Raw genomic sequence first — 72,089 nt, forward strand, 5'->3', positions numbered from 1 at the left:
ACAAACTAACAGTATCTAATATACTTCAATAAATGTAGTCAGGACAAATTCTCAGAGACATGATGATTATGAGGACACATCATGGAAACAGGGAAGAATAAAATATTGCCTCATCCAGCACATTGATTTCGGTGGACATTTGGAGTCATAAAATAAGACTGTTCATTAAAAATTATTGGACCTCTTGTCAATTCTAAGTGGAAAAGATGTGTATTTTCTAGCTATTAATTTTTGTCTTTCACTGAAACTGGGAGGAAAACATAGACACTAAGTAGAAATGTACTGGCAACCTTTCTAAACTGAGCTTTTAGTTAAATATACAGAGCAGTCCTTAGAGTGAATATTTAATAGCAATTTTGAAGGTCAGCTATAGTCAGTAAACAGTTCTATAAATTATGTTGAAAAATTCTTTTGATGAATTCTTGCAATAAATCCTTTTTGTGTAAACTACAACATATTCTACTGGGCCTTTTCTGATTTCATTCATACTCACATAAATCAACAGAAAATCCATGGAAGTCAATGGAGTAACACTGAAAACAGAAACTTTCCATTTGCTTTTTCTGGGAAGTGTAAATTCATTGCATCAGCTTTTCAGGATTAGTATAGTTTTAGGAGAACATGTGTTGGTGTCAAAATCCACCAGAAAATCTTACGCTCCAGTAGTCTAAAAATTTGTCTTTACCAAACACTTGTCATAATTTAAAATAACCTGCTTAAGGGGAGGGCATGTCAGATTTTACAGAAGCTGGAGGATCTGGATCAGTATCTTTAATTTAAAGCAAAGTGAGATGATTTGATTTAAAGAGGGTTTTGTTGTTACTTTAACTCAGAACATGGAAAATAAATTTTAGTTTATGACTGTCTTATAGGACAGATTTTATCCTGTCTAGCACACCATGATGTCTTTTTTTGTTTGAATATAAAGATTGCATGTTGTTAGGTGTGCACAGAGGTAAATGCAAAGAAAAATCCAATATAATACTCTACATACACAAAATGCATCAGAACAAAGAAATCCTGACTGTGTATGGATTTTTATTTAGGATTTACTCAGAAAGTCTTCTTGTAACTGGGACAGTTAGATGATTCTGTGCAAGCATTTCAATGTCCTATAGACAAATGCCTTTTCAGAATGATTTGGTCTCTCTTCTTTACTTAGCCGCCTATTTTCACAAAACATCTAGGAGTAATCACTGATTTTTCGTCAGCTTTGTTTGGACAACATACTCAAAAGTTGTTAGCAGGTGTGTACTGAAACAGTATGACTGCATCAGACTTTTTTTTCCAGAGGATTAGACTAAAATATTATTGTCCAATAGCAGACAGGTGGACACATAGAAAAACACCTAGGTATAAGTCTAAGGAAACACACACTTCTAGCACAGTAAAATCCAAGCCTGTAGCACAGCTTGACAACATGCAGTTAGCATCAATGTTTTTCTGAAAAAGAAATGCAAATTAGGTACTAGTTGTAATTGTTTTAAATCAGGAGCGTTCTGGTTTCTTGTTGCAATTCCATTTTCATTAAAACTTGAAGCAATTTAGGCAAACAGAAAAGTTTGGCAAATCACCCCCAAAAAATCAAAAACTCCCATTAACACCTTATGAGTTTATGGGGAATGAAAATACATAAGGAGAACAGGCATCAAAATCAAGTGAGCAAAGTATGTGAGAAGAAGTAGAAGAGGACGGTAACACCTTTACAATGAGAAATAATATTTAATGTAACAATTCAGGCTATGTTGTGCTGCGAAAGCATCCCTAGAATCTTTAACAAAGGTGGGGAAAAATTCACTTACTTCTCCCAGACGTGTGGTGTGTTGTTTTAATTAGGGGTTCCCCCTCATGTCAGAAAAAAATATAGAACCATTCAATATTTAAGTACTATGCTATAAATTTATATGGTAAGAGCTCAGAGGACCCTTAAAAATAGGATAGGTTAGAATAATTTTTCATACTTAAATTCTGAAACTCATTCAAACACTATAAGCAGTGTATTGGAAGGCTATGTTTTTTATCTGATATCGCTGTTCTCATTCATCTATCAATTTTTATTCATTATTAGTTTCATATTATAGAATTTTATTGGATCATTGAATAATGTTTTCTATTTTTCTCCTTCTGATTAATGTGTTTATTGATGCAAAAACCAACAGATATTAGTTTGGGGAATAAAAAGCAATACACTGAATTGAGCTTTAATGTTGGTTTCTTTGCCAAAGTGTCTAAAAATAAGGAATTAAAATATCTGCTTCCATTTATCATTTCACCTACACAAGTTCCAGTATCCTATTATATGCAAGAGGTTTCTCACTTGAGACAAAGCTTTAATTATCAGGTTGCTGCTAGAATTGTGATATATTCTCAGGTAGCTGTATTACCTGTGATCTCCTAGCAGCATTTCAATGTTTTAATTTTAATGAATGAGACACTTCAATTTACACCTCCAGAATATTGTTAAATACACTGAACAACAACAAATTTTTTATTGATCTTAATGGAGGTGTTCAATGTTAATTCTGTTTCACTCTGACATCCATTTTAATTCCTTTTATTCCTTGCAGTCTTTAGTTTGGCATAGGACAATACAATTTATCGAGGCTCTAATATGTTTAATTATGCTCAGTAGAAACATGTTTAAAATTCATTCTAGCTCTAACAGAAGTATATAAGCCAAATGCTTCCATAAAAAAAGAAAACTCAGTAACTGGAGACTCCACAAATTTCAATTCATTCTATGCAGTGGAAAGGGAGGGTAATCTCTTTCCCATCTGCATGCTTTGATGAGCTATTTTAGTCCGCAAATTCCTAAATTGGAGGTTACAACTTCAAAAAGACAAACTCAGCAGTCCTGAGGCAAGTTTCTATCAGCAAACGATATCAGCTAGCCCTCCCTTGGGCACAAAGCTAAAACAGAAAAAGCCAAAACAGTGGATGCCTGAAGACTTAAGGAAAAGGCCACCTGCCAGTTTAAAATTAGAGAATTGAATGGGTCTTAAAATACTCTGTACTGTTTACTATGCAACCAGTGGCACCAGCATGAAGACGATGGCTGTGCCTGTGAGATAGGCCTACCAAGGCACGCTGCCGAACAATCATACCACAACGCCTTTTCAGTCGGTCTGTAGTCTTACCCTCATTCCTGAGCTTCACCAGCTCTCACGGCCACCTGCGTGAGCACCTTTCTACGAAGACCGCTGTGGGACAACAAGGCTTGATGGTGGTACTGGAAGGGTCTCTGTGCTCCGATTGACCTTGCAAGGGAGCACCAGTTCATTTTAAGCCACACTTCTGTTTACACTCTAAGATCTCTAACTGGCTTGACAGCCACAATTAACCTCTCCAGCAGCTACCCAGGTTTGTCCCTGCCAGGTGATATTTAGCAGGGTGACTTACTTTGCCCTTAACACTTTCTGTGTTGGCCTTTTCAGCTATTTACCGAGTTGCCTTCTTTTTTATCAGCAGCCCAGTGACCTCCAGAATTATATGCAAGGAAGGCTGCAGCAGGCAGCAGATCCAGCTCAACACCCATCACTGTTCTTGGTAGAACCAAGTTCAACCACCTCTAATTTCTAGGACTGTGTGAACATATGGTGTAAAGTTGGGTAATGCTATGAAGAAATCCAAGAGGCAGAAGTAGAATTTTATATTAAAGACATCATCAGCACTAATTCCACAAATTACCCTGTCCTAATTTCATTCATTCATAACTCTTGCAGTATCACTGTTGGTGTTTGAGATCTGAAGAGTATCAGGTCTCTAATAACACTCATGTTGGAGTCAACACTGTACTCATACATTGCTGCCTAGCATCCAGATCACAGGCTCTTCCAGTAAGTATCCCCATCTTTGATACATTTTGGGCATGCATGAGAATTCCAGGTAATGCCACTTCCATTAGCTTACCACTGACTGGAATAACACATATCATTAAATGTGCATTTTGTTTGAATCTGGAATTTTGCCTAAACATCCTATTGGTTTTCCCTTTTCCTCCTCTATTTTCAGTCCCAAATTTCCTTCACTGACCAGAAGATCCTAGAATTAATTCATTTCTTCTTTGCTCTTTTCCCTTTGGCTGTTGTTAATGTGAACAGTCATTCTATTTTTCTCTGTTAATGATTAGATTAACACTTTTCTTGTTCCAGGTTGTTTCGTGATCCACCTTCTCTAGCAATTTTAACTTCCCTACTTTGATGTGTGTAGTAATATAAACAGTACTCTAAGTAATGGCCAACTCTACCATATAGAGTAATAAAAATGCTTGGATCTCCTTTTGATTTATACTGCATAAGACTAGTAATTCAATTCACTCCACTACTTGATTTGTTTTTCATTGCCAGTACACATTGGGATGAATACTTTAGGGATTATTTTAATGTAGAAATACCCAGATTGCTTTATTTGTCTAGATATCAGCACATTTCCAGTTTATGAGTAGCTTTTGTTTTTATTGTTTATTCATTCACCTGGACTGAGTTTCATTTGTCATTGGTAGGTCCCATAATCTAGATGTCTTCCCAAACAAGCTATACTGTACACATGGGATTTTTTCCTTATACACTCAGTTGATGTTAGCATTACTACTTGGAGATTCAGCTTATAATTAAGGGGCACATTCTGCTGATGCCAGCTGCAGCCTTCCTCTGCACAGGTCTATTATTTCAATCTGTCACAATCTGACACTAATGTAACATTTGTGTTTCAGCATAAACCTCCCTCCAACATTCCTTACGAAGTCTGAGTTTGTGACACACAAGCACTAGAACTACTTCAGCTAACTTCAATTTTCACCTTTGACTTCAGAATCCCTTTTGGACTATTATGAAAAGTCTTCTAAGGCTCTAAATACAATTACCTCCATACCTTCCTTAATGACCAGGACAGCAACAGTTTATTTTTCTCGTTGAACTGCTAGACCAGCAGTTAGTCATCCCCAGGTACTTTTCCCTGAGAGAGACACTCACAAATATTTCATGGACACGTGCATGGTTAAAATTACATCTAACTGTACTTTGGTTTTTGTTAGTACATTACAGTAAGAAAGCCTATAACATTCATTCAAATGTTTGCAAAAAACCACACATTTATAATTAAATACTTTTAAGAATACTTTTTCCTACCAAAACTCAGTATATATAATGCAGTAAGCCTCAAAAATAAACTAATTAAGTTAGCATGACCCAGAATGCTTATGACTCACGCTGGAAGTACTGATTTTTCAGATAAAAGATATGGTCTTTATAGCTTACCATCATTTTATTTTAGTGCTGCCCTGAGTCACTGGAAATGAGAACTTTCCCTGATTGAGGTGCACCACGTTTTAAGTCCCTCTTACTTTCCAAAAGGATTTAAGAGAAGAGTCATGCCATCAAAGCCAAGCCCAGAAAATCTATAATATAAGTAATTCTGTAGTATTCTAAAATAAGACTTAAGGAAATGACTAAAAATAGGTAAAAAAGCTAGAGTATGAAAAGGAGGGAAATAAATAATGATGTCACACATGAACATTAGAATCTAGTAACACATTATTCAAAGTTGGGAATTCCCTCCAGCAAGAGCAACTGGCTACTCCTTGCTTACTATAAACATTTCCATTTGCCTTCAGACTCTACAGAAGATAAATTTTGGTAAAAGTCATTTTGTCGCAGACTTCTGAACTAACCTTTTAAAAAATTATTTTGTTTGACAAAGGTTTGATACTTCTTCCTTAAGTTTATGAGCATCTAAACACTTTAGTAAATATTAAGGATTTACAGGAGCAAATAACCTCCAAATTTCAAGGATGATCCTATATTCATGCATTTGTCTACTGTTGGAAGACAACAACAGTGTTTACTGCTTAGGTTGTGTCCTCTAATAGCTTTGTCTGTGGATTGGTACCATCTGAATCATTTCACACAAGAGGTAGTTATTTAGCAATGCATCTGGTAGTATTGTGAGCAACAGTATTTGCTAATGCTACTATGTCCACACAGGAAGTGATTTCCACATCCTTTGAAATGTTAGAGTGAGTAAATTTTACTTTTCTGATGGAATAATGTTATATAGGATAGGATTCTTGAAGGAGAATATATGGCTGTATTAAATAAAAATATTAAATAATAAATGCAAGCCAATTCATGCAGGCAATTCCATAGACCTGAGGCAAGACATGTCTACCTAAATTGGACTTAGCTTTCAGTTTCACAAGCTTCATAACAGAAGGAGAATTGAAACACAAGATAAAACAAAGAAGAGGTTTTGCCACCAGTTTCTGAACAGAAGATGCAGCATGAAAATGGCCAGGATGTAATATACAAAATATCCAATGAAGCACAAATGGAAAATAGTAAACAGATCACAATAAGCTGTGTTGTTTATTTTTGGTACTTTTTTTTTTTTTTTAAGTATTCACTTTCCCTTACATATTCCCTACTTTCTGTGCATTTTTATGCTTATTATTATTATTTCCATCATGACATGCAGCTTCCAGGAGCTGAGCTTGGAATAGCCACAGAGACTTTTTTGCTCCAAAACAAACTACATGAAGAATCAGCACTGTATTATCTCTACAAACATGTACTCTTCCTTACTCATTTTGCAGTTCTCAATCTAGTGGATGTCAGGATATTTAATATGGCCCATTCTTCATGGAGAATAGTCGTCCCATTTGCTGCTGTGAGATTGATAGTGCTGCGTGCTATCAATTCCAAAAGCTCTGATGCAGGCCATGGACCTCAACCAAAAGATTCCTTTCTGTGCTATCAATCTCACAGCGCTGTACTCTCTCCAAGTCTTAAATCAGGCTGGTTGATATCTTTCCAGTTTCTGTATTCCTGCATCAGCAGTCTGGCTAAACATGATCATCATTCACTACCTCTGTTTCAGCAGTGGTTACAAACACAATATCACTTCCTGCAATGTTACACTATTATTATTGTCATTACTATTTATTTATATTACAATAGCACCCACGACGTGATCGGTGCTTTCCAAACCTAGAGAAAACCACAGACTCCATCCCCCAAAGTGGAAGAGCCATACAGGGACATTTTACCATAGTAGGACCTTCAATCTTAGACAGCACAGATAAATATAAATACAACAGTTTTGTGTTGAATAACTGGCAACTGAAACATTTGCTCCATTATGGATGTTTCCATCTTTAATACACTGAGCTCCGAGGCACCACAAAGAGTTGCTGTATCTTGGAGTAGAAAGGCACAGGTTCTCCTGCTCTGACGGGAGCACTACTGGTTACTTTGCCTAATGGCCATTAAGTGACCTCCTTAAATACTCTCAAATGGCCTTACATGAAATGTGCTCCTGGAAGATATTTTTTGTAAATGCGAACATTAAAAAAATTATTAAATCAAGTTTCTCATCTTTTTTTTTACATGGCTTGGTTCTGATTTTTTTAGGCTAAGTGCATCCATAAGGTTTAATTTTTACAAACAGGAACCCAGTAAAAATACCTTTAGAATTTGGGCCTTGGAAGGTAAGAGAAACCTTCAGTCAAAGGCTTATGGCTCACATAGAGAAGAGTTGAAATGTCCCTTGTATTCAAGTCTTAATATAAGCTGATAATTAAACTCTTTACCATTATTGTTGAATGTGGATTTTAAATCCTTAAAATATGGGAATGTCAAGTCACCTTTCCCACTGAGACAATTTAACAACTGAAATTTATGAACCATACCCTTCATTATGACTCCCATTATGTAAAGGGATCTTAATTTTAAGCCCATTCCATTTTTCAATAGAAGGCTGATGAAACAGTATGAACCATAGCTTTTTCAGAGCTTCTTCTGTACCAAAATGATTAAATAATATCCTACATGAGTATTTGGGTCTACAGACTTGTTTCTATGAATCAAAGTGTTAAGTCGAAACTAGGCACTTACTTACCAAGTAGATACTAACTCTGTTCTCCACCTTGGTAATACAAGAAATAAGAGTGCAGGGAGTTGGCATAAAGCCAAGGAAACTGCCAAAGGTGTACAAGCAGCAGCAAGAACAGATGAAGTATCACTATTTCTCCCTCTGCGGCTCTGCTGGCTGAAGTGTGGAGCCAGATGTGCACACCCCTGTTTAGAGATAAGAATACAGAAACGAGGGAGCTGTCAGTTTATCCAGCTGAACCAAACCAGATAAAAGGTAAGATAAAAAGAAGTACTGCAGTGATGGATCTTTTCTTTTTCATTTTTGTTCCTCCTTCCCTAATTAATATGCACAATAAATATTTCTGGACAAGCACCCTGCTTGGAGTGCCAAAGTGAGAATCAATAATTTTGTGGAGACTCTCTTTACTGCTCTATCTTTGTTGCCCGCAAGGGCTGTCACAAAGACTGAGGCTCCACCCAGCTACACTCTGGGCAAAACAACTCCATCTGAAATGTTTCCTGTCTGCAAATACAGCAGACCAGGAACAGAAAAGGAAAGGGAAAATAATGCATGACCAACTCAGCGAAGAATGGGAAATTATACTCATGAATCCTAAAAGGTGATCCACTGCTCTGACTGGGACATGTGCTCTGCAATCTTAGGATTACAGAGTTATTTGAAAAGATGTATGATTCTACTCTTAACAAGCAGACTCTATACCAGGCAGGGCAAAGCAGCCGTCTGATAACATAGAAGGGGAAAGGAATTAAGTAAGTTAGACAAAACTGGCAACAGAGAATGGGGTGATAAGAAAATAAGAAGTGCCAGCTCATGGAGATGGGGAAAAGTAATGCTGGACGCATCTTGAGTTCCTGAAGGTGGGAGTTGGAAAGGGACCCAAGTGCGAAGCTTGCTTCCCTTTACTGGTGGAAGGGACGATGTCGCTGTACATGGCAGGGCCCCGTGCCAGCATGCTCACCTGCTGGGGTACGGTCAGCAGAGCAGGTGCTAGAGGACAGTCAAGCTGCTTAGGCTAGACTGACAGCCTGAGCTCAACAGCTGTGTAGGTTTAACCATAAAGAAAGATGAAATTCAGTATACAACATCCCTGCAAAATGCAAGGCTCAAACAGAAAGTTTAGCTAAACAAAATGCTCCACCAGGAAAAATAATAGTCTGTGAAAACCAAGAAAAATCTTCTTTTTATGTGAGTCAGTTTTGAAAAGATTTTGTCAAAACCGATAATTTAATGTAAAACCACACAGAGGTGAAATTAAAATGCAATTTTTCAATTGGCCCAAGGAGTTGGGTCAAGTACATGAAGACAGATGTTTTTAACTAGCAACAAAATGTCCTTCATTAGTCTCTGACTTATATGTTTATTTTCTTTGATTAATTTATATGTGTGAGGTCCATGAACTACTTATAATGCATGTTTTTGTAGGCATTATCTGCTGTAAATACTTAATTTCTGTCTCATCTTTCAAGGACAGATTTCTTTATTTTAAACTAAATTTCTTTTCAATCTAGAAAAGATCTCATCTAGTCACAACTTCAGTCTGGATTGAATGTATTTAGTGAACTAATTTATTCCTTTTTCAGAATTATAATTACTCATTTTTTATAGAAACTATATTTCATGCAAGAAGAACTGATTTAACTTTCACTGCTTGTAGTGTGAGACTATAAAGACGCTTGTATGAATCTTACAGTAATATCTTTACAGAAGACAGAAATGAGGATATAAAAACCTGAAATACAGTTCACTTAGGCTGCAGTTTAGTATAAGTGCATGACACTTTATCAGTTGTATAAGTCCTTCTAACTAAATTATGTTACAATGATGATGCTATTAATCATGCCTACAGTATTCTCCTCATCATAAGAGATATCTCAAATAGGCTCTACTAAAGAAAAATAACCACATGCTCATTTATCCTCTATTAAAGGAAAATAATGGAAGCAAGGTAATTACTACTAACAGTGATGTAAAAGCCAAAACATGAACATATGCCAAAAACAATTGGGGAAAAAATGAACAGTAAATTCTATCAGTAAAACTGTTCTGTTTTTCTGCAATAAAGCAAACTATAAAGTGACTCCATAAAGCTGTTAACGTAGTGTAAATCAAGGCCTACAGAACCAAGGTCATGCAAAAAATGGAACTTTCTTAAGCCAGAAAGCAAAGTAAGGAAAAAAATTCATGTTATATGATGTATACTATCCTATCTATTAAATAATGGTGGCCAAGATGAAGTGAGAAAAGATATAAAACAGCATACTGGATATGAATGGTACAGACCACTCATCAGTATGCAAAAAAAAAAAAAAAAAAAAGCTTGTTTAAGGGAAGGATAATTTAAAGGTTATTTCAACAAAAGCAAATTAACTGCACATAGTTCAATATCAGCTTCAGCATTACAATCCACCCTAAATATTAATGCAGAGAGCAAATAGCTAGTATTTCTTCCCCCTCTACAGCATGTGATGCTGGATCACAGAGAGTTTAGAAGAATTATTTAAAATGAGTTACTAAGCCCACTCTGAAAGAAAAATATTTATTGTTGCTTATTGGCTTTCTTTTGGAGGGAGGGTACTTCTTGCATTGCAAAGAACAACCTTTAATGTGATATTTTACATCTGAGTCCCCATAGCTATCAAAACCCCTTCATTTATCATAAAACTGACTTTAACCGCAGTGACTCAAACACCCCTACACAAAAATTGAAATTGCCACGGCAATGCTACTGGAAGCCAGGACATGTGCTCTGGATAGATGTGTATGCACAGCATTGAGTGGGCCAAGGCACTACCATCAGCTCCTACACAGTACGGGCATCGCTGCAAAGTGCTGGTGTCCTACATGGTGTGCTGAAGGACCAGGGGGATGCACGGGCTCTGATGGCCAGGAATGAATGCGGAGGTGCCAAAGTGCCCCCCCTGCACTGGGACGGCTGAGGTCACTCGCCGGGATTGATACCCACACATGAGCTCTGGGGACAGCTGCCTCTGCAGCCTAGCAAAAGCCCCCAAGACTTTCTTGGGGGCAGTTTTCTGCCTTGTGACTGACTCCGAGGCCAAAGCCAGAGCGAGAAGCAGACGGACTCTGCTCTTGGCTCATGGGAGCTGCTGCCTCTGGGCTTCTCAGCTCCTGGCAATTCCTCTGTGCAGGTTGCCTTTACCCGGGCTTCCTAGAGGGCCCCAAGTTCCTGCCCTCAACAGTGCGAATTTATTGCCTATGGGAACTGTTAGCGCAAAACACTCCATGCCAGAATCGCCCTTCCTGTAAGCTGGTGCAAGCCAGAGGTGGGATGCTGTAGCTCTGGAGAAAGTCTGCTTCCCCCTGCTTTGCTGAACAGTTTGCTACCCTTTTGGGTACTGCTCCTTACACTGCTTTAGACTCTGTTAGAGGCTGAAAGACTGGGGGCAAACACATCTCAGCAATGCTCTTACTAACTTAGATCGCTACAGAATTTGTTCATACTTAAAATATTTATTATATGTTAACATATCATATGCCTAACATAGAAGCTGGCACTGCTGTATCAGGTAGCTAAGTAGAAGCCAAATGAAAGCATACACCACACCAGTTTATAATCAATTTACATTCCTTCGGCATTTTCTTAAAATCACCTGTGAATTGAACCCCTTTTTCATTGATTTAAACTGTTCAAGCAGAACAAGTGTTAGAAATGTGTCTATAGTTTCTGTCAATGCACAGCAGTGTTTTTATACATTGTTGCACAGAGCAGCTAAAATTATTTCAGTAAACAAAATTATTTAATTTTCCCATATATCATCATTACATTAGGCTGAAAGCTCAACATGTTTTTTGAAGCAAAAGAAATGCCAAGAATGACACGCAGAGGTTTCAACTTCCAAACCTGCAACCGTCAAAGGAAACATAATTTTTTGGCTTTTACACAGTTTATCCTGCAACACACACTTAAACTTCAATGCCTGATAACTGCTTTTGTGTATGTGCTGAAATATTTGCATGCGGAAGCTAAGTATGTGCAGGAAGAAATGCATCATAGCTTCTGTATGCACATTACTGAAAATTGTAACAAAATGCCCTGAGGAAAGGTTCTCATGAATTTATGGTTGAAATGGTGAAAGACCAGTGGCTAAAGAGCACCATTTAACCATTCAACAATATATTGTGCTTGTTGTTTGCTTTTGGCTTTTTTATATGGACTCTGACTTATGTGTGGATGTATGCATCTTCCGGGCAGAATGTGAATTAGATCAGATAAAATATATATCAGCTCAATAGGGTGCCCCAAAACACTCACCAACCAACCCATCCATTGCTGCATTTGCCATCTTAAGCAAATTCAATTTCTTTCTTTGTGATAAAATAAGCCAGTTCAAAGTAGATAACATCTCACAATAATGAGTCCCAAAGCTGTAATTTAACACAAACCTAGCAATTCTATTATACAACACATCCAGTTCATTAAAAACAACAAGCCAGCTTGTATATGGTCTGTATCACCACAAATCAAATATCAGCAAACTAAGCTGCTGGGAAATGCATGGTCCAGTTGAAAGAAAAAAAAAAATTAAGCAACGTAATCACCTCAGAAGACAGCTAATTTAGATTAAATGTACAGATGAAATTATGCATAAAAGCCATTAATACTGAGATAAAAGCCATTCTCATCCAGTAAACTTAAAAAGATCTTAACTCTACCCTATATAAATTATAGCATATTCATAGTAAATATAGTCATATTTAATGTATTATTCAAAACACCTTTGAGTTTATTCAGCCAAATGGCTCATAGTATCAGAGGTCTGGTTAACAAGTATTAGTTTATTTACTGGAAGTCTGTGTAAAAGACAACAGAAATCCATTTACAAGATATAACCGAAATAACTTGGATTCAGTCCTTCATTTCATGAGCTGCTGGACACTGGCAACTCTCATTATCTTTAATGAGAAGCTTCCAAACCTTTTCAAAATATGAATACTGGGCACAATGGGACCCCAGCTGAAGCACCTTATATATTTTAGCATTCACACCACTACAATGCTACTAGCTGTGTTGCATTATACTTGCTTCACTTTGTTTAATGGAAAGAGTCTATCAGGTGTAATGCTAATGAAATATTTTTTAAATTCCTCTAGGCTCAATAAAAGGCAAGAGGTGTGGCCGATATGCACTGTTCAAGTGGTCAATTCTAGTTTTAAAGCAACAATGTATAACTCTTTCTTACAGGTTTACCATTTTAATTGCTTTCTCTAATCTAATTTTACATCTAATAGACCATTCAGAATGCTTTGAAAATAGTATACATATTACTGCAGCAATTTGGTTACTGCCTTACCATTCATCTACTGAATTACTCACAATGTATTTACTGCAGCACCATCTGAATATTCACAGGACAAGAGCTGGGGAATGGGGTGATGTTGCATGGTCAGGGGCTGAGTTGAGATCCCATTTTGGGATTCACTTAAACCACACTGACCACAGCAGAAACACATCTGGAAGTGCAAAACGGGCCAGGGAATGCCCTTTCACCCCCAACTAGGCTCTGTGCCTCCATAATGCACATGTGCAAAACAGGAGATTTCTGGCTGTTAAGACATGCAGTTCATATTGCCATTCCCCTATCTCCTGCAAAGAAGAAGCAATAGCTGGGTTATCTTGTTTTGCACATATAAGAAACACAGGTTCCAATCTGGTTCTCTAAATGCTACAGGCTATATCTTTTCATGAGACCAGGACATCACAAAGAGTGGAAAGCATGACTAGTACAAATCACAGACACTGACAGAAAAGGCCAAATCTACCCAGCAATGAATCCTGGTCTTAATTGCACCATCAAGCAAAAGGACATTTCTTGCAGTAATCAAGGCTACGTTTCACCAGCTTAATAGGCAAGTGAAGGGGACAATACTATAATCACCACAACAAACTGCTGACACACCAAACAGCGCAGAGCTGTGCTTGATACAAACTTAGTTTATGCCTACAAGAAAATCTACTTTAAATTGCCTTATCATACTTCTGTAATGGCTGAAAAGGAACTAGTGCTCCCACTGGGCAGACATGGATGTCAGGATGTCTGTAAGAGTCCAGCTACTTGGTATGACTTTTGCTGTTGTGTGCCTCAACGTTTTGAGAGCAAAGCAGGCCAGAGTTATATGCCTTGCTCACAGTAGTGGTTACTGGTACACAGCTGGGAGAAGAAAGCTGAGCACAATTTTCAGTGCTTCCTGGGGTCGTCCTTATTTATTATTTATCATATAACAGATTTGGGAGAGTTCTCACAGTCTTGGGTGGGCATATGGGTTCTATGGATGCTTGAATACAACATTCATTTTCTATACAAATAATGGTAGCACTAGCAGAAAGGCAATATGTTAATTAACGTCTAAGAGATTTGGAGGAAACCTAGTACTACAACTTTGGCAAAGCCTGAGAAATGTCTGCCATGACGCTGCCTCCAGAGGCTTCCTGGCTTCAGGAGGAAGAAGCAGCAACTCACTTTGCATGAGGAAGAGGAGTGAGAGGCACCATGAATCTTCCTCCACACAGATACATGGCTCACTCTCACTGCAAAAAGGATAATACAAGGCTATGAGGATGCCTTAGTGGGTGGCACACAAATACCACCAAAGGAAACCATAAGAGCTACCAAAGTCCTGGAAGACTAAGTCAAGTGATTTCCAGGTAGCTAAAGATTAGCCACCCTTCCACAGATGTTATAAAATCAATAACAGTTCAGCAGGCAATTTCTATAGTGGGAACCATGGTATTCCTAAAACTGAGATCACTAGGCAAGAGGTGACTTTAAAAATTTGTTCTTTTCATGAAAAATTCTAAAGATTAGGTTAATACTCATCTGCACACAATAACTTACCCAGAAGAGAGGTAGCATTAAGAGAAAAATTGTTTGATGAAGGTGAAACTGAAGACATTTTTTTAAGATACTGTCTCTCAGTTTGAGGAGCCTTAATGCACTGACTGGCTATGTCCTGTTTCAGAAGTGACCAGGGCACAGAAAGACAGATTATTTTATATGTACAACTGCTACTACCTGGGCTTGAACAACTGCTTCTAGGTGTGATCGAATGATAAAAGGTTATCTGGTCTATATAAAACATATAGAGGAACAATTATGGTGTATATGGTTTAACCTCAGCTGGCAACTAAGCAGCACCCAGCCGCTCACTCACTCCCCCCGCGGTGGGATGGGGGAGAGAATCGGAAGAGTAAAAGTGAGAAAACTTGTGGGCTGAGATAAAGACAGTTTAACAGGGAAAGCAAAAGCCTTGCACGCGAGCAAAGCAAACTGAGGAATTCATTCAGCACTTCCCATGGGCAGGCAGGTGTTCAGCCATCTCCAGGACAGCAGGGCTCCGTTATGCCTGACGGTGACTTGGGAAGACAAACGCCATCACTCTGAATGTCCCCCTTTCCTCCTTCTTCCCCCAGCTTTATGTGCTGATCATGATGTCCTATGGACTGGAACATCCCTTGGGTCAGTTGGGGTCAGCTGTCTCGGCTGTGTCCCCTCCAACTCCTTGTTCCCCCCCCCAGGCTCCTCACTGGTGGGTGAGAAGCAGAAAAGCCCGTGGCTCTGAGTAAGCACTGCTCAGCAGTGATGAAAACATCCCTGAGTTATCAGCACTGTTTCCAGCACAAATCCAAAACATAGCCCCATACTAGCTACTATGAAGAAAATTAACTCTATCCCAGTCAAAACCAGCACACCAGGACACAGAAAGACAGATTTTTTTTTAGGTACAACTTCTCCTATTTGGGCTTGAGCAACTGCTTCTAGGTGTTAAAAGTCTAATGATAGAAGGCTATCTTGTCTACATAAAACATATAGAGGAACAATTATAGTAGAGACTACAGGTAGCTAGAGAATGGAAATGTTGAATATTTCTTCCTATATAAATTCGGAAAGAAAAATATACAAGAAATTAAAATTCTAAAATTTCAATTTGCAACCATCAAAACCTCACTTTGTTTCAGTGTTTTCAAGAGCCTTCAAATTTTCTGAAACCACAGCAGTGAACCAGAAATGTGAGGCTTCCCAAAATACTCCAGGGTCAGGGAACATGTTAGTCCTGGGTCAGTCCCCAGTACCCCAGTAAGAGAAAATTGCCTGACAGGCTCCAACGAAGCCAAGAAGCCAGGAAGCCTGCATGTGCTGCCAGTCCAACAGGGAGGGTGGATTGGGAGCAATCTCTGTTACATTTTCAGCTGGGATGTTTTAATTTTATGGCAAGTGAATTTTCTCCTGCAAAATGAGTGTGATGGCAAGTTCCCAGGCCTCAGTAGTCCTGCTCTTATCTGAAATGCTTCCTTGAACAGGATGGACAGTGAGCAAAATCCTGGAGGCTTGGATCACTCAGGCTGATAAGGACACATTCTGCAGGAAGGGATGGGTTTCCATGGACTGGAAAATATCACAAAATACATTGAAATATGTCAGCTACCAAAGAAACAGAGACACCTTCCCCTTTAGTAGTGTGTGGGGTGCCAGTGTAGCTACTAAATCAGGTCTCAAAGATGTAAACTGTGTTTAACAGCCACCGCCTGCTGCCTCGTGTATTGTGTGCACAAGGCTTCACATAATGTCACACCTTGCCGAACTGCTGACTGGAATCTGAGATGTTCAGTTTGCAGCAAGGGAGCTTGTGGGTAAATACCTTGTTATCACAAATACATACATAATTTTACTTGGTTTTGACCAGGGTCCTAAGCCTAGAAAATTACACAAAACCTGGCTTAGACCAAAACAATTAAAGATTTCCAAGTACAGTTCCAGTTGCTGGAGGGGGGAAGAGAAGGGCAACGAAAACCTTTTCTAGGTAAAATAGACTTCTAGTGCCAATGGATATCTCTTGTCTCTAAACAGAAGTGCTGATCAATACATCATAAACACAGTATATACAGACACTTTTCCATATATTATTTAGTTAGAGAATTTTTGCAGAGTGTCATTTCTGATTCACAAAGGACTCTGTTTAGCGATCTTCAGGTCAGAAAGTGGTAATTTTGCAAGATTTCAGCATCATTGCATCTATCAGCTGTTACAACAAACCCAGAGCAATCTTGGAACTGGGATCCAATCTTGGGTAATTTTTTTATCCACTAATTTCACAAGTTTAACTGTAAGTTTTGCTCCTTAATTGTAAAGATCTTCCTATCAACTATGAAGCCTTCTATTAACACAGTCCATATCTTGAAGAACAGCACTTTAGCTTACTTTGACATAGACATGTATTATATGGTGTCAACACCATGTATCATACCAGTTACTATTATCTATGGCAATCAGTAGTTTTAAGTTTGCTGCCAAAGGAAGAAAGTGAGAAAATTTTGTGCAGAAATTGATTTTAGGTGTTATGTTTCAGTGACTTAAAAAAACCCACCTGTGGATTTGCGCAGATCCCAGTTATGTCGCTCTGTGCTTACTTTTTTTTTCTGGAAAACAGTAAGTCATTGCTCCTTTGGCAAAGCTATAAAATGAGGTGACCAAGAACTACATAGTTGTTTTGGAAATGTAATGTGTATTTGCCTTACCTGAGAGAGGACACAAAAGCAAAGGGAATCCTTTAGATACAAAACATACCACATACCACTCTCAACAGCAGCTGACAGCACTATTACTTCAGCATAGTAAATTATGCTGGAAATGAAATGAGAAATTACTAGTTTTCCAGATTCTATACATTGAGAAGTGATATACAGTATGAAATATTGCTTCCCAGGTAAAGCAGCAGCCCTCACCTCCAACTCTATACTACAACAGTCACCAATGAAATATAATTGCTGGCAACAGAGAGGTAAAAAATGAAGCAGTGGATTAAGCATGAAACTGCCAGTAGGCAGGCAGATAGGGAACCAAAGGGAAGTAGTCTTTTCACATGGATTAGCTAACTTACTTACCACAATTAATACTATATACATCAGCAACTTGAAATATAAAATAAAGAGAAGGCAAATCATTTTGGTAGGCTACTGCTATTGACTTTAATTGGAGCAAGGCATGTAGTATCTATATCAGGCTCAGACACTCTAATTCAAGTAAACGTTAAGTTCCTTATATTAATTATGCTTTTAATACCTTTTTTTTCATAACTTCTGTTTCTGAATAAGGTTGGAGCATTAGAACGCAACACTCAGTTATTTTACGTTATCACTGTGAATTGCTGACATATGCTTAGTTCTGTTTCCTGAGGAACTTATTTGTGTTTTCTTGTTTTCAAGACACCAACAACTTAGAAATTCTGGTAGATACCTATGGCTGAAGGTAGAAGATGTTGCCGTGACCCAGTGCGTAGCTTAGACTCATGCCAACGTGAAGCTGCAGCCTGGTACAGATAGGGAGCTGTGCCAGGCAGCAGCAGAGCATCCAGGCCAGCCTTTGCCCTCCTTGCCCATGCAGGGCTGCAATTTCCACTTGCAGTATGCAGTCACATGAGGCCGATAGGACAATTCCAGAAGTGTTTTAAAATGGTAAAAGCAAACGATATGTCTGTCTGTACAGCCCTCCTCCACCAACCAAGTCAGTGAATCTTGTACATCTAGATTCTGATCACCTTAACTGTATCACTGAGGATTTCCAGTGCTGTACACCACATCTCCTCAGCAACAAAATGCTCTAAGAGTATAAGGAAAAGCATTCCTCACATACAGACGCACTTTCTTTTTTCCTTTCCTTTTTTCTACATGTTTTGCTTTCAGAGCTAGCTCTCCAGTTTCTACTTGATCTTTGCTATGACTTGATTCACTGTGTAGCTGAAAAGTAAGACTAGAATTCTGGCTATCCCTAAATTTGCAGCTGGGTTTGGCCCTAGATCCTAGCCTTTGTGAGTCTCTGGAGCCCCAGGCAGGAGCTGACATTGCTCAGAAGAAACCTATAGATTGTGAACTCACAGAGATTAAAAATCCTGTTCTTGAATGCAATTTTTAGATCCCAGCTCTGAAAACTCAATGCCAGCTGAAAACCAGGCCAAGATACAAAGACTAGATAGCACTGTCCATCTCAAGTCACTTCTCTCAGCATCTCAGACTGCCCTGTACAATTAGCAAGTCAGTTAATCTGCACCTTGTTGGTGGTCTGCGTAGGGTTTGGGATAGGCCTGATCAGAAGGCAGTGGTTTGCAATTAATTTTTTCTATTCAGAAATATTTTTAGCCCATCTTTTACCTGGAAGTATATATATTAAACCCAATTAAAAATGCACATCATCCTTTAAAAATGAAACTCACTATCAGTCACTCTCCTCCTTTTATCCCTTCAGTTGCAGTGGTACTGCACTGCTAGAGAGAGAAGTAATTAATGAAGAGAATCAAAAAGTTTTCGAAGTGTTTCCTCTTCACAATATAATCACAATTATATTAATGTAGTGTTTTTATTAAATGAAAATCAAGCCAACCTAGGCCTGTAAATGTTACTTCACAGGCAAAGAAACTCTTATTAGCATTCACTAGCTGCTGCTGCAATTCTTTCAGAGAAGTTTTATTGCTGCAATATATATTCTCTGCCTGCTACTAGATTTCTGTCTTGTTTATGGAATTTAAATGGTGTATTAGACTAAATTCTTCACTCTGCCTCTTTCCAGAAACAGAGATCCTAGACAGATGAGTTGATGAAAAGAAAACCAAATAGAAATAAAAACCCTAACACTTTCGAATTAGAATTCGGTAAACAGCCACAGTTGTATCAGATATCAAATTCTCTGCTGACCTCTGCTGAAGCTGTTGTGGGAGCAAGAGCAAGGAAAATGTGGTCAGGCAGCTGCAAGAGCCATTTGTTACCCCGAGACCCAAACTCAGAGGCTTTAAGCTGTGAGGATGAAGCACCAGAACTGTAGCTCTGCAAACTTCAGAGTACCTTCACTCCTCCTCAGCTCTCCTGAAGGATGATCCCTGAGTCTTAGTTACGCTCAGGGCTGGAGGCTGCAGTCTGCATTCCCCCAGCTGCTCCCACCCCCCCAAGGGACTGGTCCCTGGCTCTGAGGGAATGGCACACAGTGGCAACTGCTGTCTGCTATGAGGAGAAGCAATTGGCAAGTTGGCTGAACTTGCTGCCTTGGGAGCTGGAGGCAGAAGGACAGTGATGGCTTTTCCCACACCTGCTGTTATCTGCAGTAATAAGCAGGGTTCCTGCTGAAGTCATGATCTGGAGGGTAGGAAATCATAGAATCATTTAGGTTGGGAAAGACCTTTAAGGTCATCAAGTCCAACTGTCAACCATGCCCACTAAATCCCTGCCCTTCACATCACTTTGTCCTAGAGAGGCAATAAGGACTCCAAAGAACCAGTGCCATGACATTGGCCTTATTCTCAAGAAGGCAACATCCAGTTTTGCTTCCGTAGCTTTGTAGCCTTGAGTCCAAAAAGCCTTTTAAACTTGCTGGTGCAAACTCTGTCTTTTCCTCCCAGCCTATCTCCCTGGTTTCAGCAGTAGCAACTGAGCCCTTTCAGCAGCCTTGTGCCAGGTAGAAGAGCACACTCACCTTCGACCTTCTTCATAGTTTTAGGACTTCTTTAACAGGTTTGTTACAGCAACAAGAGACAGTACAAACATATCAGGTCTTAAAGCTAACAAACGGAATGGGTTCAAACCCCCTCCAAATAGTAGTATCACTGACTACCTATCCTCAGTCTCCTCCAAAGGCAGTGTAACCTCACACAAACTCCAAGGCCTTACATGAAACAGGGGAAATAATATTTAGAAGATGAGGAATAATCAGCTCTGGCACATAAAGTAAGACTACATCTATATGAATAAAAACCAGGAAAGGAGCATGTTAACCCCATACCAACCTCTAAACCTGACAATATCCAATAGGCCATCATCCCTTTCTTCTCCCTCCCTTGTCTGCTGACTCCCAGTGCAGGGGCTGGTGAGGACCCAGCAAGCCTCTCCTGTTCCAGTCCAGCTCTCATACTCCATGCCCTAATGAAGCTGAGCTCTCAAGTGGTTTCAATGTATGGAGTAGCTGAAGGGCAGAACCTAACTCTGCTTCTGCTCTTTCCAACCAAGAAGTCCTTCTGATGAAAAGGGTCTTCAGTACAGGCCCAGCAGTGCATGGACTCATTGAGTAACATCCACGTCAAAGGGATTCAGTCCATCTGGTCTGAAATGTTGTTCCCCTCCTAGCTTATTCCCACTAAGCAAACAATTCTGAAATGCATATAGTGGCTCCTAGGGTGCCACAAGAAGAAATTAGGTAGATGCTTTTATCAAATGGAGCCTTCTCCCATGTCCTACATTTCAGGAGGGATGGGGGCAGGGAGTGCCTGCCTTTCCCCAGGGTTTCTCTCCATCTGGTAGACAGTTTATGTAAATAAAGTCACGCTGTGGCCTTCCCCTGGTTCAAATGGGAGCAGACAGCTTCTTTCCCCACAGCGTTTTGGGCCCCAGGGCTTATGTTTAAAGCCAGAATAACTCTACTGAGTTCAGTGGAGTTACACTAACATTAAAATGGAGGAGTTAGAATCTTTGAATCCTTAGTACTCCAGCCTTGCTAGCATTATTTTATTTATTCAGCTCGTCTTTCCAGAAAACATCCAATTTAGATAATAGCTAGTGGGAGAAGCAATCCCCTTTAGGGATCAGCAGTGGTTGTTATATGATTTCTTAACAACTATTTTCTCAGCAGCAAACAAGTCTGCTACCGAAATAGTACTTTTGTAGCATGTGAGAGTACAGCTTCCAGAACTACTTAGGTCTATTAGAGCTCAGAAAAAAACCAAAAGATTCATAAAGCAAGATCAAATCATTCATACAAATGTATAGTTTACTTGGCCTCTTTTTCTCTTAGATCGTGCTTTTTGATCACAAAACACCAGGAGAAATAGTGCACCGACATACCCCCAATCCAAAAGAGGGGCTGAGAAGACCTTTTCATGTAATAATTTACTGCTGGTTATGCTGGACTGCTTGGCATGATGAGGCTGTAGCATTGTTTGTATGTAACATGGCTGCTGGCACACAGATCCTAGCAATCCTTACACTTCTGCCTACCAATGGCACTGCCTTGCACAACACAACTCAATGTCTGGATGCCAACTTACATTTTTACAATTAAAACAATTTTACAATTTCTTCTTTCTCTGTGTTTCATTTAGACTGTACTATTTTCATGAAAAACCTCAGTTAACACAGCATCACTACATTCCTCAAAAATAGCTAGAAAAGGAACATAGATTTTCAAACTAAAACCAAAAGAAATATTTCAACGTTATTTTCCAAGACTTAAATTTAAATGTAGAGGGCATATCTAGGTCCTTACATGACATCTGCATATGAACATAAACATCCTCAAATTTCAACCAAATATGTTTTGCAATTCAAATAGTGAGGAAAAAAAGGTCCAACGTTTTAGGGCCACTAGAAAGGGTTAATAACACCAATCAAAGCAATTAAATCTGATTGGATTCTTCAGCCTTCTGATATTACATGTATACCCATGGATGAGAAAGTCAGAAAGTCAGAGTGGGATCCCCTGGCTTTTCATCACTTGTTGGTGACAAACTGCCCTGCCTATAGCACTGCTCTGGTGGCAGTTGTATGGGGTGATTGAGGGTTATATATCTACACACACAGTTAATGATTCAGTAGGTGGTTCTCTATTAACAATTCCACTGATGATACACAAAAAGCAGAGTGAATTTAACCAGTCTTCTTTAATTATACAAATTTTCCAATAAAAATCAGAAAAGGAGTCAGACTAAACCTCTCTGAATAACATTTATTAGAAACTCTGGCATTTCTCATTAGCTACTTTGTCATTAATACACTTCTCTTTAGTTTGGTGGGCCTAAATTGAAGCTTACTTTTTGACAGCAGTTAGGAAAGCTAAGAAATGTGAAAGGAACACATTTGTAGACCAAGCTATCCAGCCACACAAGGTCAGTTTTGAGAGTCTGCCTGGGTCTGCTGCTTGTACAGACTCAACACTTCTCCAGAACTTCATCTGAAGACCATCTCTGGCTGCTGGCCACATTTCAGGCCACAATAGAAACATCTCAGACAAAGAAATAATGCTTCCAGGTTTTGACTCAGCATTTTAACAAGAACCTTCAGTTTGGAGGCTGCCAAGTGCAGATAATAAATCTATTTCCCACATTTATTCGTTCTGTTTGTTGTATACAGTATTGATATCCTTCCTGTTTTAGGATTCTGTTTTAAATCACTGTCAAATACTTTTTAAGAGTCTTCATTGTATTTTACCTTCTGATTGCACAAAACAATTTCCTACTGACAGCTAATAAAATATCAACCAGCCTTCATTGCTCATACTGGTGCCGCATATCACGATACTTGACGCAGTTGCACAGGACAGCAGGCAATGACATGCTGTGACTGACAGCAAGGGGAGTGTGTTTCTCTGTGTATCATAGTCATCCCTTCACTGATGAATAAAAAAAGTATCTTTTGCAGATTACTCTCAGTCCTCCATAGCTGTTCAACTCTGGCAGATCTTTCAGAGCAAAGGAAATTTACCCTTTACAGTTAGGGCTTGGCTCTCTATTCACTTTCTTGTCCTAAACTCATACTTTCATGCCTTATTCTTAATAGTGGAGTAGCCCATACCAACTATGACACGTTGTGTTAGACAGTCTAACAAATTTTAGTATAGAGATGGCTGTTCTGCGAAAGAGTTTATAGTTCAGAAGAAGGAAGTAATTTTAAACAGAAAATAAATCTAACATTGTTCAGAAAATATGTTATATTCACTGAATGGGTTGTTCTCTTGCCTTTTTTTTTTTTTTTTTAAGATTTGTCATTTATGGACTGATCTCTAGGTTTATAATCCCAGGTCTCCAAAGGTCTGTGGAGGAGACTGGGGCAGCTATACCTGCATTACTGTAACTTTAGTTCCTGCAGATTTTCCTGATGCACACTGTTAAATAGTGGCTGTAGCTCCTGAATCAATTGATTGCATCTCCCCTACAGCAGGCTTCATACAGCTGACAGTTGGTACCAGACTTACTCCAGTATCAAACAGGTTGAGGTAAGAATGGGTATATACCAGTGGTTAAGGCATTAGTTTGGGTGTATCAGATCTCTCAAGCCTGAATATGATTTTCATTTACCCATCTGTAACATGGAAATAATAGCACTTTCCTGTTTTATTCAAATGCTACTGAGATGTTACAGAGGTAGGAGATAATCAACTACTCTTGTAATAGGCAGGCCACAGAATTATCTTGGCCAAGAATAAGGTATTTTGCTCCCAGGATATTTATGCCTACATGAGCACAAACTACAAACTGGAAGAAATGCTCTGAGCTTGCAAAATGTTAATTAGATCACAGGAGGGAAATCATAAGAGTAAAAAACAACTGCCCTACTCCTGCAATTAACTCCTTTCTTCTGAAGGCAGGAAAGCATGGGTAGTATTTAGCAGTAACCTAGAATTACAGCTCACATGCACTAACTTTCTAAAAAGCTCTAAAAGGAAACCAATAGCTATGGGATAAAAAGAAATATTCTGACAATAAGGAATTGATTTCATCTTGAGAATTAGTCAGCAAAGTAAAAAGGAAATAGATAAATTAAAAGATGCTTATAAAAACTACAAGAAAAATTCGAAGCATACACAGCAGAGCCACCATTCAGGACTAAGACAAACTGGAGGAATATGCCAACAGAAACCTTATGAAATTCAACAAAGACAAATGCAAATAATCCCCCAAAACAATACAGGCTGGGGACCAGCACTGCAGGAAAGGACCTGGGGGTCTTGGTCAACAGTTGGATCAAGCCCTGAGCAGACTGGTCTGACCCCAGAGCTAGAGCTGATCCCACTTTGAGCAGGAGTTTGGACTGGAGACCTCCTGAGGCCCCTTCCAATCTGAATTACTCTGAATTACTTCTATGAAACATTGAAACAAGCAAGATCTGGCTCGCAACTTGTTATCTATTTATAGTCTCCTTGGCCTGGCTCAATACCATCCTACCAATAAGCATTGGAAGATGCTATCTTGGAGAATGCTTCAGAGCCTGCTGATAATCCAAACCATCACATTGACTATATGTGCAATGTACTTAGAGTATCTTATACCTTCAAGTACACATTAACTCACGCGTATCACATCCACATCTACAGTATCAGGAGTGTAATGATGATTTTACAAAGACCTTTGGACTCACAGGGATACTATTAACAATCTTATCAAAATCCTTGGCACTAACACAGCCCAACCTTACCGACATCTTACCTTGCCTCTTAGTAGCAAAACCTCCTAAGGCAGACTTGCATTAGTCCTTGTGCCTTCTTCGAAAAGCTTTAAAAAGAACTATGAGAAATTTGTGCAGATTTTGAAGTTTTCAAATTACTGGAATCATAGCAGCAGAGACCTGGTTTTGAGCAATGGCAAACACAGGGGGTCATACTGATTCTCAGGGACTTTGGGATAAAATTGACTTTAGGAAACAATTGCTAATTTCCATTGACTAGTTCTACTGACTTGCATTTCTGGGGCATGCCTCATAGGAAACTTATACAGACCAGACAAAGAGAAACAATCTCTGCGTTGCTACTCTGTTTGCAGAGGAAGTAGTTACCACTTTAGTACTTTTCTTAGTGGGAAAGGTTGAGCTAATTTAAAGAAAGGGCAGGTTTGTTGTTATTCAACAGGCAGAATCTTTTTTCCCTTGAATCTGTGCAATACTTGTCACAATAATGTTTTCAATAAGAAAGGCCTATACTATCACAGAAGTCATCATTAAGCACTGAGCAACTATACCTTGTTCAATTGTAGCATCAGATACACACAACTATCAAATGCTATTTGCATGATAGCCTTCATTAGCAAAGGTTAGTTACACCTCTTGCACTTCTAAGGTTCTTGGCTCTTATCTCTAATTATGTGCTAACTTGCCCAGCTGCACAGGGAAATTGCACTGATAAAATCTTTAGAACTCACTTAGACCTGTGAGAGCAGGTTTGATTTAAATTACACAGATATCACTGACTCTACCTCAGGAACCCTGAGATCAGAATTTGCTGTCTATTATTAATAATAAAAGGATTCAGAACGGATTTGTCATGGAATGTGAAGCAGGGCAAACTGTGCCTCTTGGGACGTGATCTCTGAGTTACAGATTTACTCCAGCATATTATCTGAATAAAGGCCTCATATGAAATCCACTGAAGTCAATGGAAAGATGCTCAGGGGACCAGACTGGCAGATCCAGAATTAGAGCACTACATACTGCATTAGCTCCCCTACAGCTGTACCTTTCCTGGAGCACAGCTACCAAGCAAGAGACTTGCAGAGGTTAGGCAAATGGCTGAGTTGAGAGAGATCCTGAGGCTCTGGGGCTGGGCTGGGGAAATGGAAGAAGCCCACGGACTAGAGAGACAGATATCTCACTCATCAACCTGAGGGATCCTAAAAATAGGTAGCAGTGAGGCTTATAAGTCATAGCCAGTTATCCATACAACTACTAGTAGCTACTAGTACATACAACTAGTCATAGCGAGTCGTAGTAAGGAAGCTGATGGGTTGAGTGAGTTGCATGTGGTTGTAGTTTGCGTAGGCAGGAGATAGGTAAGTCAAGATGACAGGGACATCGCTCGCTTCCTGGGAGGGAAAATGCCACTGGAGCTGGGATTGTTTGGAGTTCAAGGATCAAGCTCTCCTTCACCCTTACTGGACAAGGCTCCGGTGAGGGACCTGGGGCACCTGGGAAGAATATCAAAATACTTCTCCAACTTCTGTGACCACCACCTGCCATGCCATCTGCTGCTGCTGCCAGTACCACCTGGGCAAATCACGGCTTGGATGGAGCACCAGGGACAGCAACCACAGGAAGGGCAGAGATGACATTCCATCAGCCTGAAGCCACGGTGGCCTCTAGAAACCGCAGGCAGAGCTGTTCCCTCTCTGACCAGGTGTACCGCAGTCATCAAACACACTGCAGTCACCAGAGATGAGTAAGTGACATTTGACAGCCCTGACATGTATCTCTCTGCATAATTGTATTTTTCATATGCCAGGTGAGATGGCATGAGTTCAGATATTGACTTTGATTCTCTGGCTATTAAAAAAAATACATTTTCACATATTTCATATAACTGCCTGCATTTTGAGAGTACTTTTAAATCAACAAGAAATACTACAGATGAAAGTTCTCCAAAGTGGTTTGCTTATCTACACTCCTTGTTCACTTACATCAAAGCCTTCACCAATTTCAGTGCTAACTCTATGATAAAAGTATATTTTAATTACAAACAACTGTTAAATACCTGTATTTTCAAATAAAGTTAGATTATGTTTCAAAGTTACTATAATGAATACACTGTCCAACATTTTCTGACATGTACAGAACCAACTTCAGCCATCTCAAAGGGAAATTGATATGTCTTATGACCCTGATCCGGACACAATTTGTTTGCTTTTGCAGAAGCACAAAATGGAATCATACTGCTTGCTAACTTCCTAACATAGTTTTTGAGGCTAGAAAACAGCTGTTTGCTTTGCAGCAGAAAAGCCAGACCTTAAATTTAGCAGATTTAGCTGTGGCTAAATGCTTGTGCTGTTTGTGTGTATAGAGCAGGTGAGATAGATAGTAAGTTTGACCATAAAATTGCTTTTAACCACCTCTGCAACATCACTTCAAGATACTGATTTGATTTACAGAACACGTGGCTTGGATGAATAGCAATGGTTACCATGTGTATTGTCAAGTTGCAGTGAAGTACCTTAAACTTGTACAGGAGGGAAGAGTCTCTGATGTGGTTCTTTAAAGCTCAAGGAACATGAGCTCACAGAAGAAATATCCTCCAAGGCCCAAGTATATCTTGTTTCCAGATGACTCACTCAAAGTGACATGCTTTCTGCTGTATTACAATGTATGGGCTAGTAGAGGAAGGAAAAATATTTTGGTTCTGCCTGTGTCAAGGGACCTGATTTCAAACAGGAACCATAAACAGTAAGCTGCTGAAAAAGATAAAATACAAATGGTCTAAATGTTGTAAGCGGTGCTGGTGAAAGGTCAAATTTTAGGATTAAGAAAAAATCTCGGACACTAACCTCAGTAAGAGCCAGACTCCTCCTGACAATATAAAAATATTATTGATAAAAAGGAGTAATTTACAGCTACACAAGAGTTACTGTGGCTTTTTGAACAGGGCTGCATTACAATCCCTCCCTGAAAAACAGCCAGAGCCTTTTGGTTTCCTACAGGCCCAACACTTGCAGACTTGCCAGGTTACCACATGGGAAACCAGTTCATGAAACCTAAAACTGAAAAGGAACTAAGCCAAATGCCATATGGACAAACTGCCAGTTCAAATGCTTTTACAAGTCTTGGTGTCCCTTTGGAAGTGTGGGTTGAGTGAATTCTTCCTCCTGATCAAATACTGTGTCGGACATCTACAAGGTCAAGCCTTGGGAGCACTTCTCAAGTTAGAGAGGATGTCTTTGACCTTAATTCATTTGTTTTTTAGTACAAAAAAATCAATGATTAGCAGAATTACATCAGACATACTCAGCTATTAAATGTTTGTAATACAGTGGCCTCAGGGGAAGCTAGGAAAAGGTAAATAACATAGAGATGTGATCAAATGAAACACAGTCATCTACAGGAGCAGAAGCACGGCGACATACACAGCTTGATACCAAGAGATGCTTTTGGGCATTCTTCCAAAAGACAGTATTAATTAGCAAGTATATCTAGGCCCCAATTTCACAGTCCTTCAGTAATCTTCAGACTTGCAAGAGATTGCAGCAACCTTGGCAGCTATTACGTAAGATTTACATTTCACAAAGAAAGCTGTCTGTCATGCTTCCCAGCTGAAAGGAATAGCAAACTACAAGAACTTTATTTTCCTGTCTCATTTCATTAGTTTTGACTTTCAGTGATCACCCCCATAGCACTTCAACATGCGCTGAGCAATGGCTGCATGGAGTCTCCAACCAGTTCTGAGTGATACATATCTGGCAGACAGTCCAGATTAGAAGGCATCACATGTATCAAAGCTTCTGTATTAAGAGTAACTTAACAATAAACTAATAGTAATTTAATCTAACTGGCCATTTTCTCTCTTTTTTATCTTATTAAACAGATCAAGTAGTGTATATATTGAAAATGCTCTGTTCCATTGTGGTTTCTTTATAAATATGTTTCTATTTCAGTGAGGTTACAGAGCACATAAAATTTTCATATAACTGAAATGAGCTGTGTAGGGTAAAAGTAAATGCCAGCAGGCATCTAAATATTGTAGCATCTGTTATATTTTACACTCTGTGATCACAAATCTTATAAAGCTTCACTGCATTTTAGCGGTATTCTTCACAAACTATTGAAGATTGATGGCTAGTGTAATTGCTATATCTGATATGCTATCATTTTTAATATACTGAACTACTACAACTGCCCCTTTCTTTGTACTATCAACCTATGTCTATTTTATGTTTCCATAAAGAGCATATTGTAGAAGTAGCCAGTTACATTACTACCAACCAATATTTTTACACATTGTAGTGTTATCTTAATTTTCACTGTAATACATTGTTATGTGTAAGTACAGACAATACATGACAGTATGCAGCAAGGTAAAACATGACCTTTCCTTTTATAAATGCTAATTCTACATATTTCCAAGGTAGTATATTTTTTTTCTCTTTCTTGTTGGTTACTATCTGTACTTTCAAGATAAGACTGGGTCAAAATGGGTAAGGCTGATGAAAATGGACTTCTGAATTTCATACACATCTGCACATTAGATTATCCAGAAAGAACAGCATACTTATGCATATGCAAATTTCTAACCAAAGTGGAAGTTGCTAAAGTAAAAAACACAAACTAGAGTTAGGAGATCAAGAATCCTGACAGAATACAGTTACATGCATAATGAATATCTATTTAGAAGCACAAACAACTACCTCACCACCTTTCCATCCATCCTGTTGACTAATGATGTGCATGATTTGAAGAAGAAATTGGTCTTAAGGACTAGCACTAGCACCTTGTTGATCAATTCAACAGAAAGCTCACGAAAGAGAAGCAGATAAAGTACATTTCCCTAGCTAATCAATTAGAGCCTTCATTTGTCATCCCCAGCTGGGACCATTACTCCAAACTGCATTTCAAGTACGTACAACTGTCTTTGCTTTAATTTCTAAATAAATACAGCATTTCTGCTAGTGATGAGAGTACAGTGTCAGTCAGAACTATCTGTTGACTTCACCACTAAGAGAAAGCTTTGCATTTTCAACAGCATCTCGTTTGCCATTCAGTTAGGAGTTCTGACTCAAAGATATCAGAGGTTTAAAACAGGAAACAAGTTCTGCCTTTTCATTAGTTGTCTGCAGATACAAGGTATACTAACTTTGGTAGGTACCTATAGTAATTTAAGCTAAAAGCTGGCAGTGGGAACCCATGTATGAGCCCTTCTTCACACAAAAAGCACAGCTGGCTACAGCTGAATTCCCCACGGGACTAATGATTTCTTGGTTTGCAAGAAGATGCTCCTAGGGGTCTCCTGAGAGCAAAAATTTCTATAGAACATTTAAACTCACTCATCTTACTCTTACAGGTCTTGTAAATGTGTATTAGTGCTTATGGGTATCATATATTCAGAGGAAAGGTGTCAGTCTTCGAGTAACAAGCCTACCTCTTTTACCTCTTTAATAAATAATTCCATGAACGGTATACAAAGTCACACATTTCTCATTAGCTGAAAAAATAAGAATGCTTCAGAACAGCTAAAGAAATATTAAAACATTGAACATCTGCAGAGATATGGTTTAATGAACAAAGACTATTGAAGGCACTCACTGTCCTAATTTCCACTAAGTTGACAGACAATGCCCCAAAACTGCCTTTCAGATCCAGCATTAACTAATAAGCTAATCAGAGCAGAACAAACCATTTGTGTATGACTTTAAAATAAAGAATGGCAAGTATAGTTCTGCAACATATGTAGCGTTTTGTTTTTGTTTTTAAACAAGAGAATGATTTGTTTTGCTGAAAATGCACACACTTATGCTGAATAGTCTGTTCAGTATAAAAATGCCCAGATTTGTCTAAAATTACTGTACATTTTGTATGAGCTGCAATAAATTCTACAACTGTGAACTCTGGCCAAAATTCCTTTCAAAACTCATAAGATGTAGCTTGCCATAGCTCTGCCATTTGGCAACTGAGTTTATTTTCTATGGTGAACCTCAGTGCACTCATCAGTCTAGCATCAATAGGTGCCTTGCAAAAATGTCCTTTTAAAATGCTCCACAATACCATTCAGTATATTTTCTGCAGTGGCTAAGCTTTACTCAATAGAAGAATTCTGTATCTGGTTAAAATGCCTACTTCATGACTCTGTAGAAATATTTTATTAGAAATAGATGGCCATAACACACATGTAAAAGAAAGGAGGGTTACTCTGAACTTATTTTTACCCAGAACTGAATTTGCAGCTATGACATTTCATGCCCCCTATGGCTTATAACTTGGAAAGCTATCTGAAAATACGTTTGGAGAGATATTTTGACGTCTGTCTTCTGTGGTCACTTGCTTGAATCCTGTAACCTTCCCATTTCTTTTAAAATGCCAGCTCCTTGGGGCAAAGGCTGCCATCTTCTTAGTGTTCTATGGATCCCAAGACTAGTGTTAGGACTAGTCATAGTGTGATTTGGGACTTCAGTGATAGCACAATTTAGTACAAATCACACACTATGTAAAGAGAAACAATTCTAAATTATAATAATTATGCTAGTACTTGGTTTTCAGTAGGAGCCATTCATGAAAATATATGTACAAGCATGAATTTAACATTTAGTGGATTCACCACAATTTTATCTAGGCAGTGAAATTATAGAGGACTAAAGATAATGAACTCAAAATTAGATTGATAGCAACTGAAACATATCCAAATACATTAAAATAGAGCCTATATTAAAAAAAAAAAAAGTTACAGCACTGTTTTTTAAACACAGAGCTCAGTCATGTAGTTCACTTTATTTCTGAACTACTCCCAGGTAAGCAGGCTATAAGACTTTTAAACCAAAGACACCACATACCCATTCTCCTCAGTGCTCTGGGCTGCCCAGACAGATAACATACTGGGAACATGAACAGTGATCATTTACCTCACACAAAAACTATTTTTTATCATAAGAAACACACTTCAAGCTGAGAGGTCTGCTCACAGAGGATAAAAGCACCATGAAGCACTGAATTAAATTACAATGGATCTCTGAATTAGATGTCCAGAAATCTTGGTGGGGTTTTTTTGTTTGTGTGTTTTGAGTTGTTTTTTGAGTTGGTTTTCTCCAATCCAGTTCACTGTCGAGCTGCCAAAATATCCATGCTGAACCAGGGGAAGGGGCTGTATTTTTTGGCAGCAGTACTGGTTTATGCCAGCTTAACGTCCCGTGAAACTACTGCTCCAGACTAAAAAGCCAAATTTGCACCAGAGGAAAGACACTGAAGTGAGTGACTTCACCTCTGACATGAATTTAAAGAATGGTGGCCACCTTCGAACAGGTAGTTGAGAAGCCGAGAAGCACAAACACAATGGCTTATCTTAGCAAGCTGTGGCATTTACGAGAGAAATTGAAAGTTCGTATTTGCATTGCTGACTCAGTTATAAGGTAGGCAGAAATGCTGATCTTTATACTGTTTGTTTTATGCAGAGTGTATAGAAACACACTAATGTTCCAGTGAAAAATGAATCAATTGTGCAGTTAAAAAGTTTATATTGTACAACTTATGACCTGTCATTTGTTATTGTTTGAGCAGGCCAATCTAAGTCTGCTGATCACTGAGAAGAGAGATGAAAAATGTCCCTGTGGCTGCTGAAGGATAACTCCTCAGCCTGGAGGAAGGGAGTGCTAGGAACTGAACATGAACCTTGTATTCCTGAGCTGCTCCTGAGTCAATATGGGTACAAATACCATTAAAACATGGAGGTAGCATCTCAGTATGCCAGAGGACTGAATCTGAGACAGGCACCTAAGAAAACTTAAGGTCTCAGGTCAAAGATTTAAATTCTCTCTGGCCTCTCTCCCTACTTCCTCTCCTAGATCATGGAATGAATAATTTTAAGTTTCTTCAGAGTGGAACGATGAGAATGGAATTAGTGTTTGCAATGTGTTTAAGAACAGGAAGCAATATGTGAGTGCTAAGTGCTCTTATTGATAAGCCTCAAAATCTGCACAGATGGAGGACTTGGTGTCTCAAGAGCTAGGAGTGCTTTTAAAAAGACATAGATTTTGTTAGAATATATCGGGGAAACAAACCAGAGTGAGTAAAGGTCTTATGTGCACTGGCATGTCAAGAAGACTTTATTTACACAATCCCATCATTCTGCTGACAGGTTCAGCAGCTGCAATATCTAACGCAAGACTAATATGATTCTTCTTGTATCTGTCAGCAATGATATTCCATGACCTTGGTGGAAACTGAAGTAGGAAGAGCACTGAGAAATCATGTTAACAGAAGAAAAAACATGGAGAGAAAAAGTGGAGGGGGAAGTCCTTCTTATAAGACACCAGGAGCAGCACTATGTTAATAGTCCCATTGGGAATGGAGTGCATCTGACCACTTGATGTCAGACTTGACCCACATTTCAGTCAGCCTCCAGGGCAACAGAAGCTTCAGATGAATTTGATACAAACATTACTGCACTTGAAAGATGTACTTTGAAAGACATTTCTTTGGAACACAAGTTGTGGAAGGTCAAATATATGAAGTAACATGAAAAGCAGTATTTAAATCTTAACCTACTTAAAGGAGCTGAATAAACCTCCTCACAGCAAAAAACTCAGATGGTGCTCAAATCTTAATTATATTGAAATCCTTAGATCCAAACATGTCTTCGGTTTGTAGGGAAGCTTACAAAGGCCACATCTTGGGCCTGCACCAAGCACAGCCTTCCAGAAATCAACCAGACAGAAATCTGGCATCCAGCAATCCCTCAGTCTCCTGGAAATACGAAAAACAGATCCACTTTCAGTTCCAAAATGACCAACTGCCTTGATCAGTCAAGATTAAAAGTATTTTATTACTCTTTGCAAGGCAGAACACTCTGACATAATGATCTTACATTGCCTTCCATATGCAGCTGTGCAGGCTGTACTGATCCCAGCCTGCACCAACATTGCTCACCATCACCTCCCTGTCCGAGGTAATTATCTTCTGAGCTTCTTGCTTGAACATGCATGAGATGTCCAAGCAATGAGCATTCTTTCTCTTGTTGAAATATGGTTTAACAAAATGGAAGAAAACTACTCATCAGCTTCTAATTTGGGCAACATAAGCCAATTTCTCCTTTCAAATAGGTACATTTAAACACTTTAAAAGCTTTACTGCCTTCATTTCAATCAAAGCAAGTGAATTAGCCAGCATTTAAACTGCTTAACAAAAAGTCAGGTGCCTTGGACTTAAACTAGATAAGGAAATGCACACAAACACTTGCCTGATGGATGGTAGTAAATAGAGCAGAGGAAGTGGTGTGCCACCAGGCACCAGAAATGGTAAACAACAGTTACTCCCAGAAGACATGTACCCACAACCTAAATCCCCAGCTCAAGAAAACATTAACCAATACTGCTTAACTTAACTGTGTGCTTAAAGCTGCACTGAGTTCAATGAGATGGAAGCATTTGCTAAAAATTACACTGGGGCTTAAATGACTGATGAAAAAATGAACTTAAAAATGTGCTGAAATACCTCCCCGAATGATGTCTAGGTCTTCACGGAGGCTGGGATATCAAGAAAATTAGAGTGGGTCATACGAAGAACTAAAATAATGGCACAGAAAGCACAAGGAAGCAAGAAGAAAATGGACAATTGAGTGTAAATTTAAGCATCTCCAATTGGCTTCTGAAAACATTTATTCACAAAGTCACCAACCCAAGAAAACATTTATGCACTCAAGTTATGCATGAGCTTAGCTTTCAGTGGCTTTAATGGGGTTTAAGCACTTAATTTTGCTGCTGTATAGGTTTTAGTGATCTAAACCAATATGGCCTTTAAGATCAGGATTCTCCTTACTTTTCTCAAACAAACAAACAAGAAAAAAAAAAAGAGAAAAACAGTGGCTGCTTACTTCTTGCCACTACATGGGAATACCTGATGATTTGTGTATCCTGTAGCAGTGATGTTATCTTTATCAGAGCATTCAAACCACCAACATTCGTTACCATAGCCTCAGTGACTGAAACTGCTGTTTTGAAATATGCAGTGCCATTTTCTACTCTGTATACCAGTTTTCAGCAATCATAAAAGACAGACCTTTCTAGGATCCAATGAAGCCATACAATAATCTATATTTCCTGTGCAGAAGTAGAAAAAAACACAATTGAAACAATATAGTATCAGCAGAGCATAACACAACAAGCATTAAAAACAGGATACGAATGATTGTAGATAACTAATAATAATTACAGCAGTACTACTGTCTAAACAATTAGACTTCAAACTAAAAAGTATTAAAAACAAACATAGGAACAGGCGGCTGAGCAGTTAAAACCTGAAGTGACATGATTATTTTTTTTAGTTATTAATTTCTACCTGTAATTTATTTTTTTTCCTTTTTTTTTTAAAGTAATTTTTTATCTTACTAGAATTAACAGAAGAAGGTAAATATATAATTTATCAGCTTCCCCATGAAATTTGGCAAGGCAGAAAGCATAACGATTTCATATCTCCTGAAAAGGAGCCATCACATCTCTCTGAATCTAGATGACCACAGAAAAGAAATAGCCCATGCTACTGGAACAAGAGTATTTATCCTTGTATGTCACAGTCCTGCTTCTGACTAGAATTCTTCTACATTTTAAAGGGAGATGTAAAACTACCATACACCTTTTACTGTCTTATTAAATGATGAGTGGAAGCTAAAGAAGGTGGTTTTTTTCCTAACTCCTCTGATGATCCAGGTTTTACTCTGAAGCCTGAAGATGAAAAGGATCCTCACTAGAATTCAGTCCTCCTAAGGTGCTTAGCCTGTCAGAGTAACAGCCTTTGGAGATTTTTTGATAAAAACCAACTGGTGGTAACAATGGCCACATAAGACATGCAAATTCTTCTCATTCCCTCACAAGCTCTTTCCTTGTGTATCTGTAGTTTATCTGCTGCTGTATTAAAGATCAGCACAATTACAGATTCTGACACAGATTTCTCAGTAATCAGCACCAACACCACTACAACTGGTGGATCTGCAGATGTAATTACAAATATGTAACCATCTGCAAGCACCTCTTCCATTCAACAGGAAAAGATGAGCTGCTTCCTGAATGGCATTCCATGCAAACCCTACCCAGAGGATTTATTTAAGAACAGATTTATTTATATATTTATATATTTCAAATTCATCACACCTGCAGTTGTCTAACCAGAACTGTCACATATGCCTAGGCCTTTGTAAGGGAACAAACTTGCTGTGCCATTTAAAAACTACAAGCCTCATTCATGATAGACTGTCTCAGAAAAGTTTCATCAGACTGAACAAAACAAAAGGACAACGCTGCCTTAGATCCAGTCTTCCAAGATGTGGGAAAATTGGTCAGATTTTTCATGGATTGGCCACAGGCAGATCTCTTTAAAAACGCAACCTCCAAAATGTTGTGGCCTTGGTGTTTCAGTTCTCTTAGGCCAGGGCTAAAAAACTTTATGATCTCTTAAGCCCCCCCTGAGTTCAGAGCTGAAGTTTTCATCTCAAATTTATGTCCTCCCTTACTCTGCTCCTACTTAACTGTGGTAAAACACAGAAAAAGATCCCATAAGTAGCTAAGACTTGTCTCTACTTCTAAACTAAAAGAGAAAGCATGAAAGAGGGTCCACTGTAATTTATCTGACTGTTCCTTACCAGTGCAAGGCTTCTCTAAAAGCTGTTGGACAGCAGGCCTAGTTTGTTTGACTGCAGATGTTTGACTGTAGGTATAGATGATTTAACGTCTGCTGCTCTTGCATGATTCAGAGTGATCATGTAGCTATCAGTACAGCACAGAACTAATTAGTGATGGTTGGCTAGTTTCTAAGAGAGCGATTTGCTGTTGGAAAGCTGAAAGTATGCCCCTCCACTGTGTGGGATGCTGAGCTATTATTTTTTATCACAACTGATACCTCATGACAGTATTTTCATGCTGGATAGTACAAGCTTCTCTCTTGAATGTCCAATGTGTAGATGTCAGATGGTACATTTTGTCTATGAAAAGAAAAATTATACTTGATCTGAGCTACTGCCAGACAGGCTTGGAAGATTTTTCCATAATACAGAGTGGAAAATCTCACAGTGTCTAAGGCCAATGAGCCAAAGTGCATGTAGCATCCGGATCAGTGCATTTATTTCCTTACCACAGCTGAAGTATTTTCTGCCTTTGATCAGTTTATGACTTTTTGGTGCATGAGGCACTACTACTGCATTTCATAATTCCCTCTAGTTTTCAAATTCTCCCCTGTGCCTAAGTGGGAAAAGTATGGAACAGACCAGCAAGAGATCAGGTCATAACTTGTTTTGCTTAGATTTGTTTCTCAGTATTTCTGACAACAAATGAAGTGCAGGCTTGCATGAAGGTGGCCTGGGGTCAGTGGGATGGGGAGGGAGGTGATTCTTTCAAGAATACTAATAAACGTTACTGACTGGGACAATGAATCATTTGTAGGTCGTGTAGGCTCTGTGAGGTTGAATTCGTAGCTCTTTTATACAGGTGGCTGAACAGATTAGAAGCAAGTTAACTCATGCTTTGGAAAGGTCAGAATGATCACAAAACTCAATCCCTTCACAGCAAAACATAAACCCACTTTTTCACCCAAGTCTTCCTATACTAAAAAGAGGGAAAGTAGTTATATAAACAGGACTAATTCAATTTTGAGAATTCTCAAATTTGGAAGAGTTCCTAACATTTTTAGAGTTTTGCATATGCTTAAATTCTTTTCTGGATTAAACCCCAAATTTGAAGCTCCTTTGCAGTCAGTATAATTAGGTAGCATAAATCCAGCATTAAAGAAAAGAGTCGGACCCACTAGGTTCTGCTCTAGAAGAGTGAGGAAACAAATGGAGCAGTTTGAGCTGAGAAGAGAATGGTTGTTGCCTGTGTCCTCCAGTGTAAGATCTAGGGAACATCAGATGAAAGCAGGAGGTGTCAGACTGAGAGAACCAAAGATGCTACCTCCCACAATTAAATAAAGCTGTGGACCTCAATATTAAAAAATTGAGTAAAATAGATTCCCAGAGTGGGAGAGGATAGATGGACAAAATTAGTGTCGGCTGACAGAGGAATTTATCACTGATCACAAACCTGCAGAATGTAGTGTCACCTTACTGTCACCTAGTTGCTGCATTCTTTCATTAGCATCAACTATCAGTGATAGTTAACAAGACAGAGTTGGCTGAACCCTTCCTGCTGCTGAAGATTGCTGTTCTCATAGTCATAAGTGGTTCCATTATCAGTGACACAAATTCTGCTACAACTGTTCTACAGGCACACAGGGTCCCACGGTGTTGGAGCCAGGAGCTGGTAAAAGGGTCCATCAACAACCCCAGGCAAGGCAAGCGATCCAGGGAGCCCAGTCAGTGACGAAAGGAGACAGGGCCAGAGACAGGGCTGGAGACAAGGCTACGACATGATTTCAGAGTCCAAAGGGCCAAAGACAAGGCTGGAGGCAAGCTATACTATACAACTGAGGCATCCATCCATGAGACAAACTGCCTGCAGTGTGGGTCCAAGGTCACCCAGAAGGCAGGACTGGAAACAGCCACACTTGAATCATAGCTCAGGCAAGGCCTGAGCTTAAATGGAGCCTCTGGCTCCAGGGGCAGGGCCTGGGCCAGGGGTGGGATGCCAGGAGAGACAGGCCATTAAGGCCTATGAGTGACCTCAGGGCCCTGACAAGCATCCACACAAAATGGGTGTCAGTCCAAGTTTTCTTCAACTTACGATGCCTATGATGTTTGAGGGGTCCTGGCCAACTGAGAATGGCAAGACTGCACAAGTCGCAGCCCTAGACTTATATCTCTGTTGTGACCCAGTAACGCTTCACATGTGCTTTCCACATAGGCAACCATCCACAGAAGGGGTGAAGCACTTTCACTCAGTCCTTTTTACACAGTTTTTTCCAAAACATGTGAAGGCATTTCAGCAAGAAAATACACACAACTGAGAAGCAATGGGACCACTGATTATTTTCATCAAATATATCTGTTGTTTTTATGAACACATCAAAGAGTTTGCAGGAATAATTCTTGGACCATGGCTCATTTGCTAGTCACCAAAGTCACTTTAGCATTGGTGTCGATCTATTTGTCTTCCTGACTTCTTTTGTTGGGAAAATAATTGACAAGGTGCAAGCAAATAGGTGACTTCAGTTACATAATTTTGGAAGCACAAGGGTCTGTGGTGAAAATCAGAGATCTTGAGGATGAAGTAACAACTTTTGAGTCTAGAAATAAACTATTCTAACATTCTCTTGCACTGTATTCATGTGTACCAATAAACAGCAGATGTAAAAGGCATACAAACAGGTTCTTCCTTCCAAATAAAGTAAGTTAAAACAACTATACTTTGGTAAGCAAAATCTTTTATGTAAAAGATCATTTAGATCTAGAACACAAGTGGAATATTAGCTATTTTTAGAGGCATGAAATTTTTTATAACCTTTGACTGAGAACATCCTACTAAAAGCCTCCTTTCAAAAGCATGAAATGCCTGAAGATTTGTCTATATTATTTAAACCAGCAATTAGTACCAGATGTTACTGCATTTTATATTTAGACACCAAATTTCAATATCTTAAACAGAAAGAACACTCTTGAAGGACAGAAGGAATAATTTCCAAATGTAATTATGGCATATTGTTTTGCTTCTCTCTCATTAATTTACCTGATTGCAAAGTAAAATTAAATGAAGTTATATTTAAATTTAAAATTGGACCTGTGAGTAATGTAATATCTTATTATCTTACTGCACTGGAAAAAATAGGTTTAGTGTATATTTCACATTTTCTTAAGCAGCCCATATCCTCCATAAAACTGCTAAAGGACATGGAGAATATAAAAATATCATAATGTTAAGAGTACACAGCATATCACAGTTATTTTCTAACAAACTCCCCCAAAACTTCAAAGATTATTTTTTTTATAAATCTGTGAACAAAAAACGTACTTAAGAAAAAGCATGTGATATAAGCATGTGATTGCCATTAAATGCATTTGATTGATAGTCACTTTGAAAAGTTCACTCAACTTGCCCAGTGTCACAAAGACTTTGTATCATCAGCACTGAAAACTGAAAGTCGATGTCAAGATCCCAATCCCAAGGGGAAAGCAAACTGCAGTAGCCTAGTCCATGTAAGCCTCAGGCACAACAGGCAGCACCTGATTCACTGGTAGATTTTAGGGATCACACACAGAGAGGATGTGTGACTTGCTCTTTGGAGCCAGCTCCAGACAAAATTCCTGCCACAGAGGTAAGGGAGCTTCACTAAATAGCAGGAGCCCAACTTGTCTGCTTGTTGACAGCACTTGGCTGGGAAATACAACCACTTCAAGTAAACAAAAGCATCAGTGTAAATGTTCCAATTCTTGGCAGTGTCAACAAAGAAGAGAAGACAGTAAGGCAGCCCTTCAGGACTGAGTGGAAGCCAAATGCTGAAATACTGTATTTCACCTGCAAGTAGGCATCTATAAAAGACTTTAGTCTCCACAGATACCAACAGTAGTAAAGGAGGCTTATGGTTTTTAAAAAATTAAATATTTATGGTGCTGTTTCTGTGCACTAGACTATATGCAACAAAAATATTTAGACACCTGTAGTTTCACTTAAAGTCACACTTTTGTGGATGTGATTGGAGAATTCCCTCCTAGTAGTCGATCTGTTCCAGTTGGTCTGTCCAAACCCAGACAACCAGGCAAAAAAATAGACATAAAGCTGCAAACACCTACCCAACATTTTTCTTCCATAAATAGAGATTACCACTTTGGTTTTTTTTAATAGGGCATCTTAACATCACTTTTAATCTTTAACAATCCGCCCCTGTTTTCAGAAAAAATCGTCTGCCCCATTACCAATCAAGTCTATGAGACTGTTGTGAAGACTTATATGCAAAAATTCCAAGCATTCCCATGCAAATTCACTGTCACCACAACTACCTGTGCAAAATGCTGAGTGCATACAGCACAATCCAATGCTTTAATGACCAGGGGCTGAATAGTGACTGCACATTTCACCATAATTATAATACAAGTGCTAAAATCTGTTTCTTCAGCTGCATCTAAACCCACAGGTTAAATAATGCAATCAGTAATTCAAACAAAACTTTCACCAACTTGAGAGGAAAAGCTTGAAAGCATTTAAGGAAGTCTGTTGGGATAATTCCTGCAGACCTTTATTCATGAGGCTTATCTGTCCCATTGAAGTGAATGGGATATATCACATCAGCAAGAGTTAACAGAATTAGTGTGGGCTCCTCTCACATGAATTCACTCCAGAGTAATAATTCTGATTTTCTTACATCCACCTTAAATTTACTTTAATGGATGCAAACCATCAATGCATAGACCTTTGAGACCAGCTCATTAAATTAGGATCTAGAATATCTTAATGTTCCTCTGCCAAAACCTGTCCTTTAAAAAATATTCATTTTACTCAGAACGTTATTCTACCATTTCTCCTAAAATTTATTCATACTATTGGCTTTTCTGTCATCACTTATGGTAGGATCTGTATGTCACTGTCATGTTGCTGTATTTATCTAGCAGTACCTTTGCCCAGAAGGAAAGAGAGCCAACCATCCCTTTTGCTAAAGGAATGAAGTCTGGTATGTACTATCAGAAACTCTGAGGTGGCTTTTCAGGCCACCTTCCTCTGTCCACCACCAAATTAATTTAATTAGAAAAAAAGCTCGGAGCTGGACCAGGGGGAGAGATAGAGCAGTGATAGATGGAGCTGCATCATTCTTCTCTATGGAAAAGGTGTTGATGCATAAAGACTCCCTCCCCTTTTTGTTGTGGGAGGATGCTCAGGCTCACTGTAAATCAACAGAGAAGGTAATCTGAGCAAAGTGCAGGTCTGGGAACAAACAAAATCTAATACCACTAGTCAGCTGAACATATTTGTACAAGCGTACCAGTGCAGTATTATCTGAGGGACTAAACTGAAGAAATCACATCTAGATGATCAGAAGTGCCATGTATATTTAAATTTATTCTCGTCTTCAGGTTCTGTATTCTGGAGAATTTTCCCTATTAGATCTCAAAAGAAAAGCTCCAACCTGATTCATTTTTAAAAGAGCAATCCCTACAAGGAAATCCAGGTGCTTATACTGGGAACACTTATAGCTGTAATGAATTTAGAACCTGATATTTTGTTGTAGATTTTCTATATTATTATCTCCTTTGAGAGACAGGCCAACTTTTTTTTTAGGTGGCTGAGAGCAAAACTGCCTCCAGGAAATTGCAGTCTTAAGTGCTCAGCTGTCAGAGATCTGTTTGTATCTGTCTATTGTATGGGGGTTTCTTCATCAGTGTGTAGCAAATTTAAGAACTAATACTTGGTTCATGATTTATTCCTTTAAAAAGCAAGATGAAGAATTTTAATAATCCCTTCTACACAGTTATAGTCAGTTCCTCAAATATTTCTCAGGTGAGCTGATATAAAGTTATTTCCATTTCCATCATTTGCATAAAGCTCTGTCTTCTCCTGTTCGAAAATCTGCTTCTATTTTCTTAATTAGCGTTAATCCAAAATCTCTTGTTTTAAATTTGTGTATGACCGTAACAACTGTATTTTAGCATATACCCATTCCAATTTGTTCAGGATCTTGCATACTTGACTAAGAATCCTCCTTTAATCTCCTTTTCCTTAGCTACAGAGGAGAAATATGTTCAAACTTTCTTCATAAATCATCTCTTGGTTACTAAATCATCTTGGATTGCCCCCTGCCGCACCTTTTCAATGTCTTCCTGTAATGAAGTGGCTAAAACTGAGCACTGTTTTCTAATGAGACTAGTGGCATGGCAGAATAATTTCTGCAGCTTTATACACCACACTGCCAGAGCTATATTTCAGAAACTTGTTTGCTCTTTTTCATTTTTGTTATTGTTATCGGGAAATAGTGCTAATGGTTTACTATCTGCAGCCCCTTCTAGGTTCTTTTCTTAATATGAATTCCATGTTGTGTTCCTATTTAGACTGCAATCTTCATGCTTATTCTTTTAGTAATTGGCTACATTACTTCACATTATGCTGCACTGAATTTTATGAACCACTTATCCACCCAAAGGCCAATATGCTTGTGTTATAAATATTACATTTCTGCTCATTCCAAGCAATGCTGCTATCACCTGTGTTTAAACCCTTAATTTATTCCACTCTCAAAACACCTCTGAGAAGGGTGAGCAGGTGCAGTTAAATGGACTAACCGCTATGCAGTCTCTCAAAAAAAAGAAAAATACCATGGAGAATTAAAAAAACAACAACAAACAACCCACATCATCTTTGTGAGGCCAAGTTCTCCCAATGGAGTCATTTAACCATCAAGGGAGTTCCCTGACTTCTTAGCCAACTACAATGTAAGTTACCACATTTCATGAAATCTTGCCCTCCACCAACGTCCATCACTGCTTTCTGTTCACTCAGTCTGTCCTTTAACAGGTCCTTCTTGGGACTCCAGATTCTTCAAAGTGTTTCCCTAACAGCCCGCCTTGATCCCTTTTTCCTTCTCTCTGGGCAATTACATCTGTGAGCAAAATTCAAATGATCTCTTTATATGGACTGCCATCCACATAGCACAGATGCCCACCTCTCCAGTTTGTACTTGTCTCTACCAGCTCATAACAGTATCTTGGCCTTTCTCCTTGACATCTACTTACAAATGTTTAGCTAATACGTTACAATAAGGATGACTAAAATGTTGCTGTTAGCCTCCTTACTCCAATAGATTTGACCCTGCTACTCCTTTTCTTGACCGTTGTGAGGTTTTTTGCCTGTCACTCAAACATTGAAAAAGGAAGCCTAAGATGTGTTAAAACCTTGTTGATTCTTTCTATACAAGAACTGTGAAACTGCCTTTTCTTTCTAATAACATGCCAAAAATCATGCAGATTTACAGCTTTCAGCAATTATTTCAAATTTTTTTTTGGTTTTGCAAATGTAAGTCCTACCTCATTTGTATCTACACAATGTCTTCATGCTTCTTGCTGTGACCCTGCTACCCCTCTCTTTTTCACCCCTTCACGGGTTCCACTTCTTGGTCACATTAAATGCAAGTTACTTGTTCTAATTTTCATGCCCTTCACAGCCTACCTCTCACTGGAAATTACAACTTCTGCCTCCACTGCCTGTTAGCAGGGTTTCCAGATAAACTATTCCCTGCTGCCATCCCCACTTGGAATGGTTTTTCTTCAACCATCCACAGAGCTATCCCATTATCCTTCAAAACCATTCTTATACCATTCCTTGGCTTGACATCTCTAATGGACAAATGTTAGGCAGCTGGTATGCTGATACTGTTTGCCTTCATGCTTATCAACTGTTTAGTAGTTTCTTTGCACTTCACCATCTGCCCATCTCCATCTGTTGTCTCCTGTCTTACACCTTGGGTGTAAGCTCTGGTAGTGGTCACCGTCTTATAATTTTTTTGTTAACAGAGCAGCTAGCCCAGAGGGTTCTGGTCCATGACTGCCATTTGCTGGTACTGTGTAAAACAAATTATTCAGTCAGCATGCCAGTGGACTATTTTCTCTGCATGGAGCAAGTATGCAACTGAGAGTGCTCATGGACATCATATCCTTTTGAATCTTTTACTAGCAATCATTCCCTTCCTGTTGCTTCCTGTTTCTCTGTTAATGCTCAAGAAGATGAAGGGGAGAGCAGGTAAACAAAGTCAACCAAAATTTATCAGTTGCCTTACTCCTTTCCTTCCTCTGCTTTTTCAAGAATCTCTAGGAAAGCAAGCTTAGAAATTATTTCTTCAGTTCCTCATGAAAGAAATGGAGGATATGAATTGAAACAGAGTGAGAGCAATGACCTCAAAAACCACACCTGGGAAAATATGCCTAGTATATGATGAAGGATGAGGGAGCTCTGGAAGAAATCAAATGATTAGTGCTAGCACAATGGTCAGAGCATCACGACAAGAGACATCCAGAGATAAAAAGACAGGAGAAGAGCAGTGAAGAAGTATGGCATTCATGATGCATGACTGTGAGAAGCAGGGATCTGCACAGCAGAGAAGATAGTGCCCAAAGGTACACAGCCAAGAAAAGAGGCAAGAGACCACAGGAAAGGTATAAATAGGCCACGAATATGAGGAGAAGATTATGAGTTATGATAGCATAGAAAAAAATATTTTCCTTCCTAGACCCCTGAAATTCCTCCAGAACATCATTACTGTTTTTATAGTAAAAATCTACCATATTTTCTAAACTTCTAACTCATGTCACAAATAAAAAAACCTGCTTATGATGGTGAACTCAACTATTGTTCTGCTCATACAATGTAGAGATCCTGAGTAACACCAAGCATCTGCTTTGAGGTACCAGAAAATATTTAATGCCTCTGAAAGGGGTCAGATGTTTACTTAGCACATCTGAAAAAGTGTTCAGTCCTCTGCAGAATGGGGCCTTCCTTCCCTTCTTTTAAGCCCAGAGGTAGGAAAAAATCCTAAACACAACACCAGGTATGATCCTAGCAACTCAGTTTTCACCCTCAAATAACTTTAAGCACTTCACATGGTGCATTTTTGTTTTGGTTTCAGGTTTTTTTTTATTTTTAGACACAGATTTTATATGAAAAATGAAATGACACATGTAACACCATACCTTTTTAATGAAGTGTTTGTCTGTGTTTGCCTTTTCAAAGATTGTATTTTCCTACAACTTAGGAGCTTGTATGAAAAGTTAAAGAAGATTCAGGATGAATGTATTTTAAGTCAATAAGGGAAATTCAGCTGAGTGGTGTTTAGGAAAGATTTATGATATATCTCATATATTGATCAGCAGTAATAATTTAAATGCAATCTATCTGGTGGCTTAGGATTTCAAAAGACAGATCAAACCCAACCATTCAAAACAACTGTTGCTGGAAGTCTTGGGGACAGCCCTCGACCTGTATAAATCAGCACTGTTCTGGCAATTTCAATGGATCTATACTGATTTACACAGCAGAGAATCTAGTGCTCCACTTTTGCAAAAGCTATTAAAATGCATGCAGTAGATTGACTGTGGCTTAATACTGCTAATCCAGCTTCCCTTGGTCTCTCTATTTTTCCTACTTAGGCTTCAGAGACACTTACTCTGTAGGTAAGCAGCACTAAACAAAGAGTTCTTCAAAGAACTGGACAGTATTGATGGGCAGATGTTTTAAAGCCATTCCTGTAAGTACTGTGTTCCATTGGCAATAGTTTCAGCCTAATGCATACTAGCCCAAACCCAGTGTAGCTCTCCTGACACTAGTGAAATTGTGAGGGTATACAGCAGCAGAAGGCGAGCTTCCTGTAAGGGTAGGATCTATTTTTCAGGAATCATGGCCCAGCTTTTATTTGTCTGCTTTTCCTGAGATACTTTACCAAAGACAGCATAGCAAATTAAAACTTCAAGAATTGTTTTGCTTTGTGGGATTCATTGTGAAAGTAGATGTCAGATCTTGTTCATAACTTAGTACCCAAATTCCTATCTCCATACAACAAAGAACTGTCAGTTTTAGGCTATATTAAAAGCAGAACCCAATGTTTTTCATCTCCCTTTCTTCCTCCAGTATTTCCGCTTAGTTACCTTCTTATATGAAAAGAAAACGTACAGTTTTACACAGTAGGCTCTCTGGGGCAGGGACTGCTGCTTTCCGTACTATCATATAGCACAATGGGATTTCCTCCAAGCACTGCAGTGGTTTGTAAGGATTTTTATTATGTCTTAAGTCAGAGACCTTGGAGGAGAGCATTCAGAGGTATCTCCCCCATATGATATCGTGTGATCCTTATAACTGAGACCAAAGCTCCTGAGACAAGAGGAGACCAAAAGAATGTGGACGTGTGCAAGCATGCACACTACAAACTTTTTCTGTTTTTCTGCAAGGACATTTCTTGTCCCTGCTAATATCTGCTGAGCAGTGAATACAGAAAGAGACCTGAGGGGTGGGAGAAAGGTCATGTTGTCTCCTTTTCTTAAGAATGTCCCAAGAAGGTCACTTTTCACCATGTGATACAGAAAGTTTCCTGAGGAACAACATATATGTGTAAAAAAAAGTGCACTGTGAAATGCAGGGGAAGTGATCTCAGCATCCCACTGCTGACTTATCTCCAAGTCCTGGAAATGTTCGTTTTCTTCTACAGAAAAACGACCTATTGATTAAGAATATTAGAGCTTGCTACTTGTCTCAGCTCTTGATTAGGAAATTAGTGCTGCCCCCTCCTTTCTTCTTTCCAAATTACAGCAATTGTACCTGTGAACAGGTGCTATAAGAAACTAGCATCCATTAGTGTATTTTCTGGTTTCATGATTAGCTGATACAAAACTGAAATGTAATCAAGTAAGGATTCATTCGTTTGATTAGCTATTGAAATTATTCTGTGCCTAATCAGATGCCTGGCTAGTTTGTCAGCCTCCTTTATGGAGTCTTTATCTCTAATGGATGGTCCAAATGCATTCACAACAGTGGATCTGATTTAAGTATATGTGTCGGTGTCCTCTGACTCATCTTTGAGAGTCAAAATAGACAGATGAAAGAACAGCTTTGATGTGAGCTTATTTTATTCCTCACCTATATAAAAAAAAAAAAAAGGCAATTTTGAATTGCGAAGACTTGTACAACAGAACAAGACTAGAGACATTAATAGAGAGAATGATCTATTGGAACAAGTTCTCTGTGCAAGCTTAGCTATAAAAACTGAGTTCTACAACAAAACAGATCCAGGCTTAAAATCCTTATCCTAAATCATTGCACATAGGCTTCTCACTCATAGATACCAAAATTTTTGTATTCTCAAATCTTATGTTACTTATCTTTGGTAACTTGTCTGTATAGTATCAAGGTAGGGTTTCCTTAAGACTGAACAATAGTAAAGAATGGGCATTTATTTCAGGTCCTTTCTAGAACTCATGATCTGACTGTGAAAAGAGAGAGAAAGGACAAGAGGTATCATATGCAGTTTGTTTTGGAAAAAGGTTGTTTTCCAGTTTGTAACTTCTCTAAGTCAGTGTGCTGTGGGTAGGTACAAAATCAATCAACAAGCCAGTCTTTGTGAAGCACTTTTTTCTCTGGGATTCTTAGAAGAGCAGAAGCAAATAAGTGAATATTCCTGCTCCAGGGCTTTTTCCTTCCCCAGCCTCCCTCCAGGAGAGGAGACTACTGCAGAGGGATGCAGATCTTAGTCATAGTAGCACATGGACTGCCTGAATTTGGGACCAAAAAGGTCATACATTTTTTGTATCCAGAGCTAGCAGGGAGGAGTGTGCCCACAGGACCCATCCTTCTACCACTGTTGAGCCAATCCAAGTCAGGCCTACAGCAAAATCCATTTCCACAGCTTAAAGCTGTGATTTTCTGCCCCAGGCAGCTGTCTACTTTACGTATGTCCAAAGCCAGACCTGCTTTGGACAAATCAATAGTAAATTTTCTATCTAGCTAATTATTCAGGTTATTCTATGACTATTCCATGAAACAAATTTCTTGCTTACCTTCCTTCCTCCTCACATACTCTTGGGTTGTTACACTGCAAAACATGTTTAAAAGAAAACTGTTTCAGATGCAAGGTTACAGGAAAGTTTTTGCATTTGATTAAAACACTGAGGTCAAAAACTTGCCAGACAGAAACATGAAACTGGCTGTATTTTTAACATTGCTACAAGACTAAAAATTCTTTTAGATGCTAAATATTCTAAAGTAGTTTAACTTAATTTCCACAGAACTCATCTGAGCACAGAGTTAATCCTGTTTGCTTCCATATATTTTTCCAAATATTCTTTAAAAAATATCACTGGGTAAAATTACAATATCTCTTAGTTTCTCTTCTTATTTCTATTAAAACAGCCTCCATCAATCACAAGTCATAGTGGAGGTACATTATAAGCCACAAACATTACCTTAAATTGAAATGTTGCTGATCAGTGACAAAAACAGTTTTTGCTCTTCTGATTTTTGATGGTTTCTCATCAATTGCTGTTATTTAAAGCTAAGAAAAAGGCCAAATGCCACTACAGTATCTCAAATAATTTCTGAACTTACAAGGAATAGAACTATTTGGGCTTTGAAGTTCTGAAATAGATAAATATTATAAATATAGCAAATATAATGTTTAGAAATTAGAAAGCACATTACTGGAGAAGCCTGAATGCAATAGTTTTATTGTGGTTTTCAGCCTTTTAAACACAAACTCAATTTAAAAATTAAAGATTAAGCTTTGTTTACACTATAGCCAAGACCTGACAGAATCAAACACCATAGTGAACTCCAGAGTCAAAGTCTGCTGTCATTGAATACCCTACATGTTCAAGTTCAGATGCTAGAGGAAAAAGAGTATATCAACTATTTCAGGGGAGACTCTGTTCATAAAGAGAAGTGGTTTTCCAGCCTCTGGTAATTAACTATTGAGTTCTATACCAGGTGTCGAACTGTTATTATGATTTCAGGGTGGAAGGAGAGAATACAAGAGCACTCTTAGGCTAAGGAAGTAGTCGACAGGAAATTGATAACTAGACTTGGGTTTAAAGTGGGTTCTATTCAGCTCCACTCACTTCACTAAAACAGCCGTTTGTACTAAGACCATGTGTTCAGATTAGTAGACTCTTCCCCCACACCCCAACAAAATCCAGCTGTCTTGTATTTTAGAAAGGTTTAATACAGCTCTCAGTTTAAATTAAGCAGGATTCAAGGTTAAGTTATTTCTCAAAAAGGATCCATTATCCAGGGTGGAAAGGATAAAAGTCAGGGTTAGTGTAGTGACTCTTTTACTATTTTCAGTACAAAAATCAGTTTAGTTTTATAGTAATATTCCAAGAACTTCTCACTGCCACAAGCCTTTCATTCCCACTTCACCCACTGTTGAAGGTTTCTGCCCTCCATAGTTAGCACAGGCCCATGCAAACAGCAGGGAACAGGACCTTCTAAAATAGATCTGAAAGAACAGAAACCTGGCAGAAGCAAATAAGCTGTTGGAGTTTCCCACCTTTATCACTTACCCCTCCTCCCTTCCTCTCACTGCTGTGTCAAATCATATGGCCAACTCTGAGAAGAATTTGGACTGGAGTCAAGAATGCTACTAATTTTTCCCTGTAATCAATTACTAATACAAAATAAAACAAAGGTTCCTAGTTAGAATCCCAGTTAACACTCTGTAGTTATGTATTTGAAGACTGATTTAGCTTTTTCACCTCTGCAAGATAAATACCAACAAAATTGATTGAGTAGTTCTGAAGTGAATGAATGATCTATTATTATTGACATCAGTAGTCTCATTCATGACTTTAGAGACTGATTAAAGGACAGCAGTGACTGATTTAGTAGTATCCATCCTCAAACAACATTTAAAGAGTTCTTGTATTGTGTCTGACACCCAGTGTAGGTGAAGCACTACTGAAGAAGAAGGAGGCCTTCTGTGCTTTTCTAAAGGGAGCTGGAATTCCCTCTGCTGCTATCTGCTACTTGTAGGTTGCCTCTGATCTGTTGCTGCCCCAGTGAAGAATAGGATGAAGTGTAACTACAAACATAATGGGATGAAAAGAAGTATACAATCCCTGATTCAGGGTAGAATAAGCTAATGGGTTCACAAATGTCATGTCCAGCCCAGAGGAACAGCCTCTGGAAATCAAATGGAAACCTCAACCTCAGAAGACCACAGAGGACAAAGACCACTTGCATGACCACGATATGCATCTGAAGAGAAAGGTGAGACATCTGAACGCAGTATCTGCTTTGGGAACTATATTTGGCATGACTCATCTAAACTGGACTGCAGAAATAACAGAAACATACTGCTGTCCCTTTAGGGACCCCTCTGTCCTCCTTTTAGGTGTGTCAGTTATCCTGGAGTGGAAGGCTCACATGCAATCAAAGCTGTCTTCCTCACCTCAAGGTCTTCCAGCTGTCAATTGGGTACTGAGGACTATGAGGACTATCCAACTGCCCACTTTCTCTGGACGATTACAATGATGGTCCTGCCATCTTGAAGGAGTGTAGAGACTTCATCCTGCTCCTTTATGCGACTCTGACCCAGTGTCCATCAAGTCAGTGGGAGTTGAAGCAACGATCAGATGTAATTATTTTTGGAGTCACTCATAAGCCACTGATAACATGCAAAGTCATCCAGCCCCTTCAGTCATTTATTTCAACAGACTACATTCTAATACCCCAAATCATATTACAGGAGTTCTCTATCTAGAAGGAGTGAGAGGAGTATAGCCCTTCGATTGTTACGTGGAAAATTATGTTATACTGAAACATTAAATGAATGAAGAGACACTTACAAAGAGAAAGCTATTTGTCAAGATACTAGATAAAAAAAAACAAACCTGAAATGAAGTCAGTGACATTTAAAAAGAAAACTAGAGAATCTACTCAGCTTGGCTTGCAGTCCAGCAGCTTGGAAATGATGGCTCATAAGATGTCCTGTAACACAAACAAATGTACCTTCTGGGCACAATATATATTATTGATCCTCAAATAAAAAGAGAGGAGATTGAAAAACACAGATTAGAAAAAAGCTCTAAGAAAACCTCAATTTCAAGTTTTATTTCAAGTTTTAAAATAAATGCAACTGCAGATGTATACTTGGGAAAAGTGCTTTGTATCTTCTGACACAGTACCTTCATAACTGCTGCAGTTCAACATGACATTGTAATTCACAGAGAATTCTCACAGGCTTCAGCTGATGTGGACACTAATTGGAAAATTCAGTGAACAATGGAAACTATAAAGAAGTTACATTTCAACATATAAAATAGTGTCCTCAGGAAAAAAAAAAAAGGCTCCTATAAAACAGTAGCACGATGTAAGCTCTTCAAAAAGCTTACTATCCTGCAAGGAAACTGAGGGGGATTCATGTACAATGTTAAGCAGACATTAACGGTTTGAGCTCTGAAACAAAATTAATTGAACAGAATAGTCACCAAGTTTCCTTGTGGTCCCTCAGTAACAAGTAAGAGTCAAAAGACAGCAAAAGATTATGGAAACAAATTCTGAAATTATTGTTACTAGATTTGGCCCAAATTACATAATTCTGTATCTAACTATCTTAATTCATTCACTTGCAACGGTTCACAGGGTAGTGTGAGAATGTGTTTATGCATACCTTGTCTTTTGTTTAAAAAACAAAAGCAACTCTCCCCACAAACAAACCCACACCTTTGGATAATTCATTTCTAGCTTAGTACTGCCTTCAGAAATGACCCGTCTTAAATGTTAGCTGAGAAAAGATGAAAAATTTTAGTGCAGGCATGTAAACTTCTGTTCTACTGAATACTCCATTGTTTAACTCTTTCGTCAACTGCATCCTATGTAACTGAGAAAATTTATAAATTAAAAATCAAAATTACATATTTTAATCAAGTGTTAAAGCTTTCCATTAAATTCTTATCTTAACTGGATATGCACTGCCCCTTTAAAAATATCTCTGCCTGTAGAAATCTGCACCAAGGATCTAGCACCCGTTCTTGAAAACAGGGTTTTTTTAAGTGCAAGTCTTCTATGATAGTGGGGAACAGACTAAAATTAGTTTCCTACTCATAATTAATAGCATTCATGACTTTTCATTGTCTTTCCATTAATGATTTCAGAGGTACCCGACAGGAGTTACATTTAAATTAAAAATTAAATGTACTTATCACACATGATGTAAATTCATTATGATTGCTTAGTTACAGAATTGTTTATTTGAGAACATTTTTAACAATATTGTTAAAGTAGGCTATCAAGTTGCAAATGCTAAAGCTATGAATAATTATTGTCAAACTGCACAGTGAATTACCAGTTATTACACATCTTACACCACAGAGATGTGCAGTTTATATTTGGCTTTGGAAACACTGCCAGAATTGATGCTAACCAGAAAATTGGTGAGATTTCAGACAACAGAATAATAAACAAGATAACAAAACAGACATTTTAAGTAATTGTATGGATAAAGTCCCAATTTTTAAACACAAATATGTCTAAAATTAGCATTTTATGTTCATATTTAGGAGCCTAATTAGAAATCACCTGACCTGAAAATGTACCAAAAATGTTCTATCTAGTGGGAGCTGATATTTTGCAGAATCATCAAAACCCTGGCCTGCTCTGTTTAGGAGCTTACAATTAGCACTTCACATTGGCAAAACCTGAAAACCTGCCTACAGGCTCTTATTCAGCATTTCTTGCTCAACTTCACCGCCTTTTTATGGAACATGATAACATTTGCTTTTTTGTTTTTAAGAGCTTCCTTCCTTTATAGGTTCTTAGACTGAAGGTACTTCCTGCTTCAAGACATTTTCTTCTTGTATTTTCTACACTGACAGCACACTGTTAAGGCTCCAGAAATCAGCTGTGTTATTAAATGATTATTTATGTATGAGGTCATGGTAATTACCATTCCTAATGCCTTGCATACCCTAATACCTTCAGGCTGGTAATCTTTAGCATGTCTTCTTCCAGCAAGTGTTAAGAAGCTTATGCCTAAGAATTTCAAACAACTTGGAGAATAAGACACAATCCTGTTGCATTTCCAGCTCACTTTTAACTGGCATGCCTTTTCAGCTTCAGTTCTCACATACGTTATCATTCCTTCACCATCCAATCTTTATAGTAAGTCCACAGGGTTCCATCAATTCTCAGACAATCCTTCCATACTGAGTAATACACTTGTTTAAATTCCAAAAAGACCCTACCAACCTATCATTTCCATACTCCTGGCCCTATTTGTTTATTCGTCTCAGCAAGATCATCTGAAAAGCACAAGCATCCTCTTCTGAAGCCAGATACACTTTTCTGCAGCTTGTAAGAGCTGTAAGAGTACCCAGGAGGCATATTCAATAGATTAATGCTCTTTGAATACATATACAGATTTTTGCTCCCCTTTTTGAGCAACAAGAGAATTGCTACTATTTCACTCATCTTTCCTCATTATATGTACATTTGATTTGTCTACACTAACTTATTGGCATTATGTTAAGTAACACTATTTCACATACATTCCATACATACAATTTAAACTCATGTTTCTCATATTTACCATTTGTTCTCTTTTCTTTCATTCCACATCTTTTTCTTGGTATCTCCTTTTAGCTTATTATAAATGTCTACGGGTTCCAATCTATCTGGTTCAGCCCCAAACCAAACCTGGACCCTTCTGCAGGTTTCCAACTCATCCCAGTAACTTGCCATTCTAAACCAAGAATTTTCCTTATGCACTAACTCTTCTCAACCCTGAAAATCACACTGAGAGATGCAAGCAGGTCATTCACAGAAGCACTCCTCCCAGTCCAACATCCAAGAAAAAGACAGCAAAGTTCAAGAAAACCTTTTCACTCTGAAATTATATCAAGTCCTGAAGGCACCTAAGCATCAAGGCAAGCATATAAGGATCAGAACACTGTACATGCTTCCTGCCAATGTTAAAGACACAAAATATAAACCCTACAACACACTCTCCCCTCCCTGACATGGCACTGTGGGCAGTGTGAATACAGGTAAGTTGAGAGCAGGCATCTTTAATCAGTTTGAGCCATGCAGACAGCACTTTTAAAACAGGGAGTCTATAAGCCTTGATTGCAACATCTGTTTTTGCAGTGATCATCTAGCCATGGCCTCATGCTGCATTTGCACAGGCCTACAGCTGAGCCAGGCCCCTGGCACTTGCAGCCTGCCAGAAAAAGCCCCTGTGCAAAGCAAGCAGCAGTGCCTGTGCAGGCAGGGCCAGGGGAGCTGCCGGACCGCGCTGCATCTGCACCAGGAGTCTCTGCAGACACAGCAAGTGGAGGAAGAGGCTTCCTGCCATGTGAACAGCAGTTCCCACCTTTCTTCCAGGAAAAACTGGCACCAGCTCCGTGCCCTCCCTCATTAACACCAGGACAAGTCTGCCCTGGATTGCATGCTGGCATATGGGTCTACATCTGCTAAACTGATACATGACAGAGTTTGTAAGTTTTAAGCTTTTAGACCAGCATCATGTAGTGTGGGGAAAGAGAGGTGACATCTGATCAAGCCTGAAGCCTGCCAGTGGAGAGCTGACTGGTCAATATTTTCTTTAAGAAATTTGTACCAGCAGAGCAAGTTCACACTGCATCAGTAATTTACATGACGAGAAAGAGTCAGTTTGGATCCAAGGAAATAGTCAGAAGCTCCATTGATTGTCTCACCAGACTGCAGTTTCAGAGGTATCACCAGTGTTTCAAGAAAACAAGTTTACTCATCACATACTTGCATGCTAGTAAAAGAGCATCTCCACCACACTTTAAGCTCTTCCCTCCCCCCCCCCCCCCCCCCCCCCCCCCCGGAAGTTTTAGATTAATCAGCTTCCTATGCATCACTTGCTGGCACAAAGTAAGAGGTAAGAAATATATGGGTGGGAGGGCACGCCCCAGAACCAATGAATTTAGGCTGATATGGATCTGTACCCTTACCCTTTCTTAGTAGCAAAGCCAGTTCAAATGCCCCCCAGCCTATGCATTCTGACACCTTTTGTTCCAGTGTTGCAACCATGCAGTTCCTGTGCTCAGAGAAGGAAATTAGACAGGACAGGCATTCTATGAATGTCCTAAGCCAGTTTTGCCTCCAAAGAAAACATTTTCCCTAAACATATGCTTAAAAGGCTTTTAAAACACAAATAAATCATTTTGCTAATAAATGCAAGACTTTGATAACTACACAACTCATCTCTAATCCTAATTTCCAATCTAAACTTGGAAAAATTAGCATGACTGAGAAATACCTTCACTGCTTAAGATTGATGGTCCGTAAGCGTTGTATTCAAGTATTTGCCCTGATGACATCTTCCTACCAGCACTTCTTACATCGTTCAGCCTCTCACATTCTCCCTCAGCAGAAAGATTGGCCTCATCCAACTATCTTTTCCACCACTGCTAGTATTTTAGTCTCTTTGAATTTCTCTAGAAGACTGACTCTACTCTCATTAAATCTCAGTATTAAAAACTCATTTACTTCAGTGGGATTAAACACAATTGTAATCCCTTTATATTTGCAGTCTCATAAGAAAAGCAGGTTGTGTCATCAAACACTTACAATTGTCAATTTGAAAATTTTCAAATGAAAACAAACAAACTGACTCAAGAAATTATTCATTTTTTTTGTCAGCCTATCACCATCATTTGTTCAGGTTCAGACACAAAGCCAGAAGAGTCTCTTCAGCTGTTCTGAAACAGAAAGTGGGAGCTTTCATTATACGAGTGCTCTACCACCAAACCTATATTCATGTACCCTGCCCTTTCAGGGCAGTTGGCAGCTCATATGAAGTATGATCTGAGCTCCTTCCAGTCTTTCCATTCAGTTGGGTCTCATCACCACATTTTCACATTGCCTTTTATGGTGACTATGTATAACACTTTATGGAGATTACTGACAAGCTTCTCAAAACACGCCGCATGGAATGGGCTCATCAGCCATTTCACAGGCTGCCACACAAAGTTAGACTCAGTTTTCTCAAGGTCTTGCACGTCCACCCTAACATATCTAGACACCTTCCAAATCAAAGCAGCTTGCATCCCAGTAGTTCAGATGGCCCGCAGAACTCATCTGTGTCTGCAAGCTCTTGACCACAACAGCATCCTCAGGCACACATCCAGTGTGCTAGCTAGTGTGGAAACACAGACTAACAGCCTCAGCCCTAAAGCGTGGCATTTTCTTGCTACTGTTTTCTTCCTGCAGAAGTAGAATTCCTGTGATCCATTTTGCCCTGCCCTAAACAGAGTGTGTGCTCCTGTGAAGTCCAATGCCTTCTTCCCAAGGTAACAAGAATGTATTAGCTGACTGGTAAGAGTTTATCTCATCAAGGCCCAAAGTGCCAAATGTAAACGAATTATTCAATAGCTACAACAATCTGCTGTCAGAAAAGCTGAAGATGGCTCTGAGAGCTTTAGGCAATTCCTCCCTCCAGATCTGGGTTACCATCTTTTTGCTGGAGGTGACAGTGGGGTCATGTTGCAGAATCAGTAACCTCAATAGGCTAGTTTGACAACTCACCCATAGAAGGGCTGGTACTCTCCTGCTTCCTCCTTCTTTCTCTGCTTCTCACTGTGCTCTCCAGCCACTGAACCCATGCTGCTTTGGCAAAAACACTGGTAGTTTTCTTTCTGTTAATGTTAGATCTGTTCCCAAAGGCTGGTGGAAGGAAAAGGATGAAACCAAGAGGCAGGGGCAGAAGTAGGGCTTCCTATTTGAGATCAGCAAGCTCTCAGAACTGCAGTATCATTCAACAGATCATGTTCATGCTCCTGAGCTGCTTCAGTGCCAAGTCTAGATACAAGTTAAAACTGTCAGCAAAAACCAACTCAGAAAAAACCCCATCACCCTCTGGGCACTGAGGCCGATTTTTCTGCTGCCGGCAAGAAATGTAGCATCCAGCAGATGGGCAGAATGAACAACTGGAGGAAAATGTGGCAACATATTTTGAAATATCATGAGTAGATGAGTTAGACTTCATCACGTCATGCTGTCATGACACTTGGAGCATTCTTCTGTTCTTACTTCATGAAGAGCTGAACAAATTGCACAACTGAATCTGTCAGCTGAAACCAGCAACATCAATCAAATCGGCATAAAACCACACAAGAAATCAAACCAACATATGCCTATGGGGACAGCACCAAAAGCTTCAGTTGGACCCATTTCACTATGTCAGCATTGTACTGTGCTGACTGGACTGTGAACACACAGGGCTCTGGATGCAAAAGCAGAGAGGGCTGATCTTATGAGTGTTGGCCCCAGCAGCCTACAGTGCTCTGTTCTGAAAGGTTTTTGTCCCGAGTGCAGATGTGTGTGCAGTTTACAGCCTCCTTGTCTTAACAGTAATCCAGAATTGGTGCCAAGTTATTCTTAAAACATTGGGCTAAAGATCACCTAAGCTGAAACCTCTTCATGAGGTGTCCCTGCCAAGCTGCTCCTGCACGGGGCAGGAACTCAACCATACCAGTGTGATGTTGTAATTCCACATATAATTTAGGGCAGTATAGACTGATGCTGTCTCCATATCCTCCATGTTTTTAGCCTTACATTACCATCTCTCTTGTATGGCAAAAGCACATCAATGGCCACACACGGAACGAGATGAGGGAAGTGTCCAGAGAAGGTCAACCAAGCTGGTGAAGGGCCTGCCTGGAGCGCGAGTCTTGTGAGCAGAGACTGAGGGGACTGGGGGTGTTCAGTCTGCAGAAAAGGAGGCTGAGGGGGAACCTTATCGCTCCCTACGACTACCCGAAAGGAGGTTGTAGGGCGGTGGGTGCTGGTCTCCGCTCTCAAGTAACTAGTGATAGGACGAGAGGAAATGGCCTCCAGTTGCGCCCGCCAGGAGAGGTTCAGATTGGATATCAGAAACAATTTCTTTCCTCAAAGGGTTCTCAGGCGTTGGAACAGGCTGCCCAGGGCAGCGGTGGGGACACCATCCCCGGAGGTATTCAAAAAGCACATAGACGAGGCGCTTCAGGTCATGGTTTAGTGGGCATGGTGGTGTTGCATTCCGAAAGGTCTTTTCCGACCTAAACGACGATTCTAGGATTCTAGGATTCTCTTCTGATGCATGGCGCTCTGAATTCACGTCAGGTCAGGCAGTCGACAGTCTCTGGGTGCAGTGCAGGTGTGTAACTACCCAACGCAGGCGGGAGGAGCAGAGGTGCGAGCGCCCGCGTGCACGTATATGCCGTACACGCCCGAAAGCGTAAGCCACTTCTCCCCCAAGGCTGCTCGCCGCCGGTGCCGCCACGCGTGCCAGGGACTGGAGAGCCAGGGGCGATGGCGGTGGCCGGCCGGGCATGGCGTGGCGTCACCGTGGGGCTCTGGTGCCTGTGACAGCAGAGAGGACGCATCACAGAGGGCTGATGCCAGGAGTGCCGGCCGGCAGCGCCGGCGCCGCAGTCCGTCTCGGGCTAGCGGTGAGTGGGGCGGGCGGGGGGAAGGCTCGGCTGCCCTGGCCCCCGGGGGGGGGGGTGGTTCTGAGGCTGGGGCGAGGGCGCAGCTGCTGCGGGGAGCACCTCGGGCAGGGCGGGTGCCACCCTCGGGGCTGGGCGCAAAGGGGCCCGGGGCTGCCGGCCACGGCGAGCGGCCGGGGAGGGGCTGCGGGGACGGGGGCATGTCCCCGCAGCCTTCGCCAACCTTCCCCTCAGCCGGCCCCGGGCCCCTGTGTCTCCTGGCCCCGCCGCCATCTCCCTCCCAGCCAGCCCCGCTGAGCCCCTTCTCTCCCTCCCTCCCTCCTCCTCCAGACCATGACTGGGGGCATCACCCACATCCTGACCGTGCTGAGCATCATGCAGTACGCACTGAGGGTGGGCGAGTAGACAGACGCCGCCACGCAAGACCTCCTGCGGTAGCGTGAGGAGGAGCAGAGGCAGCAGATGACCTGGCTGCTGGAGGAGATGGAGCAGAGGAGCCAGGAGCTGCGCGGGTTCGCCCAGCAAGGCACGCTCCTCGCTGCCTGCCAGCACTGGTGGTTTTGGGCCTCTGCCAAAACCCTGCTCCTCCTGCTCTTGGGGCTCTACTGGCTGTCCAGGCAGAGGAGCGCTGGCTCTGACGGCGACAGCCAGCAGGGAAGCGACAGCGGCGCGCAGGTGGAGGAGAACTGCCAGGCCCAGCCAGACCCGTACGACACCCTGGGTCAAGACCAGCCTCTGGGCGGAGGCCCCACGTGCTACGCGCTTCCCAAGAACAACTTTCTGAGCGGGCTGCACCTAGCCAGGGGAGTGGCGGGCAGTGCCTACTGAGAGCGGAGCACCCACGAGGACACCACCATCGACCGACCACCTGCTGCTCGTGCCCCCAGGACCACCCCTGGGGCACTCCTTCCACCAGAGCTGGGCAGCGTGGGCCCAGGCCAAGATGCCAATAAAGTAGCTTGTTTGAACAAACACTCTGTCCGTGTATGTCTGGGCAAGGCTTTGTCAGGGGCCGGGGGCCCCTCCGAGGCGCTTCCATGCTCCGCTGCTGACGAACCAGGAGAGTGTTCTGTGGAGAAGCGGGTTCGGGGGCTCTCTTTTCACCCACTCTGTAACTCAGGCTCCCTGCCTGCCCTCTCTCCTCTCCTCTCCTCTCCTCTCTCCTCTCCTCTCTCCTCTCCTCTCCTCTCCTCTCCTCTCCTCTCCTCTCCTCTCCTCTCCTCTCCTCTCCTCTCCTCTCCTCTCCTCTCCTCTCCTCTCCTCTCCTCTCCCCTCCTCCATCCTTCTCCGTTTCTACTCCCTCTTCTTTTCTTCTCCCTCTTTCATTTCCCCTTCTCTCCTTGCTCCTCCCTTTCTTTCTCCCGTTTCTTCTGTCAGCCATGGCGGCTGGGCTTCAGGAGACCGTTGCCCGAGCTGGAGACGGCCCCAGTGAGCCCAAGCAGGGAGGGCAGGAGGTGTCCCAGGGATGAGGGCAGCCTCCCACCCTCTCCTCTAAGTTTTGCTCCCCCAAATCTGTTTTCACACACATCTGCACAAACACTTGTGCTGTCTCTAGCTCTTTTCTGGAAGCAGTTCAGATAATTACTCAGTAAATATCCCTGGTCATATGTATTAGCAGCCTGAGGATTATTTGCAACCTGGAATTTAGCTTCCGTGTTATGCAGTTCATACATTAGTAGGTTTCTTCAGAAACTTATCTATGAATTTAAAAACAAGGACCCTTGTTTGAAAGAAATGAGGCAAATGTTATCTGGTTTGACAATTGTTTCTGAAGGTTTTCCCATGCTTCTACAGTGCTGAAGGGTGGCTCTAAATAGAAAATAAGGTAAGATGCAAAGATCTCCAGTTCAGAGTCATATTCAAAGTTTTTTTTTTCACTAAACAGTCACACTTTTAAATAGTCAGATGATAAACTGTCTTTCAATGTTCAAAATGGCTAAATATTAATTCATTTTAAATAAAAGGGCATTATAGGAATTAATAATTCCTCTAGGTATTTATAATCCTTGCCATTAACATGTAACCCTACACAACATGTAGTTTTGTAATTCTGTGACTATACTTTCATATTTATGCAAATGAGCTCTTCAGTGTACTGCAGCTGTTTCCTCAACCACATAAAGTGCTTGCTTGTTGCAGGAAAACATATGTAATTACATTAGGTTGGCTGCCAAGAAATAATAGTCCTAGAAGTAAAACCTATTGATCAGACAACTGGTACATCAGTCTGTATGTCACAGCACAGCTGCTGTTGCTAGAAGCTGTGGGATCATTCCTTTGTAAACTTTCCAGCTTTTCACAGATTCATGCCATGTTTCTTTCCCTCCATACAGCAGGATAGCTTAATACTGTAAAATCAGCACCCTTCATTTCTCCTGATAACGGCAACTGCTTTTAAAAAGGCAAATCTTGTAACTCTCTCTCTTACAGATATGTGTCTTTCAGGTGCATAGCACACGTGCACAGGTACATGCACATGCACACACACTTTGCAGCATCAACTGGATTTTCAATGGAGGCAGTTATGCAGCAGGGAGTCTGAGTGTTCAATTTTGGATTCTGGAAACAACTATAGAATTTTAATGGTGGGGACGGAGAGGTTTCGGACATCAAAAGTTTGGCTGCTCCTCTGGGCACAGAAGCTGTTCCATCTTCTCTGGGTCCATCTGCACAGTTAGACTCCACAAAAATTTCAGAGACCAGCTGCCCAATAGAATATGCAGCCATGCTAACAGTTCTACCTACTTGTTGCTGAAAACAATACAACATGGCAACAGCTTATGAATCATTTAAATGTGATTTCTTAAACTATAAGTGGTGGTCTGCTGGAAGCTTTACTGGATTATTTGAATATTCTCTAATGTCAACAGGTTAAAACAAAGCACAGCCAGCTAACAACTTGCACTGACGACTTTGCTTCACTGCAACCATTCTGTGGTGGAGTAACAAGCAAAACCTTAGTAGCTTTGCAAGCAAACTGAGATTGTGAGGTTCATGTTTTTGGCAGGGACAAGCAGAGGATGGAAATCAAAGACAAGAGAGAGCTGATGATAACAACACGTTAGCAACAAGAGCTCTAGGTGATCTGGAAAGCTCTGAGACACGCTTCTAGCAGTTCCACATCAACAGAGCTCTTTTCTCTCCCACAGAATGTCCAGGCAAGCTTGTAAGGATCACCAGAATCAGAGGAAAAACTGATTACTGCTACCACCAACCATGCCTTTTATGTACATATGTTTCAGACTGACCCACATTGCAGCCTCTAACTTAATCACTTATACACATCAAACGTTTTATCTGCTATGCCATTTTATGATCTCTGAGTTAAGGAAAATAAAATATTGACTGCAAGAAACAACTCTCAGCTGTAAGCTATCTGCCTGCACTTGCAAGACTGTAAGCTCTCTAACCTCGTGCTGGTTTCTGCTTTGGTGTGACCACGAGGGCTGAAGCGTAAACCCCACTATCCAGTATCCCAAAACCATTGTCAAACTGTAAAAAGGCACGTTAAAGAGTCAATACATAAAGACATATATGTTCCTCCAGCTAAGTATGGAATCTTTGACTGCCACTGTGAGATTTAATCTTTAACAATTACTTTAGAAAAATGCTTGACATCTTTATTATCCTGTCAATTTTCAAGATAAAAGAAAACCACATAATATGCATTTTTTAAAACACCAGCTCTTGACTCTGTGGATATACATGGCCAAGTTTTAGCAGCTGCAGCGACCTGTTCTTATGCTGGCTTTGGCTTATTACAGCCTGAAATTTGCTTCATTTTATCAGATGAAGTAAAAAGCTTGTCAACAACAGCATATATTTTGTAAAAACACAATCCATATGTAAGCCCCTTTGCAAATCCCATCTCAAAGTTTCTTCTCAAATTAAAGCTCACAAATAAAGAGCAGTGAAGAGCAACATTTTGCCACAGCAAAGTATGGTTTTTCCTTCTATTTTCTATTACCACATCTCAAAATCATCCTCCCTGCCCCTCTCCAAAAATGAAGATTCCTCCACTTTTTCTCACAGCCTTGGACTTCCTCTTTCATCATAACCCACAAAACTCTCATACTGAATCATCAATCCAGTCACAGGAAGTTGGATGTACCTCACAATGGACAGCAGCTGAGATATGCTGAAATGAGGCACATTTGCACCAGCCTTATCAGCACTCATAGCCCCTGCCAGCTCGAAAATGAAGGACTGAACTTGAATTGGTGATTCATTTTAGTACACCTGAGCCACCAGCTCTCTTCCCACATTATATTAGTATTTTCTCTTTGGCCTCTGTTGACAAAGCTTTGCCACCCACTCATGAGAATGGGCTGATGATGTCTGGCTCAAACGTGTACAGCAGTGTGCAACCCATGGAACAAACGCAGCCAGCTCAGATCTGCTGTGTAGTATGTGCTGCCTGACAATGAAGGGATAGCTTTAGCAATTGACAAGTCAAAGCCTGCAAACCTCTGCTGAGATGCTCACAGGCACACTGAGATGAAACTCATCAAGCTGAGACTTGTCATTGAAGCCATGATCTGGTCAAAAAGGGTGCTCTGACCTGCAGTCTGCCCTGTTTCAGACCAGGCAGGTGCAGAGCTGTGGCAATGTGTGCTGCCAGTGGTGCTGGGCAAAGCCTGCATGTCACGTGGTCAGAACACACTCATCTTTAATTAAATTCATTTGTCTGCTTCTGGAGCTAAGTAGCTAGAAACATAGCCTCCCAGGAATTGCCATTTCTGCTGAAAAACAAGTCAGAAATCTCAAGACAGGGTAGTTTGGAGTACTAGGAAAAAAGGTAACTGTATAGGCACCACTTTCTTCTTTTAAAGAGAAGCTGATAAACAAGTTTAAAACAAACGCCAATTTTGTGAAACAAGTTTGATGGGGTGCAGAGGACCAACTGAATGGATGCTAAGGATTTCACAATCCCAGAGAGGCATCCCACAGTGCACTGTAAAGGAACTCCCACTCAAACATTGTAGAGGAGACAAAACACTCATTTACAACACTGCATGACATCTGCAGGTAAAACCAGTCTCTGTGAGGACTCTCTGAACCCAGAGCAGATGAGTTACAGAAGCTCTTGCAAAGGGCGGGAGTGTTACCAGTTGAACCCACCCAGTGCAGGTGATGGCAGTAAGGTAGGAAAGAATGGTAATACAAACCAGTCCATGAGAAATTGGTCATTATCAGTGGTTAATGCCTATTTCAGAGTAAATAGACTGAGGAGAAATTTATAGTTAATATTCTCAAACTAATTATGACAAATCATGACTACAGTAATTGCTGCCATCTGAGTAAAGCTATAGATCTACTAATTTGCCACTTAAACAACAATACATTCCTTTGTTAGAGCATGGACTGGATGTGTCCCATCAGGTTTAGTAAAAGACTGCATCACTACTCTAAATGGGAGATCCATTTTCTTTAGAGTAATCAAAATAAAAAACCAGTTACTGCATGTGAGAACTGATTTCTCACATCTATACAATGGGAAACAATGAGCTTTCAGCTGCTTCTAGAATCAAGGCTAAAATACAGGCAAGCACAGAATCTGTACCTGAAAGAAAAGCTCAAACAGGGCAAAAGAATTAGAGCAAAGGGCATAATCATCAACTTCACCCCAAAGACCCTCTTGTTTTCTCTTTAGGCCTATTCCAGTTCCTAATGTGGGAATTTCATTGACTTCACTTGGGCCTTGTGTCAATTTTTGTCACGTTTACTGCATGACCCAGATTTGAGATACCATGCTCTTAAATCTATTCCAAATAAAAGTTAAGCTCATGACAAATTATTTCCTCATGTATATTCTGTCCCAAAATCAGACTCAAAACAGCTTATCAATTTGCACTGTTACTGCTCTTGAACATTTTTCACTTTTGACTTCAGACATCTTTTGCTACTAATAGAATTGTCCCTTCAAAAAATAAAGATACTTATTTAACTAGAAGAGAGAAGATCACCAATAGAGAAAGAAGTTTTAATCCTACATGTATCCACATAACTAAGAAAGAGGAAGTAAGAGCCCAAATATATCAATTCTACTTTGAAGGACTTACTGAAAACCATAGACTAAAGAAGCTTATTTTCTTGGAGATGATTTTTTTGGTACAGCAATATCTGACATCAACTTAAGGCCAGTGAAACTTCCTCAGTATGCAATGAAGTGCCTAGAGTACTGCACTAATTACTCATTTGGCAAGACGTAAACTCTGCATTTCTGAGTAGCCTGTTAGTGTGCAAAATGTAAGGAGCACAGATCAACAAGCAAGCTCAAATACCACATGAATAAAAAACAGTAAGGAAGGAACCTATATGCCTATAGCATCAATGGCCGAGTGATTTGATCCCTCTGCATGTGGTAGAATAAAATCTGCAGAAGCCAAATCCCTTCCCTAAACTGTCATCTTTCTCGAAGCCATGAATACTAACCAATGTTAATGTAAATGTTGTCAGGTACCCAACCGTTATTTAAAAAAAGAAACATTTCTCTAAGAAGTACCTTCCCCAGGTCTCCCAGCACAGTTTGCGCTGTCTGTCTATTGTTACATTGCACACTCCTTGGGCCAGGAAGTGTCATTTTTACTGCCTCTTACAGCGCTAAGCACATTATCGAAGCTTAGCATCCATAACTATGAAAAGCAAAGCAAAGCAAAATGCCACAAGTTAACTTTGATGTGGATTGCAGATCCCAATCCTGTTCTGACATCAGGAAACTGGACTCATGAAGGATTTGTAAAGGCTGTTAGAAAAAGTGGTAATGATACTTAGGGCTCACCTACAGAGGGACAAATGGGAAAGTTAACATGTTTTGTTCCAGGTTACTTAATTGCATGAAACCTCTCCATGGACACTTATAATTATAGTGGCTTTAATTTGGTTAGGGTAGGGTCTTTCTACATAAGGAAGTTAGCATACATTAAGCTGGGCTACAAACTTCTGGATCTCTGGCTGCTCTACACTCGCTCCCCATGCAGTGATGATAGCTGAGTCCACTTACATATATACACACAAATCATGCCCACACAGGGAGTTAGCATGAGGAGGAGTAAACAGCATATCATTGATTTGCACTCTGCTGAACAGCACTCTGAAGTGTCAGATGACAGTGATACAAGTCAGATCTTAAGGGTATGCATACCTTTGTCATCAAACTTTAATCCAGGCATTCTCTGTTGCTTCTGTGCCCTCAGTTACTTCAGATAGCTTTTCCTACATGTAGCATGGGGAATGTACACGCTGGCATTGACTTTTTAATCTCTGGTTTCTCTGGGGTGACAGTACTGTACCATCTAAGAACAGAATTAAAATGCCATCATGCTGGGTGCATATATAATGCCATAGTGAGAAAGTCTGTCTCATCTCCTACTGTTGAATATTTATACTGAAGTAGTGACCAGATTCCTCAATGAAGTTTGGGGTTCCATTGCGTTTGCAATTTTGTGCATGTCTGGAACAAGTCAATCACAGGCCTAGAATATTTATCTCATCTGGAGATGACAAAACCCTAGGGAACATCTACCTCACATGATCCAAAGCCCACATAACATCATACTTTAGCAAGACTGGATACTGCTCTACAAATAGGTTTTAAGAGAAGCTAGGATTTTCATTCCAACTTTAACTCTTCCTAGAATACCTAAATTGCACTCCTTCCTGTCTGTCTCCATTTTCAGTGCAGCTGGGAATGTTTTCACTATTGTAAAATCTAGGACTTAGAAGACAGTAAACCACCATCTGGAAGATACTGATACCAATTTATACCTGGTGATATGGACTCTGGCACTGACCACCGCATCAGGACTTAATCTTGACCTTCCTGAATAGCACATAATGAACTAGGTCCACCCAAATTTTGTCAGCATTATTTTAAAACAGAAACCACAAAACCACACAGCATCAAATACACGCTTAGCTACTTCATCCCTTTGGTGAGAGGAAACACAAATGATCTTTTCCTCTGGAACTACGTTCACAGTAGTCCTATTAAAAGGCAGAGAGACCAAACACTTTTATCACATTATATTACATATTCAACCATTCTGTTAGAAGGAGACTGATTGGATGTACTCTGCCAATTCAATCCAATTCTCAAGCAATACTCTCCCTCCTTGCTATTAAGCATCTCAGCCTCCCAATCTATAATAACTGGAATTGGAATCTTCTGTCTTTTACCACAGCATTTCCTTCTGATTTAATCATTCTATTCATATTTCTTGCTGACCTGATTTTTCTCCCCTTTCACTTTTAAATCCTCTATTGACTTGAATTAATCTTGCAGAGGGCTTGTACGACTGGGAACTCACTGAGTTTTGAAAGCAAGCTCTGCTAGCTCACGAAAGGCCTTCTCACACATCTGTTTTCAAAAAAAGGTTAAATGTCTAGTGACAGAGGTAGCCAAGTATCATTGAAAAAAAATGCAGCCCACCACATATACAAGAAGAGAATGAAATTGATGGATGAAGCAAATCTGTACCTGAGAAGCTGTTTCAATTCAAGCTAAAACTCATTTGGGGGAAAGTGTACAATTTTGCATAGGAAAAGCAATGACAGAATGGCTACTAAAATAAAGGACCAGCCAGTGTCTTGTGTATAATACTTAGGTCCTGCAATAAGCTCTCTTATTTCATGCTGTGCCGTAGGCAAAACACAAATTATGCACAGCATCCATCAAAATCTGCAACTAGATAGAGTCCTCATGGCTTAAATAACAAAATGAAGCCATTTAATAGGATTTGATCCTGAGTTTATACTTTGTCCCTGTCTTAAAACTGAAGAATATTTACACAACAGCTATCTCTAACAACAAGGAGTCTTCAGTATGATATGGACTCATGCTGTGCACCTACTACAACCTCACTGAATAAAAACATATTTCAGCTATGAGATTGTGAACAGAGGGCATTGCAGGCTGCTGCAGTTTCTTGTGAAATACACAGTTATTTTCTTAGCTTAATTGCCCCTTCTTAGCTGCACTAAAGTGAGAAGGACTGCGATTTCATGACATACACTGAACCTTGGTTATATAATAATTAAGCACACTAGGAATATAAATTCAAAAATATTTTGTTATAATCAGATACAAGCTCATATATAGTAGGAAAAAAACATTTCCCTGCAGCAAAAAGTGTGGAAATAAACATCTACTGGTGCCTAGAAAAATATGAAAGAGCTCTTTACTTTTTTTCTCAGTGTAACAGTCATGCTGTGGAGTAAAATACTTATTCAGAGTACAGTGATTGTACTTACCATTTCTACTACTATTTTATAGATAAGAAAATTCTCTTAAACTGGGATCAAGAAACAGCATGATACTACTACAGTACTCAACAATGTAATACAGCTGTAACAGAAATTCCTACTGATGATTGCATTTCTTGTAGTTTTGTGGGTTTGGGCAGTAGTCCGCAAAGTGTGGTCTGTGGATCACTGTTAGTCAGCTAAGTCTTGTCAGGGGTTCTACAGAGCTACTGAACATACTCTGAATTTTTTGTAAAGAATTTGATAGAAGTAAATGTATCCCTGAGAAATTTAGAGGCCTAATTTTGATCCATAATTACACACTCAACAATCAAGCCCTCCTCTTGATTATAGGGGCACATTAACAGAAAGCATCATTCTCCATGAAAAGAACAAGGATTCAGGTTTCAGCTGCAAATAGAAACATTATAAATGGACACAAGCTAAACTTTCAGTCAGGGGAAGATACTCTTATCCAATTACAAGAAAACTTCTTGTCCCTTCCTGCGATTAAACTGTTTGGCTGCACTATTAATACTACCACAGCAGTATTTTCTATCTAAAGAGGCAAAAGCCAGCACGTCCAAACAGAGCAGACATTTAGCAAGGGAAATAGTGTGAGTCTAAAGGCACAGAAAGCATCACTTCATAGCAGAAACATTATTAACAGGTTTTTATCCCATGTTTTTTGCTAAATTTTCCTCTCCTTTGTACTGTGTTCCTCGTTTGTTTTTGTGTTTTTTTCTAATAAATTACTAAGAGCTTTGTGAGTTTCTGGCATGAAAAATATTGTGTAACTATTGTGCTAAGACAGAAACAAATGAAAATACATTTTTCCTTAGGTTCTTAGACATATGGAAAAGGTAAAGGAGAAAATAATTTCGGCTGGAGTGACTATTGCATTTAACAAATATGCATGTAAAAATATTTATGAAGATAAATTTCAGATTACAATAAAAGGTACAGGATCTTTTTGCCTATTGACAATTCTCATTGCAATACTAGAGCTGTTGATAGCAGTCTTATGAAAGTAGGTATTACAGAAACTAAGTACATTACATCTCATTTTCCTTCTTTACACTAGTACTTTGACCTTTGAAAATTAGTGTAGATTCTTGAAGTGATTATATAGCTGTCTGTAAGTTTATGCCCAGTATCTACTGAAAATATTTGCAAATTTAAAAGAAACCATTTTCACCTTTAATTGCAGTAGCAAAACTATTATCTTATTACTATTCTTACTTACCATGAAACTGCAGAACTTGTGTGGGCAAATTATCCCTCTTGCTGCTAGATAAAAAACTGAACGTAAAGCTGCTGAAATAATCTTGCAGTATGGGTGTTTAAAAATAAAGTAAAAATGATATTCACATGTTCAGAGGAGGAGCAATAATGAACACTTAGTGGTTTTAAAGGTATTTGGTGATTTAACTTATGCAATTTCTCTTACAAAACTATCTCATTGTTTTGAAAGTCCTTGGGAGTTCCATGCCATTAGCTGCGACTTTGAGAAAATGAAATGCTGTTTTCCATCAACATGTGCATTAAATCCATATCAGATTTTCCTTTAAGAAGTTTATGTCAGTCAATATGGGTTCTTGTACATCACCCACTGTTTTCCATACTGTACCAAATTAAAATGAAATATCTCATAAAGAGAACAAGATATGTACGCATTGTTTTCAAGTACTCGACAGAGAACTGTTTGCTGCATATTGCCACCGTGTTTTCACAAATCTGGGGTTAAGGAAGTAAGGGGAACAAGAAGCAGAAGACAATAGAAATAAGAAGAGGAGGAAAAATGCATGTTAAAGATTCAACAAGGCATAAGAGCTCTTAGACACCAATACCATAGCTTCCAACTCACTGGCAAACTACCCCTCAGAAGCATGCATGGGTCCTCCTGGAGAAGGCAGGGAATTTATTCTCTTGATAATTACTACTGTTGATCAGGCAGCTTGCTACCATTCTAACTTGTAGAGAGATGGCCTTCACAAGGACCATTACCTTTCTCTGGAGGTCCATCCACAATCTAAATAAGCATTCTCCACATTCAAGGGTTGCTCAGCTAGAGCTTGAAGAAGCCAACCCCTTTCCATGACTCTGAGCAAACCGCAGGTCCTCTGAGAATGCTCCCCACCAGGAGGATCTCTGCATGGCCACAGCTTCCTTAAGTTTTATAGCAATGCAAACACTGCTGATTGTCTAACATGACAGTTTCAGTTTCTGGTATAGCCATATTTGATTCACGTGGCTGCCATGTCATGCTTTGCCCTTGAGACAGAGAAAAACACTGAGGTCAGGACTATTAGTCACACTGTTGACCAGTGGAAAAGTCTGGCTGAATGAGCAGAGTGTTAGGACCTAGTCCTAGGAGAAGAGGGAGAGAAGAGTAATTTCTGGCCAAGCAGATTTGCCACATTGCATGGCTATGATTAGTTTCAATTTAGCCTGATGTAGTCTAAACAGAAGTGAGAGCTAGAAAAAGCTGGAGCCGAAAACTAAACCTAAAAGTGAGGGGATGTACCACCTTTTGAACAGTGATCTTCCCACTGTACTAAAGTGATTCATTTAATATTTGCATTGAAATACAGCAATTACAGATAACTGAAGCAGAATTCCAGGTTTCTGAAGGCACAAGTTTTGTTCAGATAAAAAGGATATCCTTCATTCTCCCATGCATTTATTACCTGAATTGCCAAGAACTCTTGGATCTATATAAGAGGTACAATACCTCCAATTTCTGTTTTTGTTTGAAATGTCTAACCTATTTGGTCTATACTCCATATCATGCTCAGTCAAAACAGATTAAAAAGAATTACACTATAATAACATTATAATAAACTTACACTAAGTCTTCAGATGTTACAACTCTTCATCAGTCTGGCCTGTATGAAAAAGACCTGTACGAAAAAGGCCTGTACTAAGCCTGAGACCATGCAGATCTCAGGTGTCTCAGATTTTTAACCATGATCACAATTTAATGCAGACTACAGACACATCACCAGGTAAAAATCAAATAGTTTAGTCTACTTAGAAGTAGTACAGAAATATATACTCAAGGATGCACTTTCAGTATAACATTTGACTTAGTACAGCTAAACTATAACTTATTTGCAATTCCAAATAATTAAAATCACTTAGGAACACTTTGGTACAACATTCTGAGTCAGTACAAGGGTCCTGATCACTGCAGTGATGATACAAGAAAGGAATACTTGCTGTTCTAATAATCATCTCTGGAGGACATGTCTTTCTAAAATGTACAGATCACATTATGAGAATTTTCCTTCCCACTTGTGTTTCAAAGTGAAAACTGAGCTACTGGAACTCTGAAAAAAAAGTCAGAAAAGAACCTTGGCTATTTTTCAGTTTTAGATCCCCATAAGCATTCAGATATAATTCACTTTCATATGTTAAATTGGAGAGGAGAAGATTTGAAGTTTCAAAGGCCTATTTATCTTCCTCCTAATCTAGCATGCTTGTTCCCTTTGCAATGAAACTTTTACTGTTATCTGCTCCTGTCTATTATCACATCATCCAACTTCTCTCCGGTGTTTCTGACCTTCACCTGCACTTGCTGCTTCTCTCATTCCAAGCTCCTCCAGGGGATGCCAGCCCTGAACTGAAACATATAGCTATTTTTTTGCAAACTCTTTTTTAAAAATCCACATCTACTGTGACACATGCAAGCTATAAGGTGACTAATAATGGGTCTACCAAAGGGAGTCTGGGAAATATTTGATAGTAAAAATAGCAATAGCAAAATTTATTATTCTTTTCTACTCATCATTGATTAGTTTCTTAGGGCACGTCTGCCCTGTACAATACTACAGGACACAGAGACACCTGAGCTACTACTGAATGAGCCAGCTCTGCAGGACAGAGCTAATTAGCCTAAGCACAGTGCCATGCTAGCAGTGTTACATTGCTTTAAAGAAGGAAGTTAGTATGTCTTCACAATGC

The sequence above is a fragment of the Accipiter gentilis genome, chromosome 1, assembly GCF_929443795.1.
Source record: "Accipiter gentilis chromosome 1, bAccGen1.1, whole genome shotgun sequence".
In the NCBI taxonomy this organism is placed as follows: Eukaryota; Metazoa; Chordata; class Aves; order Accipitriformes; family Accipitridae; genus Astur; species Astur gentilis.